This window comes from Rhinoderma darwinii, chromosome 1 (assembly GCF_050947455.1).
Source record: "Rhinoderma darwinii isolate aRhiDar2 chromosome 1, aRhiDar2.hap1, whole genome shotgun sequence".
Taxonomy (NCBI): Eukaryota; Metazoa; Chordata; class Amphibia; order Anura; family Rhinodermatidae; genus Rhinoderma; species Rhinoderma darwinii.
Window position 1 is genome coordinate 395677685 of NC_134687.1, and position 72089 is coordinate 395749773.

Here is a 72089-nt window from a genome sequence, read left to right on the forward strand (position 1 = left end):
CCCTTCCTTTCTGCAAATTGGATAAGTGTGCTTAGTGGGGAACACCTTTATGAATAGACACATTGCAAGCACTCACATACAATACAAGACCGTGAAAAACAAAAATACATACATACATTACATACATACAAATCATGGAATATATGAGAACAGAACTCTCTCTATAATCAGTAGATGTTTTCAACTAGACAAAAATAAGTGTGAAAAATATATACACCATACACGACAAAATGTAAAATCAGCTTTTAACTTGTTACCGATAAATATTGGAGTCCGTTACTTATTTTTGTTATACGTTTTAAATGTTATTGACTAAGAAATAGATTTATCCTTATTTGGTTTCCACAAAGTATAAAATATAAATTTATCATTACACTGCTAGAGGCACTATTTTTGAAATTTAGGCTGAGATCCCAAAGGATATATTTTATATCAAAATAAGTCAACAACTAGACATTAAACTGAAAAACACACATAATTAAATCACTTCATGTAATTCCTAAACCCTTATCCCTTTTGACTTAACAATCAAAGTGAGCTCTGTGAATGTGAAGTTAGAAAAACTGTAAAAGACCTCTATCGTAAGTCAAAAGCGCTAGTCATTGCTGCCTTATACAAGCTGAACATTATTAGGTTTGGCCTTCTAACTTGGCCTTAGGGAGGATGTACACATAATATAGCCCTAGGCAGAACAATTGTTTAGTCTACATTTACCAGTCCTAGTGGTGAACATAGGCAAGCTTATGTGCAATAACACTATGTTGACAGATTGCAGTGCAACAACGGATTTGCCAAGAGTGATATGATTGTAACATGCAGGTTCCGCTCTGCCAAACATTCATATTATATCTATGGAAGTAAGAGAACTGAACCCAACACATGTAATTAGATAATCATAGCCTGAAGATGAACATGTATGGGTCATTTGGTCAGGTGAAAAAAAATAGGGATATTGGGGATATGTGCACAGGTGCGCCAGAACTTCCTGTGCCTTTGCCGCCACAACTTTTGGTTCCACAACATCTTACAGTGAGCATTATCATCCTCATTGTCATCATCATAATTACCCTCCACCTTTAAAGCTGATTCCTCCTTGTCGGCAGACTCCTAGGTACTGTGCAGCATCTCATAATCTTCCACGTAACCTCACACTTCTAACTTTAAATTAGATTAATTGGAACCACCCTTTGTCCACCCCATGATCTTCAAAGATCGGCACAATACCACTATCATCACTGACTATTCTATTGGCACCTGTACTGTAGCAGTAGCAACTCTAATCTAGCAGTTACCCTCCTGTTCCTTTCAATTAGTTATTGCTGAAAACCTTTATCATTTTCCCCACGGAATCTCCTAAAGTGGTTGTCTCATGAAGATAACCCCTTCTTAAATAAAAACAGTTATGGGAATCACCATGTGACTGGCTTCTCTAAGGGTCCTTTTACACCAGCCCATTTTGGCCGTAACAACGAGCGCCGATCAACAACACAGCTTGCTGATCGGTCCTTGTTTGCTCCTTTCACAAGGTGCTACTACGATCGCTCATCCCTATACATTTCTATCATGTCGGCAGCACGTCACCCCGTTTTACACATGGAGATGTGCTGCTGATAATAATATTTTAAGCCGCAGTAACGATACAATCAATATTTGCTCGTTCATCGGCTGATCGTTGCCCTATTTACACATAGCAATTATCGTTGCCATATAATTGGTCCGTGTAAAAGGGCCCTAACCCCCAGTGATCTGCTGTTATCACTGGAGGAAGCTGCATTTGCCAAATGTAATATTACATGGTGTCCATCGAAATTAATATCAAACCACGTAAGTCATGGAAGGGCCAAGACGTCAGGGCTAGAGCCTCTCTTTGTGAATAGGTCTCCGTTCTAGATTGTAGGGGGTCCCAAATTAAGAACCATCTCTATGATGTCTATACGCTCTAATAGGGCATATGGAAAGGAGTTATCTCTATTAGACAAGTCCTTTAATTGCTTAGAAAATGTCATGCCCATGGCTGCGGGCCGTCAGGTTCACTCACCTCCTGACGGCCGCAGCCATGGGTCGGCATGCGCTCGCCCCAGTCTCCTCCTCAGATGACACCAGCGCATACTTCCACTCACCTCGGCTGGGTCCCATAGGGTGCAAAAGGGGCAGCGCGCACACCGGACTTTAGTGCTAATTAGCCCATGAGTCCCCTGGACTATAAGTGGGGTCCAGCCCCTTCCTGCAGTGCCTGAGCGTTGTTTGTCGTATCCTAGTTTGTCTAAGCAAATGGTCTCCCAGTTTTTTCCAGTTCCCAGTGTATCCTGTATCCTGTAACCTGTATCCCGTGCTATCCTGGTCAAGTGCTGTGCTGTAGTCGTGCTGTGCTGTATTCCATTCCTGTCCTGCTACTCCACGCCTGACGTCTACCCGCTGCCTAGTCCCAGCCGAGCCTGCCTTGCTACTGTCCGAGCTGCCATATGCCAAGGCGGTACGGCCCAGTGGGTCCACGAACCCTACATGACCAAAAACTCCAAAAAATCTGAAATCTTGATGCAAAAAATTTGGGTACGTTTATTATTACTGTCGCTTAAAACTAGACCAGGCAGACAGAAGATTCAGAAAATTTATCCCAGTGGTGCATTCTTTATAATAAATTTTGTGCATCTTGCTAGGCATATTAGACACGTTTCTTGGTGCAATTTTGGTGCACTTTTGCACGGTTCAAGCCACACACTTTTCTAGATACTTTTTCTAAACTGTCTAGAAAAAGAGCTGTTTTGGCCAATATTTGTTTCATATCAATGGTAACCTTTAGAACTACTACTCTCCATTAACTGTTCAATTCTGTTCCAACACTATCACTAGCGTTAGAGATGAGCGAACTTATCAAAAGTTCGGTTCGGCTAGTTCGCCTAATTTCACAAAAAAGTTCGGTTCGGACCGAACTAGTTCTGACCGAACCTGTCACTTACGTGCGCCGAGCATGCTACTGTCCAGGGTGCTGATAGAGTTAATGGGCTGCACTAACTCTTTCAGCAACCTTCACAGTACATGCTCGGCGCGCGGAAAATACAATTTAAATGTAATAAAAAAATAAAAATTATACGTTCGTACTTACTTTCCTCCTGTCCGGCCTCCAGCGATGACGTTTCATCCCTTTCGCCGCTGCAGCCAATCAAAGGCTGTAGTGGCGGTCACGCACGTCAGGATGACGCTTCATCCCACGTGACCGCCTCTGCAGCCAATCACAGGCTGCAGCGGCGACATGGATGAAACGTCATCGCTGGAGGCCGGACAGGAGGAAAGTAAGTATGAACGTATTATTATTATTTTTTGGCATGTATGTATGTTGTCATGTATGTATGTATGTTGTCATGTATGTATGTATGTTGTCATGTATGTATGTTGTCATGTATGTATGTATGTATGTATGTATGTTGTCATGTATGTATGTATATCTGTGCATGTATGTTGGCATGTATGTATATATGTGCATGTTTGTATGTATATTTGCATGTATATATTTGCATGTATGTATGTTTGCATGTATGTATTTTTGCATGTATGTTGTCATGTATGTATGTATGTTGTCATGTATGTATGTATGTATGTATATATGTGCATATGTGTATGTATATTTGTATGTATGTATGTATGTATGTTTGCATGTATGTGTGTTTGCATGTATGTATGCATGTTTGTATGTATATTTGCATGTGTGTATATATATATATATATATATATATATGTATGTATGTTGTCATGTATGTATATATGTGCATGTATGTTGGCATGTATGTATATATGTGCATGTGTGTATGTATGTATATTTGCATGTATATATTTGCATGTATGTATGTTTGCATGTGTGTATGTTTGCATGTATGTATGTTTGCATGTATGTTTGTATGTATGTTGTCATGTATGTATGTATATATGTGCATGTATGTATGTTTGCATGTTTTTATTTTTGCATTTATGTTTGCATGTATGTTTATATATATGTGCATGTATGTAATTATGTTTGCATGTATTTATGTTTGCATGTATATTTGTGCATGCTTGTATATATGTATGTATGTATCTTTGCATGTTTGTTTGTATGTATGTATGTTTTCATGTGTGTGTGTATGCATGTATGTATGATAGTTTTCATGTATATATGTGTGTATGTTTGCATGTATGTATATTTGCATGTATATATGTGCATGCTTGTATGTATGTTTGTATATATGTCTGTATGGCCATGTATGATACTGTCTGCTGGCGCCCTGTATCTAAATCAACTTCACGGCAGGCTTCTATACATGGTATAACAGTCAGTATCACACATTAAACTGAATCTAAGCCAACGACATGTTTTATTTCATTTTTTTTTTTTTTTTTTTTACAGGTTTGGTGTTTGGACTACGTCGGTTTCGAGGACTACTTCGATGACGGTTTTTTTTTTCTACAATAAAATGGTTAATGAGGGTTGTGTTGGGGGTGCTTTATTTCAATAAAATATTTTATCTATATCTTTGTCTTTTCAAATTTTATTACTACCACTTTAGTAATGGCCGCTGTCTGAGTGACAACATCCATTACTAAGGCGAGGCTTAGTGTTAGCCGGTGCAGAGGCTAACACTAACCACCATTATTACCCCGGTACCCACCACCACCAGGGGTGCCGGGAAGAGCCAGGTACGATTCAGTACCCGACCATTTGTTGTGACGGTCGGGCTCTGGGGCGGCCGCAGGCTGGTATTATGAGGCTGGGAAGGGCCAAAAACAGTGGACCTTCCCACCCTTGTAATGCTAGGCTGCTGCTGCTGTGTTGTATCTGGCTGGTTATAAAAGTGGGGGGGACCCCCACGTCATTTTTTTTTTAATTATTATTATTTTTTTTAAAAAAGACATGGGGTTCCACCCAATTTATCATAACCAGCCACATACAACACAGTGTTATTAGCCTGGGAATGTACTAAACCAGTGGCCCTTCCCACCCATGTAATGCCAGACTGCTGCGGCCTTGTATATGGCTGGTTATTAAAAATGTGGGGGACCCAACGTCTATTGTTAAATTAAAAAAAAAAAACGACATGGGGTCCCCCCCATTTTTATAACCAGCCCGATACAACACAGCAGCAGCAGCCTAGCATTACAAGGGTGGGAAGGTCCACTGTTTTTGGCCCTTCCCAGCCTCATAATACCAGCCTACGGCCGCCCCAGTACCCGACCATCACAACAGATGGTCGTGTACTGGATCGTACCAAGCTCTTCCCGGCACCCCTGGTGGTGGTGGGTACCGGGGTAATAATGGGTGGTTAGTGCTAGCCTCTGCACCGGCTAACACTAAGTACCGCCTTAATAATGGACGCTGTCAATCAGCCAACTGCCATTATCTAGGCACTAATAAAGTTTAAAAAAAAACCACAAAGACAATTCTTTTTTATTGAAATAAGAAATCCCCAACAAAACCCTCGTTAACCATTTTATTAAAATTTGAAAAAACGTAGATCTACGCAGTAGTCCAACGAATCGAAGATGTAGTCCAATCGGTACATCAAAATCTGCAACAACATAAAAAAACAGTTATCAATGTGAACAATAACAATACTTCTACTCACCTACACACATATATACACGCACACACACACAAACAACCATACACAAACACACACATATACACAAACACACATATACACACATATAAACAAACACACCCATATATACACAACACACACACATAAACACACACCCATATACACAAACACACACATATCCAAAAACACACACACAAACATATATACAAATACACCAATATATATACACAAACACACCCATATATACACAAACACACACACACACACATATACAAAAACACACACACACAAACATCTACACACAAACATATACACATACACCCATATATACACACCCATATATACACAAACACACCCATATATACACAAACACACCCATATATACACAAACACACCCATATATACACAAACACACATATAAAAACAAAAACAGACAAAGACACATACCCAAACACACACACTGTTTCTTTTAAATGCTGCTGGGGAACCCGCTCGATCCACTATATAAGGCTGCGCTATAGTGCAGCATTTAAAAGAAACAGGATCCTGACCTGTCCATAGAGTTTAAGGCAGCACAGAGTATTTCAGGAGATGAGCGTGCAGATTCAGTGCTGCTGTGAACTCTGCTCTTACCATTACGTAGCTCTCAGTCTGTTACCTCTCCTCCACTCCTGTCCTCAAGAACACCTTCACATGATTGGCAAGTCACCACGTAATGGTAAGAGCAGAGTTCACAGCAGCACAGAGTATTTCAGGAGATGAGCGTGCGGATCTTGTGCGGGGTGGTGACTTGCCAATCATGTGAAGGTGTTATTGAGGACAGGAGTGGAGGATAGGTAACAGACTGAGCTACGTAATGGTAAGAGCAAAGTTCACAACAGCACAGAATCTGCACGCTCCTCTCCTGAAATATTCTGTGCTGCTGTGAACTCTGCTCTTACCATTACGTAGCTCTCAGTCTGTTACCTCTCCTCCACTCCTGTCCTCAAGAACACCTTCACATGATTGGCAAGTCACCACTGCGCACAAGATCCGCACGCTCATCTCCTGAAATACTCTGTGCTGCTGTGAACTCTGCTCTTACCGTTACGTGGTGACTTGCCAATCATGAAGGTGTTATTGAGGACAGTAGTGGAGGAGAGGTAACAGACTGAGAGCTACGTAATGGTAAGAGCAGAGTTCACAGCAGCACTGAATCTGCACGCTCATCTCCTGAAATACTCTGTGCTGCCTTAAACTCTGTGGACAGGTCAGGATCCTGTTTCTTTTAAATGCTGCACTGTAGCGCAGCCTTATATAGTGGATCGAGCGGGTTCCCTAGCAGAATTTAAAAGAAACAGGATCCTGACCTGTCCACAGAGTTTAAGGCAGCACAGAGTATTTCAGGAGAGGAGCACGGCCGGCCACAGGCAGCCGGTCGTTTTTCCAAGCCGTGCTCCCATTATGCACACGACCGTAAAAACACCCGTTATTGCGGGTCGTAATTACGACCCGCAATAACGGGCTCATAGACTTCTGTTAACCACGGGTACCTTCCCGTTTTCTCACGGGAAGGTGCCCGTGCCGTTAAAAAAATAGAACATGTTCTATTTTTCTATTTTACGGGCCGTGCTGCTATAAAATTTAGGGTATGTTCACACGATAGCGTCCGTAACGGCTGAAATTACGGGGATGTTTCCGCCTGAAAACATCCCCGTAATTTCAGCCGTAACGGCATGTGCAGGCGCTTGAACGCCGCGTCCATTACGGACGTAATTGGCGCTGCTATTCATTGGAGTCAATGAATAACTGCTCCAATTACGGCCAAAGAAGTGACAGGTCACTTCTTTGACGCAGGTGTCTATTTACGCGCCGTCATTTGACAGCGGCACGTAAATTACGCCTCGTATGAACAGACAAACGTCTGCCCATTGCTTTCAATGGGCAGATGTTTGTCAGCGCTATCGAGGCGCTATTTTCGGGCGTAATTCGGGGCAAAAAATCCCGAATTACATCCTTAATTAGTGCGTGTGAACACAGCGTATGTTCACACACACTAATTACGGACGTAATTCGGGCGTTTTTGCCCCGAATTACGTCCAAAAATAGCGCCTCAATAGCGCTGACAAACATCTGCCCATTGAAAGCAATGGGCAGACGTTTGTCTGTTCACACGAGGCGTAATTTACGCGCCGCTGTCAAATGACGGCGCGTAAATAGACGCCCGCGTCAAAGAAGTGATCTGTCACTTCTTTGGCCGTAATTGGAGCCGTTATTCATTGACTCCAATGAATAGCAGCGCCAATTACGTCCGTAATGGACGCGGCGTTCAAGCGCCTGCATATGCCGTAACGGCTGAAATTACGGGGATGTTTTCAGGCGGAAACATCCCCGTAATTTCAGCCGTAACGGACGCTGTCGTGTGAACATACCCTTATAATGACAGCACGGCTCGTAAAAGCGGCCGGCTGCCCGTGGCCGGCCGTGCTCGTAATTACGAGTCGTAATTACGAGCACGACCCGTAAAATAAAAATATCTTTTTATATCTTTTTAACGGCACGGGCACCTTCTCGTGAGAAAACCGGAAGGTACCCGTGGCTAACAGAAGTCTATGGGCCCGCTATTTCGGGTCGTAATTACGACCCTTAATAACGGGTGTTTTTACGGTCGTGTGCATGAGGCCCCGTAATGACGGGTGGCTACATGTGTGCACCCGTCATTACGGCAGCGTTGCTAGGCGACGTCAGTAAATAGTCACTCTTCAGGGTGCTGAAAGAGTTAACTGATCGGCAGTAACTGTTTCAGCACCCTGGACAGTGACTACCGATCACAATATAGAGTAACCTGTAAAAAAAAAGACGTTCACACTTACCGGGAACTCCCTGCTTCCTCCAATCCGGTCTCCTGGCCTTTGCCTTGGTGACGCGTCCCTCGCGACATCCGGCCCGACATTCCTTGATGACGATGCAGCCCATGTGAGCGCTGCAGCCAATCACGGGCTGCAGAGGCCTCTGCAGCCAATCACGGGCTGCAGAGGCCTCTGCAGCCAATCACAGGCTGCAGAGGCCTCTGCAGCCAATCACTGGCTGCCACGTCAGAAATGAAGGTCGGACTGGAGGAAGAAGAGGGACTCGTCCGCAAGACAACGACCAGGTACGTATGAAATGCTTTTTATTTTATTTTTAATCAGCAGCCTCTTTTCTCTATCAGTGATTGATAGAGACAAGTGGCTGCCGATTTGTATAATATTTTTGACCGGGTTCGGTCAAAACGGGTTCGGCCGAACCCGGTGAAGTTCGGATTCGCTACGAACCGAACTTTTCCGGAAGTTCGGACCGAAACCGGGTTCGGTTGTCCCGGTTCGCTCATCTCTAACTAGCGTTTATCACTTTTGCGTTCTCTATCTACACTACAGATTTAAAATCTCAATATAACGTACTTAGGGCTCATTCAGACGAACGTGAACAATGTCCACGTGTTGCGCATGGAAATCACACGCAGCACACGGACCTATTGATTTCAATGAGACCATTCACACATGCAGGAGTTTTCACGCAGCGAGAGTCTGTTGCGTGAAACTCACTGCATGTCCTATATTGGTGCGTTATCATGCACCTACGCGCTAATTGAAGTCAATGGGTGCGTGAAAACCATGCACTGCACACGGATGCACATCCGTGTGCAGTTCGTGATTTGCGCATTAATTTAATTAAAAATAATTTAAAAAAAAAGATGTGCTTTGCGAGTGCGTGAATAACGCATGCCACTCGCAAAGCACACTGTTGCATAACGCAACACACACGGACCAGATTCACGCGCGTGAATCTGATACGCTCGTGTGAATTTAGCCTTAAGTGTTATATTTACCAGTGCTGTAGCAGTCAATCTTGACATGCAAACTCTTCCACTTTTGCTTATATAGGAGTTCATAAGTATAATTTTATGGCAATACAAAGATATTTATATAAATGCCATTATAAGTAGGCTGCCATCCAATAGTAAGCCATACAGCTAAATTGTTGATAAGTTTGCAATATCTGAAATACTTTCTGATGTCACGGTCTGTGGGTATGTGTACCCACTAGGCCGCACCGCCATAGCGGGGAGGCACTTGGCCAAACCACAGAGCACCCCAGCAATACAAAGTGCCGCACTAGGGTACCTGAATAGGTCAGATAGTGGGCAAGGCTTTGGCATGGATGGAGGTGGGTGCAGCAGGTTACACCAGATGTGGCAGATGACAGCAGGTGCAGCACGTTGCGCCAGACGTGGCGGATCACACTGGACGAGGAAGATGGCACTGGAGGTGACAGATGACAGCAGGTGCAGCACGTTGTGTCAGATGTGGCGGATCACACTGGACGTGGAAGATGGCACTGGACGTGGCAGATGACACAGGATGTGGCAAACGACGGCAGGTGCAATAGACACGACTCCAACGCTAGTAGGCACAGGAACAAGAACACTGCACGGGATACAGGAACAGGTAACAACTGGAACGGGAAAACACTAAGGAACCATTTGCAAGACAGGCTTGGGATACACTAACAATGCTCAGGCAAGGATCAGAAGGGCAGGGCCCTTCTTCTAGTCCAGGAAATCATGTGTAGTTGATGATGATGATTGTTCACATGTGCGCACGCTGGCCCTTTAAGACCGGGCACGAGCGTGCGCGTGCACCCTACGGGACACAACAGACTGATCCATGGCTGCGGGCGTCGGGAGGTGAGTAAACCTGACAGCCCGCGGCCATGGACGCTACAGTATTCCCCCCTCTTACGCCCCCCTCTTCTTGGGGCCAGAGCGAGAGAGGAATTTTTTAATGAGAGCAGGTGGCACTGAGGTTCACTTCCGGCTCCCAGGACCTCTCCTCAGGACCAAACCCTCTCTAGTTCACTAAATAGAAAGTCCTTCCTCCTACCCTTTTGCAGTCCAGGATCTCTCTCACCTCAAACACATCAGAAGAACCGCTGGGAGCAACTCTGGAACTGGAAGTCTTACTTTAACGGCTCAGGACCACTGGTTTCAGGAGGGACACTTGAAAGGAGTTGGGGATTCTGAGGGTAGGAGGCAGGGTTTATATGTTGCAAAATCTCAAAAGGACCGAGGAACCTGGGAGCAAACTTGTATGAAGGCACCTTTAAATGGATGTTCCGTGAGGACAGCCAGACTTTGGTACCTGGGAGATACTGAGGCGGCTCTCTCCTTTTCTTTTTGTATCTGCTTTTCGCTTCATGTGATCGACTGCCAGCAAAATAGAGGACCTGGTCTGTTGCCAGATTTGCAGAAAGTCCCCAAATGCAGAGTCCGCAGCAGGTACCTGAGATGTCGTTGACATAAAAAGAGGGACTTTAGGATGTTGACTGTACACAATGTAAAACGGTGTGGAAGTGGTGGACTCGCTTTTGTGGTTGTACGAGAACTCGGCCCATGGAAGAAGCTGTACCCAGTTATCATGCTGCAAGGAGATGAAGTGGCGGAGATAATTCTCCATGATCTTGTTTATCCTCTGGAAGTGTCCATTGGACTGGGGGTGATAGGCTGAGGAAAAGTCCAATCTCACATCCAGGAGTCTACAGAGGGCTCTCCAGAATTTTGAGGTAAATTGAACTCCCCGATCGGACACAATGTGAAGGGGCAAGCCATGCAAGCGGAAGATGTACTGAATGAAGAGACTCGCCAGTCGGGGAGCAGAAGGTAGGCCGGTCAGCGGGTTAAAATGTGCCGTCTTCGAGAACCGGTCCACCACTACCCAGACAGTGTTGCATCCTGCTGAGGGAGGAAGGTCTGAGACAAAGTCCATCACAATGTGCTGCCAGGGGGCATTGGGTACAAGCAGAGGTTGAAGCAGGCCGGCAGGCTTGGAGTGAGTAACCTTGTTAGAAGCGCACACCATGCAGGAAGAGACAATGTCCACAATATCTTTGGGTAGCGTGGGCCACCAGAAGTGACGAGCAATTATGTCTCAGGTCTTACGAACACCAGTGTGCCCAGCCAGTTTAGAGCTGTGTTCTCAGCGGAGAATTCTTCTCCTGTCTGTCAACCGAACAAAATTCCTCCCCGGAGGAATGTCTGTAACTTGCAAAGGATTGGCAGTGACAATGCAGGACGGGTCTATGATATTCTGAAGGGACTCCACCGTGTCATGCGTCTCGAATGACCTGGATAGGGCATCAACCCTCACATTCTTGTCAGCGGGACGGTAGTGGAGCACAAATTGGAAACGGGTGAAGAACAGCGACCACCTGGCTTGGCAGGGATACACTAACAATGCTCAGGCAAGGATCAGAAGGGCAGGACTCTTCTTATAGTCCATTAAATCATGTGTAGTTGATGATGATGATTGTTCACATGTTGCACTGGCCCTTTAAGACCGGGCACGAGCGTGCGTGCGCACCCTACGGGACACAGCAGACCGGAGCAGAAGTGAGTGCTGGCGTCTCCTAGAAAGGAGATGCGAGCCAGCGCTCATTGATCCATGGCCGCGGGCAACGGGAGGTGAGTAAACCCGATGGCCCTCGGCCATGGACGCTGCAGTATCCCCCCCTCTTACTGTCATAGTCTGTGGGTATGTGGACCCCCTAGGCCGCACCGCCGTAGCGGGGAGGCAGCTGGCCAAATCACAGAGCACCCTAGCAATACAAAGTCCCGCACTAGGGTACCTGAATAGTCCAGACAGCGGCCAAGGCTTTGGCAAGGATGGAGATGGGTGCAGCAGGTTACGCCAGACATGGCAGAAGACAGCAGGTGCAGTACGTTGCGCCTGACGTGGAAGATGGCACTGGACGTGGAAGATGGCACTGGACGTGGCAGATGACACAGGATGTGGCAAACGACAGCAGGTGCAGAAGACACAACTCCAACACTAGTAGGCACAGGAACAAGAACACAGCACGGGATACAGGAACAGGAACAGGTAACAGGGCACGGGTAACAACTGGAACCGGAAAACACTAAGGGACCATTTGCGAGACAGACTTGGTATACACTAACAACGCTCAGGCAAGGATCAGAAGGGCAGGGCCTGGCTTATAGTCCAGTAAATCATGTGTAGTGGATGATGATGATTGTTCACATGTGCGCGTACTGGCCCTTTAAGACCGGGCACGAGCATGCGCGTGCACCCTATGGGACACAGCGGACCGGAGCGGAAGTGTGCGCTGGCGTCTCCTAGGAAGGAGATGCTAGCCAGCGCTCACTGATCCATGGCTGCGGGCGTTGGGAGGTGAGTAAACCCGATGGCCCGCGGCCATGGATGCTACATGATGTAATATGGCTGCCTTTCTGGTTAATGATGTAAATATAGTCTTGCAAAGCTTCAAATAAAATATTATCATTCACATGTCTCCATTTACTTACAGTCCTGTGCATGTAGCACTAAAAGGACAAAAATTGAAGAATTTTCACTACTTCCTAGAAATTCTGAATAGAATAATGAGTTTCTTAACAGTATTCAATTCATCCGCTTTGTCTGCAAGGTAATATCTATGCTAAGTCCCAAGTAGAAAATATAGACAGCTCAATCATTTTACTTGACATATAAAGATACTACGGGTGTCGGCCAAGCCATCTTAACTCCTCTGACTCGGAACTAGTCCACCAATAACCTTCCTACTTCTTCCCTTTATTGGTGACATTTCATTTTCTCTAGCTCAGAACAATTTTCTCATTCTTTAATTTCTGTCTTGCTAGTTCATATTTGTCCTTATCATTTTCTAACTGCCTTGTTCTTTGTTGCAATTATTTTTTCATCACCTTTACCTTTAGTCATTCATCTGCAATTTTTTTCCCATTTCAAAATTCCTACCATTACGCTTCTAACAGCTGATTTTCATTTTCCCATCCATACTGAACTACATATTATTTTAAAGAGTTGATAGCTCTTCAATTGTCTTTCTGTCAGTCAAAATATATTACTGTAGTCATTCTGCTCTATACTTGACAAAATGTGAAAATAATCAGCATTTGTGATCTGTGTTATTTTCTATATTAAATGTTCCGCTTTAATGTATAAAGCTATTTAACACCATTTGATGAATGCAATGCCCTTCCAGAAACTGTAATTCTTACAAATTAAAGAGTAGAGATAAGGAAGTTGCACATGAGAATTAAATGATTTTATATCTCCTACAAATGTAGAATTTTATATGTATATATTTTTATTTTGTATTGTATGCATAAATGTATTGGTTCATTTAGGAATTTTTTTCCATTTGTTAGCAATAAAAGAAACATAATAATATGAAAGGACATATTAGTTTTAATGCTATATTTCTCTTGTAGACACTTAAAGCGTACCTCCAATGACATTGCTTAAAAATAATTTTTTTCACAGCTGAATAGAGCCTTTCACTACAATTCCAATGATACCTATATTATGCAGATAGCTACTTCCTAGCCCAAGATCCAGCCATAATACTTGTCAGACAGTAAATGTAAAATCTTCTCTTGCTGCATATTGAAATGGGCGGGCACTTCATGATTGTGACATCAGCTAAGGGAATTGAAGCCAGATCCCAGGATGCTTTGCTTTTAACTTGTGCACGAACAAATCAGCTCAGCCAATCAGGTCACAGAATCTCCTGCTGCAATCTCTCCCCAGCATATAGTATCTACACAGACTTCTTCTGCAAGGGAAGAGACAAACAAGTGCTGCAATCACTGGATCCCTGCATCATGCTAATATATAGCATGACACTATATATTAGCATTGTGTGTGTGTGTGTGTGTGTGTGTGTGTGTGTGTGTGTGTGTGTGTGTGTGTACACTCACACACATACATACACACACTTTCCCGCCGCAGCCATTTTTCGGATTTTGACTTTAATTTTTTCATCCCCACGTTCCAAAAGCCATAACTTTTTTTTATTTCTCCATCAATATTGCCATGTGAGGGCTTGTTTTTTACAGGACAAGTTGTAGATTTTCACGGCTTCATTTATTGTACCATATAATGTAGTGGGAAACTGGAATAAAAATATTTGTGTGGTAAAATAGGAAAAAAACAGAGATTTCTCAATATTTTGGGTGGTTTTGTTTTCTACGGCATTCACTGTGTGGTAAAAACGGTGCATTAACTTCATTGTAGTGATGGACGTGCAATGGGGTGGCCGTAAGCTGGTATTATTAAGCTGGGAAAGCCCAAAAACTGTGGGCCTTCCCTGGTAATGCTAGCCTGCTGCTGCTATGTTGTATCTGGCTAGTTCTGAAAAATAGGGGAAACCCCACGTCGTTTTCTAAAAAAAAAATAATAATTACTGAAAGAAAACGACGTGGGCCCCCCCCCCCATTTTTCATAACCAGCCAGATACAACATAGCAGCAGCAGACTAGCATTACCAGAATGGGAAGGACCAAAGTGTTTGGACCTTCCCAGCCTAAAAATACCATCACTTCAGACGGTTGGGTACTGGATTGGTGGCGATGGGTACCGGGGTAATAATGGGGGATCAGTGTTAGCATTTTCACTGGCTAACACTAAACCCCGCCTTCATAATGGACGCTGTCAATCAGAGTGTCCATTGCTAAGGCAGTGGTAATAAAGTAAAAAAAAAAAACACAGACACACAGAAAAAATCTTTTATTGAGATAAAACACCCCCCACTCAACCCTCGTTAACCACTTTATGATAATTGAATAAAAAATAAAGAAAAGCTGAGTCCTCAAATCAGAAGTAGTCCAACAACCGAACCTGTTAAAAAAACACAAATAAAAAATTAGTAATAAAAAAAGGATGGATTAGTATAGTAGACTATGCTAATCCATCCTGAGGGATCCCATCAAAAAAATGTATACCACACAGTATACATTTTTTTTTACATATGAGGCTATGGGTGACAGATGCCACTGTATGCATCCATCACAGGTATATGTTAAACGTATACCTCTGGGAGATCCCGACATCATTGTCCAAATAAGGACAGTGATGTCAGGGGCTTCCTCAGAGTCGCAATCCCCAGGCAGTGCACTAGTAGTGACTCTGCCCCAGGACTCCGGCCCTGGGAAAGTTCCTGGCGTCACTGTCCATCTATGGACAGTGATGTTAGCAGCAGAGCAAGAGTCCCAGGCAGAGCCTCTGGGCAGGGGTTGCCCCTGACATCACTGTCTATATATGGACAGTGATGTTTGAGGCTTCCACATTGCCGTAGTTCCTCCTGACATCACTGTCCATATATGGACAGTGATGTTAGGAGCAGAGCAGGAGGGGACTACGACTCTGGGGTTGCCCCTGACATCACTGTCCATATATGGACAGTAATGTCAGGAGGAGAAGAGTCCCAGGACTCCTGCTCTAGGGTTGCCCCTGACATCGCTGTCTATATATGGACAATTGTAAGGAGAAAGAGGCAGCACTCCAAGGTTCAAAAAATAGAAAGTTTATTCACCCATCAGTGAAAAAGGTGCAACGTTTCAGCTGCTCAATGCAGCCTTTGTTAGACAAAGGCTGCATTGAGCAGCTGAAACGTTGCACCTTTTTCACTGATGGGTGAATAAACTTTCTATTTTTTGAACCTTGGAGTGCTGCCTCTTTCTCCTTACATTTGTATACCATTGGGGATTTACAAGTCGGATCCCTGGAGGCTTGCACCCTTATGCCCTGGAGGTTTTTGTTCTACTGTGCTGCCCATACACCTTCTCTTGGATATATATGGACAGTGATGTTAGAGGCTTCCACAGAACTAGAGTACCGGAGCAGAGCCCCTACTAGCGCTCTGCCTGGGACTTCAGCTATGCTCCGGACATCACTATCCATATATGGACAGTGATGTCAGGAGCAGTGCTGTGAATGGGGCATAGAGTGAGGAGGCTCGGGAGCGCGCCCATCACCGTGGTGACTCCCCCTCAGCCTATGTTCTGTGTAGAATCCATAGCCAGCGTCTGAGGTTGATGGCTACGAATTCCAACTGACAATGAGCGGGGACTGCAGAATTAGAAGAGACGGAGGAGCAGCAAGACCGGGAAGAAGACAACAGCATAGCAGGCTAACGCTTGCAGCAATGTAAATATAATATATTGAAAAGTTTTTTATTATGTTAAAAGGAACACAGGTACACTTTAACCCATCTTGGATTTTATTTGTTAGAGGTGCTTTTCTTTGATCATTTATATAAAGTCTTTATTTATATAAAGCTCATGATTAAATATTTAAATTTTCTATTAGGTAAGGCAAAACATACATTTCTTCTTTGAAATCATAAACAAATGCTTCTGTCTAGATATTGCTATTACAGACTTGTTAGGGCGCCCCCTGATGTTCTGTTGATTCCCTTCTCAGAACGTCCACCTAATATGTCCAGTGCCGGTGGTCACACGCAGGGGCAGATTAACAGTACCATGGTTAGACACACTATCAGTTTTTATTACATGCACATACTTTCCTAAGCACACTCGCTACATAACACAAATATACACGCTCATTTAACTACTTATACACCTACATGTTCACATTCACCATCTATACAGTGGATACAAACATTCACTTAAAAAATACACAGTGGACTGTAATGGGAAATCTATATATGCAATCTAATAGATAGAAGAAGGCTGCTTTAAAGTGACAGCTGCGTTCTTTCTTAGTCTGGTCTAGGGTCTGTATTAGCAAGAATCTAGTTTGGGGCTGTATTAATTTAGGGGTTTTTATTAAGGGGATTCTGGTCTGGGGTCTGGTTTGTATAAAAGACTATGTAAACCTTTGGGGGGCATTTTTTTAAATGTACATATTTATTGATTTAAAAAAAAAAAACATTTATTATTTGCTTTTATTAAAAATTGTGTTTTACTTCTCAAGATGCAGCTTCTATGCATTCACTATACATAGAAGATGCTCTGGCTGGGGATTCCACTCCTAGTGGAAGCCCCAATGACGCTATCTACAGGGAGGGGTGTGTGTGGCACTATCTACAGGAGCTGTGTGGCTCTATCTACAGAGAGCACTGTGGCGCTATCTACAGAGGTCACTGTGGCACTATCTACAAAGGGCACTGTGGCACGATCTACAGAGGGCACTATCTACAGAGGGGTTGTGTGGCACAATCTACAGAGGACACGGAGGCATTATCTACAGGAAGCGGTGTGGAGCACCATCTACACGTGACACTGAGTGTGGCACAAACTATGCTGGTTTTTACGCTACCAGTAGTGGTCAGCACTTAACACCTAGCCCTGGTAATGAAGTGAGACATCGCCTGACGGCATATACTGTACAAAAAAAGTACAGGTAAAACAATACCAAATTAAAAAATTTACTTTTGCTATTTTTTTCCACCATCTTCTGATGTTTTACCACCATTGGTCAACTGCAAAGCCACTAAGGGGGTCATAAAATAAGCCGTGCAAATAATACACATTGAAGAAGAAGAAAAGTTGTGCTTTTTCCTCTGGACACCATTACATACCCTAGAAGTGGGTTATGTGCACAAGTGGGGTATCATTTTACTCAGGAGAAGTTGCCATACACATGTTAAGTTGATATTGCTAAGCAGCATATAGCACGTACAAAAAAAAAATGCAGTTGAACACCACCAAATTGAAAAGATTTATTTTTTCCACCATCAAATTATAGAAAAAAAAAAAAGCACTTTTCAAAGTATGTTTTGGACAGATTTGGAGGTCTTACTACCACTGGTCAATTGCAAAGCCACTTAGGGGTCATAAAATAAGCCATGCAAAAAATTATTTGAAAAACAGAAATGTACATGCTGAATATCTCCGTTTTTTTTAAAAACCCTATATAAATATGTGGTCCCTGTAATCAGAAGAAACAGACAAACATATTTTAATTCATGTTTGTACAATAGTATATATAAAAAAATTCTGCTTTAGACAAAAGTAGCAAGATTTCATTTTTTATTTACATTTTACACTATCTGCTTTTAACGGGAAAAATATTTAGTTTATATAACAAATAAGGCTACTTATTTCAAGCCTTATATGTCCTGAAAAAACATGGTAAAAAAGTTGTGGAATGCAAAGCCGTTAAAAAGATATTGGCGTGTAAAGCACAGCATACCAAACATGCAAAATTTGTTCTGAGCATTGAGGAATCAATGATCCTTGGTCCTGAAAGAATTAAATAGGGGAAATAACGACAAAGCATGAACATTTTTTGATGAAAATCTCATTGTTCAAATAAGTCAGAAATGTCGCTTAACTTTTTTTTTTTTTTTTAAGACAATGTTTTAGGAGAAATTAAGCAACTGTTTAATTGACTTTATTTAATATTTAATTTTTTAATATACAGCTTCGGTGCATTGTGTATACATAGAAGGTTTATCTTGCCGTCAAAGCCAATTCCATAAGGTCAGCTGAACTGACAGCTTGGCTGAAAGCTAGTACTTCCTGTCTTTAGCATGCAGGATCCAGTTAATAGTGATCGTTATTAGCTGGATCCTACGTGTCGGAGACATGCAAAACCTGTTTGAGTCAAGCGATCGCGGTGTGCCAATGGTTGTCATGCGAACCTGGGGGCCTCATGAAAGCCTCCATGTCTGCCATCTTTGTGCTTCTATTAAGCCCTGCCAGAGACTAAGCTTAAAAGAAGCCTGTAAAAATGACAATATATTGCAATAATTTGTATTTTAGTATATTATGCATGCGATCCAACGATGGCTAGTTCGAGTACCGTGGGAGACTAATGAAAAAAAATAATGAATCTATTAATATTAAAATAAAAAAACCTTTTCCCATTTTAAAAAATGATCCCTAAAAATCCTAACTATTACAATATAACATTATAGAGAAAAAGTCCTCCAGCTCACCTGACACTTGCTGTATGTGTCGCGATCATCGCACGGGCTCTCGTGTCGGCACACGATGGGTATAGACAGGCAGAGGCAAGAGGGTTGAGTCCAGCGCTGAAGAGGATAAAACGGAAACTAGTTCCAAGTTTACTAAATATTCGATTAAAAAGGTCCAATAGGTTGGAGTCCTGGTGTGCATACGGGAGTGAATAACGATCCAGTCCTGAAGCCTACGCGTTTCAGACGTTAGGCACGTCCTTAATCATGGCTGTTGAAGTTTTGGATGCTAGGGCCCCGGTTTTTATACATGAGTTCCGGTTTGTGCAGCTGATTAGACTTGATTGCGTGTCAGCTTACAATAGGTCATTGAAACGCAAGCCAGAGCGTTTTAAAGATTCTACATATGAGATTGCTACAAAATAGAACATGATTGTGAACTATACTTATAAAAAGATGAGAGGTAAAGCCTGGGAAAGCAGAGAACGTGTATTTCTAACTGCAGTTTTTTTTATTTATATATGAATGCGATCACAAAATGTTAGGACATCGCTTCTGTGAGTTACGTAACATTGACTTCTTTGTTTACATGCTAGATCCTGTGTGTATTATTGGCTGGCCGGATGAGCCAATAGGAAGCAAGGAAACCTGACGGGCCTCCTGGAATCAGCTGATGCTCCAAGTGCGGTCTTGTTCACGGTAAGTAAGTATATCGGGCTGTCTATAATGATACTTATTATATTATTTCGGTTTTACGAAAACTAAATATGACAGAAGAAGGTTTAAATTGGTTAATATACTAAGGAGCAACGTGATATATGGAGAAAAATAGAGGACAACATGTAGTTATGACAGGCGGTATCTTTGTGAAAGGTTGCAGTATATTTTCTCAGGGTTTTTTGAACATGCAGTTTGTTTGGTTTGCGTTACTAGGGACCGGCATGGACTAGTGTGAACTAAGGGTGAATAATGTAGTGGGTCTATACAGAAGGTGCTACTCTTAGGATATCCCAGGCTGAAGGACAATTGTATATTGGACGGGTTGGGTATGTATGATGTTTTAGTTTATGCAAGATACAAAAAGACATGCGGTCAACTGGTGAGGGAACTATGAATGTATTGTAGTTAATAAATGGAAGAATAAATGAATCCATGAGGGGGGGGGGGCCCTTGGTATCTATGCGCTGGATCGAAGTATAGATGTAGAGTGCAGGGAGTGTAAGGAAAAAGGAAAAATGGCAAAGTTAAGAAAAATGTGACTGGCTAAAAAAAGTCAAAATATTGTATCTAATGCATTACAAAAAGCACATGTTATGTATGCAAAAAATATTGATGACTTTAAGGACAGACGGAGAGAGATCATTGGCTTGAGACTGTTGCTCATAAGGTGTTAGTTGCTGTACAAATAATAGGATGTATCTTTTGGAATACAGACTAAAATATTAATACTGAAACATAAGTTCTTTCTTGAGGTTGAGTCCCTGTGGGAACCTCGTTTTTAGTCTGTATATCCAAAAAGCCTCTCGCAGATGAGTTTTATGTTTTAAGTCGCCTCCTCTTTTGGGGAGATGGATTTTTTCTATGGCGAAACATCGGAACGATTTTACTGATCGATTATGATGGTGGATAAAATGTTTAGAGGCACTAGAAATGTTTAGAATATTTGCATTTCTTATATAGCTGAGGTGTTCAAGGATCCTAATTTTAAATTTGCGGTTTGTGCAGCCTATATATTTTAGTTGGCAATCTATGCATTCGATGATGTAGATAACGGATTCGGAATTGCAATTAATATAATTTTGGATAGTATAGGTATCTAGTTGTGTAGAGTCACTGAACGTTTTGGTAGGGTAAGCATATTGGCATACCTTACAAGGGTGCTGTCCACATTTGTAGAACCCTTTGGTTTCCAACCACGTTGATTTGGTTTCCTGTGAAGAAAATAGGGATGGTGATAGTGTGCTGCCTATTGATGGAGCTTTTCTTGCTATAATTCTACATCCTTCATTTAGGATGGACCTCAAGTCGACGTCCTCCATGAGAACAGGTAAGTACTTATCCACTAGATTTTTTATTTCCTCAAACTGGTTACTTTGCTGTAGAACCAAGGTTAGTTGATTGGATTCTGGTTTGGTCGTTTTGTGCTGTTCTAGCAGTAGGGTTCTTGGTTTTTTGGTAATAATGTTTCGGGCTCTGTTGAGGGACCACTGTGGATAGCCTCTCTTCCTCAGTCTGGTTGTGATACATTCTTGTTCTATATTGAACTGGTCAGTTGATGTGCAATTTCTTTTAGCACGATGAAGTTCTCCTACTGGAATGGCTTTGATTGTATGTCTAGAATGATTACTTGTAGCGTGCAAAATGGAGTTGGCTGAGGTGGGTTTCCGGTGCGTTTGAGTTGTAATAATTTGACCTATTTTGCCCTCTAGTTCTAGGTCTAAAAAGATTATTGATGTTTTGTCATGGTTGTAGGTAAACTTGAGATTGTAGGGGTTCTGGTTAAGATAGTCGACGAAGTTTGAAATATGATCAATAGGTCCCTTCCATATTAGCAAGAGGTCGTCGATATAACGTCCATACCACTCAATGTTAGTGCCATGAGGGTTGTTGCTGGAGAAGATGTATAATTCCTCCCACCACGCCATTACCAGGTTTGCAATTGATGGGGAGAATTTGGCTCCCATAGAGACGCCTTTCAGTTGGAGAAAAAATTTTCCATCAAATTGGAAGAAATTGTGCTTCATTAGAAACATAAGTACATTTAGAATATAAGTTTGAAAATTTCTGTCGTAAGTACTGTGTGTCTGGAGGTGACTTTCTAAGGCAGTATATGCTACATGATGAGGAATTGATGTGTAAAGTGAGACAACATCACAGGTTAACCAGGTGTAGTTCTCGTTCCAAATTTTGTCTTTTAACGAGATGAGGACATTTTTAGTATCTTTTAAAAAACCTGGAGTTTGCTGGGCCAAAGGTTGTAACAGGGTGTCGAGCCATTCTGATAATTTTTCTAATAAGGATCCTATCCCTGAGACTATAGGTCTCATTGGTGGGGGATTGATTAATTTATGGGTTTTAGGTAAAGCGTGTATTATGGGAGTAATGGGTTGTTCAACGTATAGATAATTGAATTGTTTCTGATTAATGAAACCCCCTTGAAGACCTTCGTTCAGTAAACTTTTCATTAAGAATTTTATTTTCACTGTTGGATTTGAGTCAAGTTTTTTGTAGGTGTTGACATCTGACAACATGTCAAGTATTGATTTTTGATAGTCTAATTTATTCATGATGGCAATTCCTCCGCCTTTGTCCGCCATTTTAATCGTAAGTTCTTTGTTGTCTTGCAAGGTTTTCATTGCTTTTTTCAGGCGGTTAGGCATGTTGGGTTTTGGATGGTTAGTTTTGAGTCTATCTGCTATGCTTTGTAATTCTTGTTCAATGATAAATTGAAAACGGTCCATAGATTCAGTTCGTGCATTCACAGGATAGAATTTGGGGTTGGAGGTTATAAAGTTCGAAGCCATCATAACAGTTTGGTCCGTTCTCTCCGGTTGCAGACTTTCTAGACATGCTAGGGTTCTGAGTTCTTGGAAAGAGAATTCGGACGTGAGTTGGTGTTTGTGGTTTTTGGAATCCCTATTGGGTTGGCTTGTGAGAGTCGTAGTGGTAGTGGGGTCTTCAATAGTGATGGAATCTTTGAGGAAGTATTTTTTAACAGTTAAATTGCGAATAAATTTGTTTATATCTAGCAATGTATTGAATAGATTAAAGTTATTATTGGGGGCGAAATTAAGGCCCAGAGTAAGGACTTCTTCTTGGTCCGCCGAGAGAGGGAAGGATGATAGATTCGTTATATTGGAATTTAATAGTGCTGGAACTTTCGCGACCGGAGGTGACGGGTTTGTTCTTGATAGGGTCGATTTGTGCTTCCTCCCGCCCCTCCTGCCTCGTTTTTTGACATATGTGCGATAGCTTCTTGTCTATGGTGAGGACGGGAAGAAGTTCCAACATGTTCTTCTTCTGATAGGCCTTCTGCAGAGTCAGGTTCCGTGGAACTGAAGCTTACCCTACTCGGTATATCTCTATAACGTTTGTATTGTTGGTTGCGTTGTTTTAGAATGGGTCTAGGTCTAGAAAAATTGCGTTCCTTTCGATTCCAGTTATATACTTCGTTGTTCATATAGTCTCGTGTGTCCCGCTGAAACTTAGATTTCTTTGTTTCAGCTATGGAAAGGTCTAGTTTGTCGATGTAAGAGGACGTGCGTGTATCCAGCTGTGAGAAGGCAGGTAAGCTTGAGTAGACATCCAGTTCTTTTTTGATGTCTATTATCTTGATTTCCAATTCTTTCAATTTTTGTTCTTCTTGTCTCGTTATGAGATTCATTAGTTTGATGGAGCAATCAGAAAGAGTTTGGTTCCATTATGTGTGAAAGTCTTCAGTGTATATAAAGGATGGCATTTTCTTCAAACGTAGCCCCCTAGGAATCATATTTTTAGAAACGTAATTTTTAAGGGTAGTGAGATCCCACCATAGTTTTGCCTGTTGTGCCAGGTGTTTCTCCAAGTTGTGGAATGAGGCTTCCAAATCCGGGTTTCTTTCAGAGGTGTTGCCACTGCTGCCAAAAACTTTTGCGGCCAGTTCAGATCTTGTTAACTGAGCCTCGTTGGACATGTTGAGCGTAGTCTCAAGAATTTATATAATTATTGTATAGTATATTTCTAGTAACACTAGTACATTGGGTATCTCTCCAAATGTGCAGGAATTGATGAGAAAAAGTTATAAAAACAATGAGAGGATTATTTAGCCAGGGTATAGTTATACAAAATTATTTTGAGGATCTTAATTTGCATAGATGAATTGATTAACTCCCTGTAGACATATTATCGTGACTGACTTGCATTGAAAACTTCTCCCGTTGCACAAAAAATTCAAAGCAGGAATGTTGTACACATGTGTAGACGGATAGGTTCTATTAGTCCTGAATAGGGCATGTGTATATAACAAAGGTGAGCACGTAAGGCAAAGCCGAAAACTCGAGCAGAAGGTATATAGAGAAAAAGTCCTCCAGCTCACCTGACACTTGCTGTATGTGTCGCGATCATCGCACGGGCTCTCGTGTCGGCACACGATGGGTATAGACAGGCAGAGGCAAGAGGGTTGAGTCCAGCGCTGAAGAGGATAAAACGGAAACTAGTTCCAAGTTTACTAAATATTCGATTAAAAAGGTCCAATAGGTTGGAGTCCTGGTGTGCATACGGGAGTGAATAACGATCCAGTCCTGAAGCCTACGCGTTTCAGACGTTAGGCACGTCCTTAATCATGGCTGTTGAAGTTTTGGATGCTAGGGCCCCGGTTTTTATACATGAGTTCCGGTTTGTGCAGCTGATTAGACTTGATTGCGTGTCAGCTTACAATAGGTCATTGAAACGCAAGCCAGAGCGTTTTAAAGATTCTACATATGAGATTGCTACAAAATAGAACATGATTGTGAACTATACTTATAAAAAGATGAGAGGTAAAGCCTGGGAAAGCAGAGAACGTGTATTTCTAACTGCAGTTTTTTTTATTTATATATGAATGCGATCACAAAATGTTAGGACATCGCTTCTGTGAGTTACGTAACATTGACTTCTTTGTTTACATGCTAGATCCTGTGTGTATTATTGGCTGGCCGGATGAGCCAATAGGAAGCAAGGAAACCTGACGGGCCTCCTGGAATCAGCTGATGCTCCAAGTGCGGTCTTGTTCACGGTAAGTAAGTATATCGGGCTGTCTATAATGATACTTATTATATTATTTCGGTTTTACGAAAACTAAATATGACAGAAGAAGGTTTAAATTGGTTAATATACTAAGGAGCAACGTGATATATGGAGAAAAATAGAGGACAACATGTAGTTATGACAGGCGGTATCTTTGTGAAAGGTTGCAGTATATTTTCTCAGGGTTTTTTGAACATGCAGTTTGTTTGGTTTGCGTTACTAGGGACCGGCATGGACTAGTGTGAACTAAGGGTGAATAATGTAGTGGGTCTATACAGAAGGTGCTACTCTTAGGATATCCCAGGCTGAAGGACAATTGTATATTGGACGGGTTGGGTATGTATGATGTTTTAGTTTATGCAAGATACAAAAAGACATGCGGTCAACTGGTGAGGGAACTATGAATGTATTGTAGTTAATAAATGGAAGAATAAATGAATCCATGAGGGGGGGGGGCCCTTGGTATCTATGCGCTGGATCGAAGTATAGATGTAGAGTGCAGGGAGTGTAAGGAAAAAGGAAAAATGGCAAAGTTAAGAAAAATGTGACTGGCTAAAAAAAGTCAAAATATTGTATCTAATGCATTACAAAAAGCACATGTTATGTATGCAAAAAATATTGATGACTTTAAGGACAGACGGAGAGAGATCATTGGCTTGAGACTGTTGCTCATAAGGTGTTAGTTGCTGTACAAATAATAGGATGTATCTTTTGGAATACAGACTAAAATATTAATACTGAAACATAAGTTCTTTCTTGAGGTTGAGTCCCTGTGGGAACCTCGTTTTTAGTCTGTATATCCAAAAAGCCTCTCGCAGATGAGTTTTATGTTTTAAGTCGCCTCCTCTTTTGGGGAGATGGATTTTTTCTATGGCGAAACATCGGAACGATTTTACTGATCGATTATGATGGTGGATAAAATGTTTAGAGGCACTAGAAATGTTTAGAATATTTGCATTTCTTATATAGCTGAGGTGTTCAAGGATCCTAATTTTAAATTTGCGGTTTGTGCAGCCTATATATTTTAGTTGGCAATCTATGCATTCGATGATGTAGATAACGGATTCGGAATTGCAATTAATATAATTTTGGATAGTATAGGTATCTAGTTGTGTAGAGTCACTGAACGTTTTGGTAGGGTAAGCATATTGGCATACCTTACAAGGGTGCTGTCCACATTTGTAGAACCCTTTGGTTTCCAACCACGTTGATTTGGTTTCCTGTGAAGAAAATAGGGATGGTGATAGTGTGCTGCCTATTGATGGAGCTTTTCTTGCTATAATTCTACATCCTTCATTTAGGATGGACCTCAAGTCGACGTCCTCCATGAGAACAGGTAAGTACTTATCCACTAGATTTTTTATTTCCTCAAACTGGTTACTTTGCTGTAGAACCAAGGTTAGTTGATTGGATTCTGGTTTGGTCGTTTTGTGCTGTTCTAGCAGTAGGGTTCTTGGTTTTTTGGTAATAATGTTTCGGGCTCTGTTGAGGGACCACTGTGGATAGCCTCTCTTCCTCAGTCTGGTTGTGATACATTCTTGTTCTATATTGAACTGGTCAGTTGATGTGCAATTTCTTTTAGCACGATGAAGTTCTCCTACTGGAATGGCTTTGATTGTATGTCTAGAATGATTACTTGTAGCGTGCAAAATGGAGTTGGCTGAGGTGGGTTTCCGGTGCGTTTGAGTTGTAATAATTTGACCTATTTTGCCCTCTAGTTCTAGGTCTAAAAAGATTATTGATGTTTTGTCATGGTTGTAGGTAAACTTGAGATTGTAGGGGTTCTGGTTAAGATAGTCGACGAAGTTTGAAATATGATCAATAGGTCCCTTCCATATTAGCAAGAGGTCGTCGATATAACGTCCATACCACTCAATGTTAGTGCCATGAGGGTTGTTGCTGGAGAAGATGTATAATTCCTCCCACCACGCCATTACCAGGTTTGCAATTGATGGGGAGAATTTGGCTCCCATAGAGACGCCTTTCAGTTGGAGAAAAAATTTTCCATCAAATTGGAAGAAATTGTGCTTCATTAGAAACATAAGTACATTTAGAATATAAGTTTGAAAATTTCTGTCGTAAGTACTGTGTGTCTGGAGGTGACTTTCTAAGGCAGTATATGCTACATGATGAGGAATTGATGTGTAAAGTGAGACAACATCACAGGTTAACCAGGTGTAGTTCTCGTTCCAAATTTTGTCTTTTAACGAGATGAGGACATTTTTAGTATCTTTTAAAAAACCTGGAGTTTGCTGGGCCAAAGGTTGTAACAGGGTGTCGAGCCATTCTGATAATTTTTCTAATAAGGATCCTATCCCTGAGACTATAGGTCTCATTGGTGGGGGATTGATTAATTTATGGGTTTTAGGTAAAGCGTGTATTATGGGAGTAATGGGTTGTTCAACGTATAGATAATTGAATTGTTTCTGATTAATGAAACCCCCTTGAAGACCTTCGTTCAGTAAACTTTTCATTAAGAATTTTATTTTCACTGTTGGATTTGAGTCAAGTTTTTTGTAGGTGTTGACATCTGACAACATGTCAAGTATTGATTTTTGATAGTCTAATTTATTCATGATGGCAATTCCTCCGCCTTTGTCCGCCATTTTAATCGTAAGTTCTTTGTTGTCTTGCAAGGTTTTCATTGCTTTTTTCAGGCGGTTAGGCATGTTGGGTTTTGGATGGTTAGTTTTGAGTCTATCTGCTATGCTTTGTAATTCTTGTTCAATGATAAATTGAAAACGGTCCATAGATTCAGTTCGTGCATTCACAGGATAGAATTTGGGGTTGGAGGTTATAAAGTTCGAAGCCATCATAACAGTTTGGTCCGTTCTCTCCGGTTGCAGACTTTCTAGACATGCTAGGGTTCTGAGTTCTTGGAAAGAGAATTCGGACGTGAGTTGGTGTTTGTGGTTTTTGGAATCCCTATTGGGTTGGCTTGTGAGAGTCGTAGTGGTAGTGGGGTCTTCAATAGTGATGGAATCTTTGAGGAAGTATTTTTTAACAGTTAAATTGCGAATAAATTTGTTTATATCTAGCAATGTATTGAATAGATTAAAGTTATTATTGGGGGCGAAATTAAGGCCCAGAGTAAGGACTTCTTCTTGGTCCGCCGAGAGAGGGAAGGATGATAGATTCGTTATATTGGAATTTAATAGTGCTGGAACTTTCGCGACCGGAGGTGACGGGTTTGTTCTTGATAGGGTCGATTTGTGCTTCCTCCCGCCCCTCCTGCCTCGTTTTTTGACATATGTGCGATAGCTTCTTGTCTATGGTGAGGACGGGAAGAAGTTCCAACATGTTCTTCTTCTGATAGGCCTTCTGCAGAGTCAGGTTCCGTGGAACTGAAGCTTACCCTACTCGGTATATCTCTATAACGTTTGTATTGTTGGTTGCGTTGTTTTAGAATGGGTCTAGGTCTAGAAAAATTGCGTTCCTTTCGATTCCAGTTATATACTTCGTTGTTCATATAGTCTCGTGTGTCCCGCTGAAACTTAGATTTCTTTGTTTCAGCTATGGAAAGGTCTAGTTTGTCGATGTAAGAGGACGTGCGTGTATCCAGCTGTGAGAAGGCAGGTAAGCTTGAGTAGACATCCAGTTCTTTTTTGATGTCTATTATCTTGATTTCCAATTCTTTCAATTTTTGTTCTTCTTGTCTCGTTATGAGATTCATTAGTTTGATGGAGCAATCAGAAAGAGTTTGGTTCCATTATGTGTGAAAGTCTTCAGTGTATATAAAGGATGGCATTTTCTTCAAACGTAGCCCCCTAGGAATCATATTTTTAGAAACGTAATTTTTAAGGGTAGTGAGATCCCACCATAGTTTTGCCTGTTGTGCCAGGTGTTTCTCCAAGTTGTGGAATGAGGCTTCCAAATCCGGGTTTCTTTCAGAGGTGTTGCCACTGCTGCCAAAAACTTTTGCGGCCAGTTCAGATCTTGTTAACTGAGCCTCGTTGGACATGTTGAGCGTAGTCTCAAGAATTTATATAATTATTGTATAGTATATTTCTAGTAACACTAGTACATTGGGTATCTCTCCAAATGTGCAGGAATTGATGAGAAAAAGTTATAAAAACAATGAGAGGATTATTTAGCCAGGGTATAGTTATACAAAATTATTTTGAGGATCTTAATTTGCATAGATGAATTGATTAACTCCCTGTAGACATATTATCGTGACTGACTTGCATTGAAAACTTCTCCCGTTGCACAAAAAATTCAAAGCAGGAATGTTGTACACATGTGTAGACGGATAGGTTCTATTAGTCCTGAATAGGGCATGTGTATATAACAAAGGTGAGCACGTAAGGCAAAGCCGAAAACTCGAGCAGAAGGTATATAGAGAAAAAGTCCTCCAGCTCACCTGACACTTGCTGTATGTGTCGCGATCATCGCACGGGCTCTCGTGTCGGCACACGATGGGTATAGACAGGCAGAGGCAAGAGGGTTGAGTCCAGCGCTGAAGAGGATAAAACGGAAACTAGTTCCAAGTTTACTAAATATTCGATTAAAAAGGTCCAATAGGTTGGAGTCCTGGTGTGCATACGGGAGTGAATAACGATCCAGTCCTGAAGCCTACGCGTTTCAGACGTTAGGCACGTCCTTAATCATGGCTGTTGAAGTTTTGGATGCTAGGGCCCCGGTTTTTATACATGAGTTCCGGTTTGTGCAGCTGATTAGACTTGATTGCGTGTCAGCTTACAATAGGTCATTGAAACGCAAGCCAGAGCGTTTTAAAGATTCTACATATGAGATTGCTACAAAATAGAACATGATTGTGAACTATACTTATAAAAAGATGAGAGGTAAAGCCTGGGAAAGCAGAGAACGTGTATTTCTAACTGCAGTTTTTTTTATTTATATATGAATGCGATCACAAAATGTTAGGACATCGCTTCTGTGAGTTACGTAACATTGACTTCTTTGTTTACATGCTAGATCCTGTGTGTATTATTGGCTGGCCGGATGAGCCAATAGGAAGCAAGGAAACCTGACGGGCCTCCTGGAATCAGCTGATGCTCCAAGTGCGGTCTTGTTCACGGTAAGTAAGTATATCGGGCTGTCTATAATGATACTTATTATATTATTTCGGTTTTACGAAAACTAAATATGACAGAAGAAGGTTTAAATTGGTTAATATACTAAGGAGCAACGTGATATATGGAGAAAAATAGAGGACAACATGTAGTTATGACAGGCGGTATCTTTGTGAAAGGTTGCAGTATATTTTCTCAGGGTTTTTTGAACATGCAGTTTGTTTGGTTTGCGTTACTAGGGACCGGCCGGTCCCTAGTAACGCAAACCAAACAAACTGCATGTTCAAAAAACCCTGAGAAAATATACTGCAACCTTTCACAAAGATACCGCCTGTCATAACTACATGTTGTCCTCTATTTTTCTCCATATATCACGTTGCTCCTTAGTATATTAACCAATTTAAACCTTCTTCTGTCATATTTAGTTTTCGTAAAACCGAAATAATATAATAAGTATCATTATAGACAGCCCGATATACTTACTTACCGTGAACAAGACCGCACTTGGAGCATCAGCTGATTCCAGGAGGCCCGTCAGGTTTCCTTGCTTCCTATTGGCTCATCCGGCCAGCCAATAATACACACAGGATCTAGCATGTAAACAAAGAAGTCAATGTTACGTAACTCACAGAAGCGATGTCCTAACATTTTGTGATCGCATTCATATATAAATAAAAAAAACTGCAGTTAGAAATACACGTTCTCTGCTTTCCCAGGCTTTACCTCTCATCTTTTTATAAGTATAGTTCACAATCATGTTCTATTTTGTAGCAATCTCATATGTAGAATCTTTAAAACGCTCTGGCTTGCGTTTCAATGACCTATTGTAAGCTGACACGCAATCAAGTCTAATCAGCTGCACAAACCGGAACTCATGTATAAAAACCGGGGCCCTAGCATCCAAAACTTCAACAGCCATGATTAAGGACGTGCCTAACGTCTGAAACGCGTAGGCTTCAGGACTGGATCGTTATTCACTCCCGTATGCACACCAGGACTCCAACCTATTGGACCTTTTTAATCGAATATTTAGTAAACTTGGAACTAGTTTCCGTTTTATCCTCTTCAGCGCTGGACTCAACCCTCTTGCCTCTGCCTGTCTATACCCATCGTGTGCCGACACGAGAGCCCGTGCGATGATCGCGACACATACAGCAAGTGTCAGGTGAGCTGGAGGACTTTTTCTCTATATACCTTCTGCTCGAGTTTTCGGCTTTGCCTTACGTGCTCACCTTTGTTATATACACATGCCCTATTCAGGACTAATAGAACCTATCCGTCTACACATGTGTACAACATTCCTGCTTTGAATTTTTTGTGCAACGGGAGAAGTTTTCAATGCAAGTCAGTCACGATAATATGTCTACAGGGAGTTAATCAATTCATCTATGCAAATTAAGATCCTCAAAATAATTTTGTATAACTATACCCTGGCTAAATAATCCTCTCATTGTTTTTATAACTTTTTCTCATCAATTCCTGCACATTTGGAGAGATACCCAATGTACTAGTGTTACTAGAAATATACTATACAATAATTATATAAATTCTTGAGACTACGCTCAACATGTCCAACGAGGCTCAGTTAACAAGATCTGAACTGGCCGCAAAAGTTTTTGGCAGCAGTGGCAACACCTCTGAAAGAAACCCGGATTTGGAAGCCTCATTCCACAACTTGGAGAAACACCTGGCACAACAGGCAAAACTATGGTGGGATCTCACTACCCTTAAAAATTACGTTTCTAAAAATATGATTCCTAGGGGGCTACGTTTGAAGAAAATGCCATCCTTTATATACACTGAAGACTTTCACACAGAATGGAACCAAACTCTTTCTGATTGCTCCATCAAACTAATGAATCTCATAACGAGACAAGAAGAACTAAAATTGAAAGAATTGGAAATCAAGATAATAGACATCAAAAAAGAACTGGATGTCTACTCAAGCTTACCTGCCTTCTCACAGCTGGATACACGCACGTCCTCTTACATCGACAAACTAGACCTTTCCATAGCTGAAACAAAGAAATCTAAGTTTCAGCGGGACACACGAGACTATATGAACAACGAAGTATATAACTGGAATCGAAAGGAACGCAATTTTTCTAGACCTAGACCCATTCTAAAACAACGCAACCAACAATACAAACGTTATAGAGATATACCGAGTAGGGTAAGCTTCAGTTCCACGGAACCTGACTCTGCAGAAGGCCTATCAGAAGAAGAACATGTTGGAACTTCTTCCCGTCCTCACCATAGACAAGAAGCTATCGCACATATGTCAAAAAACGAGGCAGGAGGGGCGGGAGGAAGCACAAATCGACCCTATCAAGAACAAACCCGTCACCTCCGGTCGCGAAAGTTCCAGCACTATTAAATTCCAATATAACGAATCTATCATCCTTCCCTCTCTCGGCGGACCAAGAAGAAGTCCTTACTCTGGGCCTTAATTTCGCCCCCAATAATAACTTTAATCTATTCAATACATTGCTAGATATAAACAAATTTATTCGCAATTTAACTGTTAAAAAATACTTCCTCAAAGATTCCATCACTATTGAAGACCCCACTACCACTACGACTCTCACAAGCCAACCCAATAGGGATTCCAAAAACCACAAACACCAACTCACGTCCGAATTCTCTTTCCAAGAACTCAGAACCCTAGCATGTCTAGAAAGTCTGCAACCGGAGAGAACGGACCAAACTGTTATGATGGCTTCGAACTTTATAACCTCCAACCCCAAATTCTATCCTGTGAATGCACGAACTGAATCTATGGACCGTTTTCAATTTATCATTGAACAAGAATTACAAAGCATAGCAGATAGACTCAAAACTAACCATCCAAAACCCAACATGCCTAACCGCCTGAAAAAAGCAATGAAAACCTTGCAAGACAACAAAGAACTTACGATTAAAATGGCGGACAAAGGCGGAGGAATTGCCATCATGAATAAATTAGACTATCAAAAATCAATACTTGACATGTTGTCAGATGTCAACACCTACAAAAAACTTGACTCAAATCCAACAGTGAAAATAAAATTCTTAATGAAAAGTTTACTGAACGAAGGTCTTCAAGGGGGTTTCATTAATCAGAAACAATTCAATTATCTATACGTTGAACAACCCATTACTCCCATAATACACGCTTTACCTAAAACCCATAAATTAATCAATCCCCCACCAATGAGACCTATAGTCTCAGGGATAGGATCCTTATTAGAAAAATTATCAGAATGGCTCGACACCCTGTTACAACCTTTGGCCCAGCAAACTCCAGGTTTTTTAAAAGATACTAAAAATGTCCTCATCTCGTTAAAAGACAAAATTTGGAACGAGAACTACACCTGGTTAACCTGTGATGTTGTCTCACTTTACACATCAATTCCTCATCATGTAGCATATACTGCCTTAGAAAGTCACCTCCAGACACACAGTACTTACGACAGAAATTTTCAAACTTATATTCTAAATGTACTTATGTTTCTAATGAAGCACAATTTCTTCCAATTTGATGGAAAATTTTTTCTCCAACTGAAAGGCGTCTCTATGGGAGCCAAATTCTCCCCATCAATTGCAAACCTGGTAATGGCGTGGTGGGAGGAATTATACATCTTCTCCAGCAACAACCCTCATGGCACTAACATTGAGTGGTATGGACGTTATATCGACGACCTCTTGCTAATATGGAAGGGACCTATTGATCATATTTCAAACTTCGTCGACTATCTTAACCAGAACCCCTACAATCTCAAGTTTACCTACAACCATGACAAAACATCAATAATCTTTTTAGACCTAGAACTAGAGGGCAAAATAGGTCAAATTATTACAACTCAAACGCACCGGAAACCCACCTCAGCCAACTCCATTTTGCACGCTACAAGTAATCATTCTAGACATACAATCAAAGCCATTCCAGTAGGAGAACTTCATCGTGCTAAAAGAAATTGCACATCAACTGACCAGTTCAATATAGAACAAGAATGTATCACAACCAGACTGAGGAAGAGAGGCTATCCACAGTGGTCCCTCAACAGAGCCCGAAACATTATTACCAAAAAACCAAGAACCCTACTGCTAGAACAGCACAAAACGACCAAACCAGAATCCAATCAACTAACCTTGGTTCTACAGCAAAGTAACCAGTTTGAGGAAATAAAAAATCTAGTGGATAAGTACTTACCTGTTCTCATGGAGGACGTCGACTTGAGGTCCATCCTAAATGAAGGATGTAGAATTATAGCAAGAAAAGCTCCATCAATAGGCAGCACACTATCACCATCCCTATTTTCTTCACAGGAAACCAAATCAACGTGGTTGGAAACCAAAGGGTTCTACAAATGTGGACAGCACCCTTGTAAGGTATGCCAATATGCTTACCCTACCAAAACGTTCAGTGACTCTACACAACTAGATACCTATACTATCCAAAATTATATTAATTGCAATTCCGAATCCGTTATCTACATCATCGAATGCATAGATTGCCAACTAAAATATATAGGCTGCACAAACCGCAAATTTAAAATTAGGATCCTTGAACACCTCAGCTATATAAGAAATGCAAATATTCTAAACATTTCTAGTGCCTCTAAACATTTTATCCACCATCATAATCGATCAGTAAAATCGTTCCGATGTTTCGCCATAGAAAAAATCCATCTCCCCAAAAGAGGAGGCGACTTAAAACATAAAACTCATCTGCGAGAGGCTTTTTGGATATACAGACTAAAAACGAGGTTCCCACAGGGACTCAACCTCAAGAAAGAACTTATGTTTCAGTATTAATATTTTAGTCTGTATTCCAAAAGATACATCCTATTATTTGTACAGCAACTAACACCTTATGAGCAACAGTCTCAAGCCAATGATCTCTCTCCGTCTGTCCTTAAAGTCATCAATATTTTTTGCATACATAACATGTGCTTTTTGTAATGCATTAGATACAATATTTTGACTTTTTTTAGCCAGTCACATTTTTCTTAACTTTGCCATTTTTCCTTTTTCCTTACACTCCCTGCACTCTACATCTATACTTCGATCCAGCGCATAGATACCAAGGGCCCCCCCCCCTCATGGATTCATTTATTCTTCCATTTATTAACTACAATACATTCATAGTTCCCTCACCAGTTGACCGCATGTCTTTTTGTATCTTGCATAAACTAAAACATCATACATACCCAACCCGTCCAATATACAATTGTCCTTCAGCCTGGGATATCCTAAGAGTAGCACCTTCTGTATAGACCCACTACATTATTCACCCTTAGTTCACACTAGTCCATGCCGGTCCCTAGTAACGCAAACCAAACAAACTGCATGTTCAAAAAACCCTGAGAAAATATACTGCAACCTTTCACAAAGATACCGCCTGTCATAACTACATGTTGTCCTCTATTTTTCTCCATATATCACGTTGCTCCTTAGTATATTAACCAATTTAAACCTTCTTCTGTCATATTTAGTTTTCGTAAAACCGAAATAATATAATAAGTATCATTATAGACAGCCCGATATACTTACTTACCGTGAACAAGACCGCACTTGGAGCATCAGCTGATTCCAGGAGGCCCGTCAGGTTTCCTTGCTTCCTATTGGCTCATCCGGCCAGCCAATAATACACACAGGATCTAGCATGTAAACAAAGAAGTCAATGTTACGTAACTCACAGAAGCGATGTCCTAACATTTTGTGATCGCATTCATATATAAATAAAAAAAACTGCAGTTAGAAATACACGTTCTCTGCTTTCCCAGGCTTTACCTCTCATCTTTTTATAAGTATAGTTCACAATCATGTTCTATTTTGTAGCAATCTCATATGTAGAATCTTTAAAACGCTCTGGCTTGCGTTTCAATGACCTATTGTAAGCTGACACGCAATCAAGTCTAATCAGCTGCACAAACCGGAACTCATGTATAAAAACCGGGGCCCTAGCATCCAAAACTTCAACAGCCATGATTAAGGACGTGCCTAACGTCTGAAACGCGTAGGCTTCAGGACTGGATCGTTATTCACTCCCGTATGCACACCAGGACTCCAACCTATTGGACCTTTTTAATCGAATATTTAGTAAACTTGGAACTAGTTTCCGTTTTATCCTCTTCAGCGCTGGACTCAACCCTCTTGCCTCTGCCTGACAATATAACATTATTTAACTCGCACGGTGATTGCAGTAAAAAAAAATGAATAAAAAATGCTAGAATCACTATTTTTTTGGTCTCCTCATCTCCCCCAAAATGGAATAAAAAGTGATCAAAAAGCCTTATGAACCCCAAAATTGTGCCATTGAAAACTACAGTTCGCCATGCAAAAATAAAAAAGTTATGGCTCTCAGAAAATGGTGACATTTTCTCCATGTAATTAGTAGTAAAACATAAAAAAAATATATATAAATTTGGTACCGCCGTAATCATATTGACCCGCAGATTAAAGTTCACATATCATTTTGACCACATGGTAATCACCGTAAAAACGAAACCCAAAAAACAATGGGGGATTTACTTTTTTTTCCCATTCCACCCCACAAATAATTTTTTCCCAGTACATTATATGGTACATTAAATGGTGCTGTAAAAACTACAACTCGTCCTGCAAAACAACAAGCTCTAATATGGCTATATCAATGGAAAAATGTATTAAAAAAAAGTAATGTTAAATAATATATTTTTAAATATACTGTATGTGGTGTCCAAAGACAGAAGAAAATATACTCATCTTTATTATTCCCACAGCCATATAACTATACAATAATCAATTTATTATATCAATTGGTTTTCTGTTTTTTTCTCAAAATAAAAATTAATACATGGTAGTTTGTATGTACCAAAAATGGCATTTTAATAAAGTACCACTTCTCACACAAACAAAGACCTCATACAGCAACGTTGACCTAAATATAAAAAAGTTATTACCGACTTATTGCAAAATAAAAAACAATATCTACTTGTCCTAGTCCTCCAGAGGCTAAGGTATTTTAGAAATATTAGTGTAATGTTATGGTAATGGGCCTGGATTTCTGCTTACTTTTTGTATTTACCCACTGTTTTATTGTCTTTTATGTACGTAATGTGCGCCTTTCTGTTTCAGATTTTTCTTCAACTCTCAACTCTTTTTCAGAATGACTTTCTGGTGCACTTTTGAATGTTCATCTCTTTGTTTCATCGTACTGCGCAAAACTTGGCACAACATCAGAACAGATTCTCTTCCCTACTACAATCTTTCATTGCAAAAATTTGATTAGTTGGCAAGTTGACCAGCCAGTTGTCTATAATAAGATGCTGTCTAAGTGGATTTTTAAGAGCAAGGTGGAAAACTACTGTATATACAATGAGGTTAAGTATTTAAAAGAGAAACATTTTATGTAGGGAAATGCACTAGTCAGAGGTCTTGACTCTTCCCCAGTTTACATTTGGTGTATAGTGTGAATAGAAACTGTTGACCGCTTCACCGATAAGCATATACTGTATATATTATATATGTAAGAGCTGATCAGGCCGAAAGCTGATCATGTTGTTTCACGGTTGGTGTGCAAAGTTAAAATTACAAATCGACAGTCTATAGATGCCTTGATCTGTGGCCTGGTCTGAGATTCTATTGATGGGATGCAGATTTGTCGTTTGCCATGAATGACTTTTCAAGGACTGCACCTGACGACAACTACAGAAAAAAAATCCAACGTGGCAGATTAATTTTTCTACCAATCTGCCACACTTAGTGTCATGAAAAGGCGTCGCCAGAAAATGAACTAAAACGGTCTATTCAAAATCTCTACTGTATGGCCAGCTTAAGACCTGTAGTTATTAACCCACAATTATTTTATAATGGTCCACGTTGAAAAAATGTTTAACATCAGTATATAATTAGAGTAAAACCAAATTTATGCAATAAGGGTATGTTCACAAGCACTGTTTCCAGACGTAATTCGGGCGTTTTACGCCTCGAATTATGCCTGAAAAAACGGCCCCATTATGCCTATAAACATCTGCCCATTGCTTTCAATGGGTTTTATGATGTTCTATTCCCACGAGGTGTTATTTTACGCGTCACTTTCAAAATACGGCGAGTATAAAGACGCCCGCGAAAAAGAAGTGCATATCACTTCTTGGGACATTTTTTGGAGCCGTTTTTCATTGACTCCATTGAAAAACAGCTCCAATAACGTCCGTAAAATACGCAGCGAGAAACGCGAGTTGCTACAAAAACATCTGAAAATCAGGAGCTGTTTTCGCCTGAAAACAGCTCCGTATTTTCAGATGTTTTTGGTCACTGCACGTGAACATGCCCACAAGCTTTCACCACTATGGTTTGTAATCTGGATTATCTACATTGATACATTGGAACAATTTGCCGCTGTGTAGCTGGAGGAATTTCTATTTCTTTAAAAGGCCATAGTAGGAACAGCCTTACAATTTAAAACCTATAACTCAACGAGTATAATAGGTTTAATTTGAGGACTGTTATGGACATGTACATTTAAGGACTACATACAGGAGTATCTGGTCTTATTGCCACTTAATGCCACTTTTAGGAGTATAGAAGAGGCTGGACGCAGCAGGGTGAAGGGAGGCCGACATGACCGTCCTGGTAGGGAAAGGGTTAATTAGGTGAGGGAGAGTTGGTAGGAGCTGAAGGAGGGACGGGGAGGAGTTAAGGGGGACGGGGGGCCGTTACTGCGCTTCCCGCTGTTTCTCGGCATTGAGCCGGAAGCAGCGGGAGGAGTAACATAAGAAGCAAGTAAGCTCCCCGTTGCCCGGCTTTTAGTAATGGCAGAAGCCCTTATGTTAGAGCGGCTGCGTGCCGCTGCTGTGCACCACGGTCCCGGATGGCTAGAGGAGACCGTGGCTGCAATAACTAGGATCCCGGACGCCGTTTCGCCGCGCCGGGCACGGCGTTCGGGGTCTGTGGAAAGGGACAGGCTCCCCTCCCCCGGCCCCCTTACGAGCATGGCTATGGCGGCGGGGGGAGAGTCGGCAACAACCGCTCCTGCGCTGGGCAGGCAGAGAGCGGTGCCAGGGGTGACGGCGACGCAGGCTGGGTCGACCCGTCCCTCTCGGCGGTCCCGACCTCCAGAGCGCCTCAGTCCGGAGGTAGTCCCGCGGACACGGCGTCGCAGAGGGAGCCCGATCCCGGACGCTGCAGGCCAGGCAGCTGGGAGGACCGCCCCTTCCCAGGCCCTGCGTCCTGGCAGGAATCCCAGGCCGCGACGGGGTCCGGCGGTAAGCAGGGAGTCGCAGGCTGGGCTCCCTGTCACCCCTCCCCCATCAGATGGAAGATTTGGAGAACAAGGTACGGCCGCCCCGCATGGTGATGTTCCGGCCAGGGGGCAGGCTTCGTCAGGATCATCTAGACGGACGACTAGATCTGCAGCGACGTCAAGGCAACAGGTCTGGTCGGAAGTCTGGGTCCCGGCGGTCGGGCGGCAGGTTGCCGGCCCATCGGTCAGCGCGTCCTCATCCCCGTTCCGTAGATGTCGTTGGGAAGGACAGTCGTCGGCGAGAGAAGAACTGGAGGAAGGTGAACTGGACGTGTATCGTCGAGGTCAGGATGGTCCGGCTGACGGGAACACAGCGCCTGTGCAGCCCGGTGAGTGTATAACTCCATCTTTGTCTTATCCAGCGATTTTTATGTCAGGTGTCGACGGGGGGGCGGCTAGCATTGCATCGGGGGCCGGTAGTGGCGCGGGCGGACGCGACGGAGCGGGTTTGGCAGACTTAGTGGGTTGCTTAAGGGAGCTGGTGGGGCGCCTGGATAGGGCCGCGGCGCCGGTAGTAACGGAAGTGTCTCCTGCGGTAGTTTGGGAAGGCCCCAGGGACGTGGGATCGTTACAGGCGCGTCCTGTGGTGGCGGTTAGAGAGGCGGTCGCGGTGTCGGTACAGACCGAGGCACAGAAGGACGGCGATCGAGTGCGTATGGACGATCGTGCTCGGGGGGAGGTGTATGTTTGTTTTGAGGGTCCGTTGGGGGCGCATTTAAAGCAGGAGGTGCGTGATCGGATCTGGAAAGACGAATATGTTGAAATTTTTTCTCTCTTGCCGCTGGCTAAATTTAATTTGGATAAGAGCAAGCGGGATGAGAGTAAAAAGGACGAGGAGGAACGGCGGCGGTATAGGCTTATCCCGCAGACGTTCGTTAATTGGTCGCAGGCGTTCGCCATATTGGCTAGTGTGATAGGGGAAAAGGCGCCGGAAAATTGTTCGGCGTTATTTTGTTATTTTGATGCCATTGGGGAGGCTCATAGGGCGTATGGGGGTCAGGCGTGGCTGCGATATGACGAGCAATTCCGTCAGCGGAAGGCGGTTCGGCCGGCGATTCGGTGGGACCAGAAGGATATTGCTCTCTGGTTACGGGTTACGGCTCCGGTTAGGCAGCCCTTTCCCGGGAGCGGTGGCCAGGGAGGCCAGCTTAGTCAGAGTGGACAAAGCGGCGGGGGAAAGGCGGGGTTTTGCTGGCAATTCAATGAAGGTCAGTGCAAGTTCGGGGCCACGTGCAAGTTCAAGCACGTGTGCTCCGAGTGTAATGGTGCATCACACGGGGCGGCAAAATGTATGCGAAAAAAGAGGTCAGGGAACCAGCACGGGGCTGGTCAAGGGGGTGTCGCCGGTGAGGGTGGAAAGGATGGCCCCTTATCTAAGTGAGTATCCGGATAGGGCGGCAGCTAAGTTGCTTTATGAAGGGTTTTGTGTTGGTTTTGTTATTCCTCCGCCTCCTTATGAGGTGCCGGTTACGCGGAGGAATTTAAAATCGGCTTACTTGCATGCGGAAGTCGTGTCGGAAAAGTTGTTAAGTGTGAAGTTTCGTTGGGGCGCATGTCGGGGCCATTTGTTGAGTCGCCGGTAAAAGATTTAGTTGTGTCCCCTTTGGGTATTGTCCCTAAACGCGAGCCCGGAAAGTTTCGTTTGATTCAACATTTATCGTATCCCAAAGGTTCGTCGGTAAATGACGGGATTGATCACGAGTTGTGTTCCGTAGTTTATACCTCATTCGATAAGGCGGTGGGGTTAGTGCGGGCTGCGGGTCCGGGGGCGCTGCTAGCAAAAACCGACATCGAGGCGGCGTTCAGGTTGTTGCCGGTTCATCCAGAAAGCCAACGGCTGTTGGGTTGTTTTTGGAATGGGGCCTTTTACGTGGATCGGTGCCTTCCGATGGGGTGTTCTCTTTCTTGTGCATACTTCGAGGCGTTTAGTAGCTTCGTGGAGTGGGTAACGAGGGGAGTATCCGGGGTCGACTCGTTGATCCATTACTTAGATGATTTTTTGTGCGTTGGCCCGGGGGGTTCGCCGGTTTGCGGTAATTTGCTTCATGCACTACAGAAGGTGGCGAGGGATTTTGGGATCCCTTTGGCGCCGGAAAAAACGGAGGGCCCGGTAGCGACGATTTGTTTCTTGGGAATCGAAATTGACTCGGTGGCAATGGAGTGTCGGCTCCCGGCGGATAAGTTGGGGGCTTTGAGGCTGGAGGTTCGACGGGCTTGTAGAATGAAGAAAATGGCGCTGAGGGAGCTTCAGTCGCTGCTGGGGAAGTTGAATTTCGCCTGCCGGATTATGCCGATGGGGAGGGTGTTTGGTAGGAGGTTGGCGGCGGCAACGGCAGGAGTGCGCGCGCCGCATCATTTTGTGCGGCTCAAGGAGGAGCACCGAGCTGATCTTCAGGTTTGGGATGACTTCTTGGGCCAGTACAATGGTCGCTCGCTATGGATGGCGCCTGCGCAGGATACGAGTGATTTGAATATTTTTACGGATGCGGCTGGGGTGGGTGGTTTTGGAGCTTATGGGGGAGGTCCGTGGTGCGCGGGTCAATGGCCGGCTAGCTGGGTGTCCAGTGGACTCACGCGGAATCTGGCCCTGCTCGAGCTGTTTCCCATCGTGGTGGCGGCTACCATTTGGGGGGACAGGCTCAGGGATAAGAAGGTCCGTTTTTACTGCGACAACATGGGGGTGGTGCTGGCCATTAATAACATCACGGCGTCCTCTCCTCCGGTAGTTCAATTGTTGCGACATTTAGTGTTGGTGTGTTTGTCATTGAACGCGTGGGTGGTGGCGGTGCATGTCCCGGGTGTTCAGAATTGTATCGCTGATGCTCTTTCTCGCTCGCAGTGGGACCGGTTTCGGCAATTGGCACCGGGAGCGGAACGTCTCGGGTTGGCGTGTCCGGAGCATCTGTGGGATCTGGTATCGGTCCCGTAGAGCAGCTGTTAAAAAGGTCTTTGGCGCGCGCGACGTGGAGTGCGTATGCTGCTTGTTGGAGGCAGTGGGAGGAGTGGTTAAGAGAGTTGGGTGACGTCAATACGGATAGAGACAGGTTGGTGGCACTTTTGTACTGGTTAGGGGACGCCTGGGAGTCGGGGTTTTCAGTAGCGAAGGTGAACCGGTTCATATCTGCGGTGGCGTTTGGGTTCAAGCTGCGGGGTTTTCGGGATGTATCGAAGGAATTTCTGGTATCGCAGGCTTTGAAGGGGTTGCGTCGAGGTAGGGTGGAGGCGGATAGTAGAAGGCCGGTGTCGTTTGCTTTGCTTAACTCTTTGGGCGGTTCATTAGCATCGGTATGTCGTTCTGCAGATGAAATGGTTTTGTTTCGATTGGCTTTTTCGTTAGCGTTTTTTGGAGCATTTAGAATAGGGGAGTTGGTGTCGCCAAGTACAAAACGGGCAGGGGGGCTGAGATCTGGGGAGGTGAGCCTATTTGCAGATCGGCTAGAGGTATGGTTGCGTCGATCAAAAACTGACCAAGTAGGGAAGGGAAAGCTGATAGTTTTGTTCGCCCTCCCGGGGTCGGTCATGTGCCCTGTAGAGTGCATGCGGGGTTTTGCGCAAAACGGGGGGTCTCCAGATTTGCCTCTGTTACGTCATGTGGACGGGTCGTTTTTGTCCAGGTTTCAGTTTGGTGCTGTATTTAAAAAATGTTTGGCGGCAGTTGGTGTTGCGGCAGGGTCATATTCATCTCATTCCTTCAGGATTGGCGCAGCAACGGAAGCGGGGCGCTGGGGGTTGGATGATGAAGGGGTGAGGCGTATTGGTCGTTGGGAGTCTAAAAGGTTTAAGTCCTATGTCCGCCCCCATATGTTATGATTGGGGTTGTTTACGCTTTACAAATGTTATATTGGTGGTGCCTAATTGTTTTTTCCGTTTCAGATTCGCCTCCTTGTCTGGTGTGGTTGATGGGTCATTCGTACGTGCACTGGGGGGCTTTGAGGGCGGACGTCCGCCCGGATGGTCGCCAGTTGCGCATTCCGCGACAGGATGCGGTTGTGCATTGGCTGGGTTTTAGAGGTATGTCGTGGAACAGGGTGTTGGCGGAATTCCAGACATATGCGCGGCTTGATAGGGTTCCGGAGGTTTTAGTGTTGCACGTGGGTGGGAATGACTTAGGAGTCCGCCCTTTTCGTGAGTTGGTGCGGGATATCAAACATGATATGTTGTGTTTGTGGGTATCTTATCCCAAGTTGGTGGTAGTGTGGTCGGACATAGTCCCAAGAAAGCATTGGCGGTTAGCTAGATCGGTGGAGAGAGTCAATAAGGCTCGCATAAAGGTTAACCGGGCGGTGTCCCGTTTTGTGGCAAAGAACGGGGGCATTTGCGTAAGGCATAGGGATTTGGAGTCAGGAGTGGGGAATTTCTGGAGAAGTGACGGGGTTCATCTGACCGAGGTTGGCATTGATCTGTGGAGCTTGGCGATAGCAGAAGGCATAGAAAGGGCGGTGGTGGTGTGGAGGAACTCACAGGCTTAAGGGGGTCAAGGCCTGTTTCGCTGTGGCGGGGGGAGTCCTTGAGGCCAGTCAGTACAAAATGGTGGGGGGGTCGCATCGGGGGTATGCGTCCCCCAAAAAAGGTACATGGTTGAAGACTTCATCGGGTGTTATCCCTTTGAAGTGGTCTTCTGGTAGAGGGTATATCACTTGAAGGCTTCATCGGGTGTTATCCCTTTGAAGTGGACTTCTAGTGGTCGGTATATCACTTGAGGGCTTCATCGGGTGTTATCCCCTTGAAGTGGACTTCTAGTGGTTGGAGCCATCTGCAGAGGTGAACGGTGCTTCCGAGCTGGTTTACGGCTGGAGGTAATTGGTGGTTTGCAGATGGCTAATTCGGTGTGTTCTTAATAAGGAACATCTGAAGGGGCTTCAAGGACTTCCTCTGCTCGGGTTAATGTTAACGTTTAATTGTTATTTATGATTCTGACCCATGTTGGGTCATGTGAATTATTAGGAGGAATTCTCTGGTGGATTCCTAACTAGTTATCCGAATGTTTCGGATTTAAATTGTTTTCATAAAACTGTGAAATTAATAAACGGCTGCTGTGGCCATTTCACATCCAACCTCGGTGTCATGTGTCTTTACTAAGTGGGGGTGGGGGGGGATAGTATGGTTTAAGGTTAACACACGACTCTACCTAGGCAGGTCAAGAAGAGGCTGGACGCAGCAGGGTGAAGGGAGGCCGACATGACCGTCCTGGTAGGGAAAGGGTTAATTAGGTGAGGGAGAGTTGGTAGGAGCTGAAGGAGGGACGGGGAGGAGTTAAGGGGGACGGGGGGCCGTTACTGCGCTTCCCGCTGTTTCTCGGCATTGAGCCGGAAGCAGCGGGAGGAGTAACATAAGAAGCAAGTAAGCTCCCACCCTCCCACCCTTGGTTTGTTACTCCTTAGGTCTTATGTACGTCCGTCTATGAGCGTTGTGTTTTATTTGTGTGCTTATTTAACATGTTTTTCTTTTTTCCGGAGTAGGTTCTGTTGTCATGGCAGCTGGCGGGGGGAGTCCTTGAGGCCAGTCAGTACAAAATGGTGGGGGGGTCGCATCGGGGGTATGCGTCCCCCAAAAAAGGTACATGGTTGAAGACTTCATCGGGTGTTATCCCTTTGAAGTGGTCTTCTGGTAGAGGGTATATCACTTGAAGGCTTCATCGGGTGTTATCCCTTTGAAGTGGACTTCTAGTGGTCGGTATATCACTTGAGGGCTTCATCGGGTGTTATCCCCTTGAAGTGGACTTCTAGTGGTTGGAGCCATCTGCAGAGGTGAACGGTGCTTCCGAGCTGGTTTACGGCTGGAGGTAATTGGTGGTTTGCAGATGGCTAATTCGGTGTGTTCTTAATAAGGAACATCTGAAGGGGCTTCAAGGACTTCCTCTGCTCGGGTTAATGTTAACGTTTAATTGTTATTTATGATTCTGACCCATGTTGGGTCATGTGAATTATTAGGAGGAATTCTCTGGTGGATTCCTAACTAGTTATCCGAATGTTTCGGATTTAAATTGTTTTCATAAAACTGTGAAATTAATAAACGGCTGCTGTGGCCATTTCACATCCAACCTCGGTGTCATGTGTCTTTACTAAGTGGGGGTGGGGGGGGATAGTATGGTTTAAGGTTAACACACGACTCTACCTAGGCAGGTCATGGATTTTAACCACTGTTTGAAGTTGAAACATGTATTTTTTTCAACTATGTAACTATATACAACTCATTTGATAATGTTTCAAATCTCTTTGAGACTTGTTCTTTGTTTAGTACTTTTTTTTAAAACTTTTAAGTATTTCGTTTTTTGCATATGTGATATTTACACTCATCGTCTTTTTACAATTTTGACACATTTTCTGCTCCTGAAGCTAGAAAGAAAGGTAGGTGAGGGTTATGTCTGGGAGCTGTTTCTACTCAAATACTCATTCATCAATTCATCAATCAGTTAGATCAATTATATTCATTCATCAATCAGTTAGATCAATTATATGCAAGCCCTAATGACTCTGGTTCTTCAGCTCTTTGCTGTGAGTAGTCCTGTTTACCCCTCTTTACAGTCTACCTTATTGCTATTGTGTGGACCCGGATTGACTTGACATTTATTTGTCTGCTGATTTGGTGCCACTGTGAAAAATTCACTGTGTATGACCTGGGCCTGCTCAATATTTACTGCGTTATTGCTCTGTTGCTGACCTTGGCTAGTCTAACTACTCTAGTGTCTGCTCCACCTACCGGCAGCTGCCTGGTGAAAGCAAGAATATATTTTCCATCAACAGGCTTCACTCAGTGTCTGCTAGCTAGGCTCCTGAGTGAGTTTCCCCTTTCAGGGAGGTTTATCTGCTTTAGGAAGCGTCCTCGCTCCTTCAAGGGCATTGCAGAGCTAGATCGCCACCTCTTGCCGAATCAGGCAGCTAGCGCCACATCTGGTAGTGGGTGCACTTTTGCTGGAGTGGTTACTTTTTGTTAGTACCATTACAAATTTTACGACTTATTCAACTGATTATTCGTACAAGGCTGGGTGAAATAATAAACAATGCAATTTCTTTACCTACCTGGAGCTTGATGACTCTTTTCCAGGGAGGCAGATATCATGGCTGGCATATCTGCAGTTAAGGTCCTTCATAGGATCTCTGGGAGAGCCTCAAATGCTAAAAAAAGAATGCACACCTTTGGAAAATATGATGTTAGAAGATAGTAGTCACTGTAAACCAGTGTCATTTATATATGATCTCTTACAAGATTGTGCGAACAAGACACTAGCTCCATTTATGGATTTATGGGAAAAAGACCTGCCAATAATACTCTCCACAAACCCTTTACATTTACACGTAAGTTACCTTTGGCATGTCAAGCACAGGAATAATGTTTTATAAGATCGTTACTAGGTGGGATCGCTGTCCTACTCTACTATATAAGTTCTCCCCTTCCGTGTGAAATGAGTTGGCGATGTGGCAATATGGTTGGATCCATGATACATATCTGGTTGGAATGTCCCATTATACATAGGCTCTGGGAGAGGATATTCCCGTTGTTTAACAAGCTGATAAATAATCATATTAATACCTCACCCCAAACAGGCCTAGTATCAGTAATACCGGGATCTCTCTCATCAGCTAAGAAAGGGATATTGCACCATTTTCTAATATCAGTAAGAATATCCCTTGTCACTGGAATTCGACAGTGGCTCCATCCATAAAAGAATGGGTCATAGAAAAAAATAATCTTATGTATATGGCAAACCTGCTGGTGAGATATGACAGAAATGTGAAGTTTATTCGGAGTTGGGGTGTTTGAATGCAATTCAGAGAGCACGGGGTTGGCCGAATGGATACAAACATTGTAAATCCCTTTTCTTTCTTTCTTCCTCCCCCTTTTTTTTTTTATTGGTTGTTGAGAGTTTTATGAATATTTGGGTAACTAAGCATTCCTTTGGATTGAGGGGGACAGAGTCCCTCTGATCAGTGAATGTGATTGTTCTGTAATGATCTAACTTGGGTTTCATGTTAAACTATGTTAAATTATGTGTGTGTGTTTTATTTTTGTTATTGTACATTGTTTCCTTTTTTTGTCCTGTTATAAAACAATAAAAATATTCAAGACAAAAAAAAATTCGGGTGCATCTTGGGTGAACCTGGGACCACGTGATGTAAACTAACCAACAACAGGTTAGAGCTGTCACTGCTTAGTTAACTGTCACGGATCCAGGAAGGTAAGTATAAGAATTGTTTTGCTATTTTTTTTACTTAGTGTCAATGTTTTCTTTTTGTGTTTTTTTTTACAGGTTCTGTTGCTGGACTACTTTGAATTAGAGGACTACAATGAGGTGCTTTTATTTTCAATAAAGTGGTTAATGAGGGTTGTATGGGGGGGTTTATTTTAATAAAATATTTTTTCTGTGTTGGTGTTTTTTGTTTTTTTTTAAACATTATTACTATTTATTATTACTACTGCCTTAGTAATGACAGCTGTCTGATAGACAGCGTCCATTACTAAAGTGGGGCTTAGTGTTAGCAGTTGAAAAGGCTAGCAGTAACCCCACATTATTACCCCAGTAACCACCGCCACAACATGTACCGGGAAGAGCCGGGTATGATCCAGTACCCGACCATCTGAAATGAGGGCCGGGCACTGGAGTGGCCGCAGGCTGATATTATTAGGCTAGGAAAGCTCAAAAACCATGGGCCTTCCCACACTGGTAATGCTAGGCTGCTGCTCTGTTGTATCGGTCTGGTTTTGAAAAATTGGGGGAACTCACACAGTTTTTTTTATTTTTTTAATTAAATGATTGAAAAAATAATGGTTTTTGTGCCTAATGATAACAGCCTGTGGCCACCCCAGTACCCGACCATCACTTTAGATATGATCGGGTACTGGATTGTACTTGGCTCTTCCCGATACCCCTGGTGGCGGTGGGGCGTTTAAATTAGCGCTGTGCCCTGGGAATCCTCTTGGCCAGTTTTTAATGGCCTTCAAAGGTTGATTCCTGAAAAACGGTGGTTAAAACCTGATCCATTTAGTTTAATGGTGGCCGTCTGGTCGTGAAAACGACCGTGTGAATCCAGCCATAGAACTACATTGTTCTGAAAACGGCCGTTACACCGCCGTTTCACTGTCGTGTGAATGTAGCCTTATTCAGTGCCCATTGTCACCGGCGTAAAAAATTAAGCATCTAACCATGAAGTCTGCCTTTACAAACATTTGTGAAAGAATTGGTCATTCTAAAGAGTTTACCGAATTAGAAGATAGTACTGTAATAGGATGCCACTGTTGCAACAAGTCAATTCATGAACTTTCTTCCCTCCTAGATATTTCATGATTAACTGGGGGTGGTATTATTTCAAAGTTTAAAAACCACAGAAACTCAGCCATGAGGTGGCAGACCACGTAAAGTTACAGAGCTGGGGCTCTGAGTGCTGAGGCGCATAGTGCATAAAAGTCACCAACGCTCTGCTGACTCAATAATTGCAGAGTTACAAATCTCCTCTAGCATTACCATCCACATACAAACTTTGCACCAGGAGCTTCATGCCATGGGTTTCCATGGCCGACCAGCTTACATCACCAAGCACAATGCCATACATTGGATAGAGTCAGGGCTGTCCGTAGGTTGGATGGTGTCCTGTGCGGAACTCTCTAGTGCTGCCCTCCACAAACCAAAAATGAACCACATATATACTGTAAAACCAAAAAGGCACATATTTAGACCTTTGAATGGATTTTTTTTCAATAAATCAATACATTTGCATCATTAAAAGGTTTATCTTGAAGCATCGCCTACTCTACATTTACCATATTATCAGCGCTTAAGCAAAACATTACATTGTGGCCAAAATGTTGTAAACTATATCAAAGCACCGTAGGAGCAAATCGTATAAGTGCTGAGTATTAGATGCAGGATGAAAGCCAACAATGAAGAACATTAATAAAACAAAATGTGACATATTAAAAAAAAAATAATAATTGTGATTTCTTTTGAGTTACAGCGTACTAAAGGTAAAACTGTTCGGAATACATCTTTTTTTTTTTTTCCTTAAAATATTCATGATGGCTGACCTAGCAGAAATGCAATAGAATTTTGTATTCATTGCTCAGTTGCTCAGAAAAATACATTGCTGCTGTGGAACTATTACCAATGTATAATCCATCAATGAATACATAGCACATAATGGGGGACAGTGATAAATACAAATTTACTTTATCACCAATCTGCTAAATTTCCAGATATACAAGTATATTTATCCATAGGTACAATGTAGTGATTTTAAGAAAAGTATATCCCCTTTTATGGCAGATTTGTCATAATGAATAAAGTATACACATAACACTGTTAAAGAGATTGTCCTGTTTGGAAAATTCCTACTTGTTGAAAGGGTCCTTTGAAAGTAAGCTGACCACAAAAAATGGTCCCCCAGCAATTAGTTGTAAATTGTGGGGAAACCTGACTGTAACTGTTTAATTTTTCTGCAGCGCCACTACAGGAGAAATTAAGCATTACACAGTGTCCATTTAAATCAATGGGTTGTCTTTGTAATGCACGACTGGACAGGCCCTCCAAAGCTACAGACCTCTTTGTAACCGCTCTCCACTTCAATCAAAAGATGAAAATCTGGAACAGAGAACTCTCTCTATTAACTCAGAATTCCCGAATAGGGTATGTGAAGACTATTGCATTTATTTTGGTTCAAAACTGTGCGCTTCATTCATTTCATAATATATCTTTATATGGTTTGAAGCTCCATTTTCCTGACACAGAACTCCTTAAAGGCCGTATAGCCCTAGATTAAAAATAAATACAATTCTTGCTTCCTGTAGCCACTACTAGTTGGAGATTACTACATATGAATTTATACAGCTCACATATAAGAAAAAAGTAATCCAACACACATATCGCCCATGTAAAAAGTAAGTTAAGCCCTTAACGACGAAGGACAGATATATCCTATGCAGGAGCTAGTTCCCGCATAAGGACGGATATATCCGTTCTCTGATCGCGCAGGTAATGCCAGTGTACTCACGCGATCAGCGGCAGGAGAACGGCTGTTATACACAGGCTCCTGCCCCAACTGCCGGAATCGAAGCGTGCTCTGATTCTGGCAGTTTAACCCATTAGGTGCTGCTGTCAATAGCGACAGCGGCATCTAATGTGTTTGACAGAGGGAGGGAGCTCCCTCTGTCCCCCCATCGGCCCCCCCTGCAAAGAAATCGTGGAGCGCCGTTGGGTTTCCAAGGCCTAACAAAGGCCACCAGGTCTGTCTTTGGCATCTGCCTATTAGGTCATCAAATAGTTAAATAAAGTTTATGGAAAAAAAAATAAAATAAAACCACTTTTTTTCCCCCAAAGAGTGGTTTTATTTAGTAAAAGTGTCAAAACAAATAACACATACACATATAAGGTATCGCCGCGATCGTAACCACTTGAACAATAAAATTAACACATTAGTTAAACCGCCGGATGAACGGCATCCAAAAAAACACAAAAAACAATGTAAAAAAAATTTTTTTTCTCCCATTCCGCCCATAAAAAAATAAAATAAAAGTTAATCAATGAGTCCCATGTACTCCAAAATAGTACTAAATAAAACTACACCTTGCCCCTGCAAAAATCAAGCCACATACGGCCACATTGACAGAAAAATAAAAAGTTACGGCGCTTGGAATGCGGCGATGCAAAAACACATTTTCTCTAAAAAGCTTTTTATTGTGCCAACGTAGGAAAACATATAAAACCTTTACATATTTGGTTTCCCTGTAATCGTGCCGAACCATAGAATTAGGGTAACATGTTATTTATGCTGCATAATAAACAGTGTAAATTTATAACGTGAAAATCAATGCTCGAATAGCTGCTTATACGGCTATGTCGACAGAATAAAAAAAAAGTTACGACTGTTGGAAGTCGACAGTGAGAAAAAAAAAATAATCCTTGGTCATTGACGCTCTCAAAATGGCCTGGTCATTAAGGGCTTAAAGGGGTTCCCACATTTTTTCCTTATTCTGCAAATGACATAAATTAAAGCGGCCATTTCTCACCTATTCTTTTCCTCCTACAGTGTTATATTTCTGGAATTATGCCAGAAATACTATTCTTCACCGTTGAGCCCTCTGATTGGTTGCAGCAGTCACATGTTGCCTGCATCTAAACAATCACTAAGAGAGCCACCAGAGAGTCAACACTGGATCACCAGGTGAAAGAATAGGTGAGTACTGCTTGTTTTGCTAATTCATGTCATTCGTAGCCATTAGGAAAAAAAATGAAGGATAACCCCTTTAAACTTAAACTTTTCTTTGGAACTTATCTAAAGTTATAGAAATCTTTTGGTGCAATAATTACTACTAAAGTGTTGCAATCAGGCCAAACTTCTGTAATGATCAATTCCATGATAACATAATTTTATATGGACTGGAGGTCCAAATTTAGGAGGAATTAGGAAACTTAAGGCCCTTTTACACGGGCCAATGATCAGGTGAACAAGCATTCATAGGAATGCTTGTTCCTGATCATTGATCTGCGTAAACAGGGCAACGATCAGCTAACAAACAAGAAAAAATCCCATCAGCCACCAAAGCTCATTTGATGACTAATCTGATCTTTTATGCGACCAAAAAATGGACGCTTGGCGGCAGCACATCTTCCTATTTAAACGATCGTTTATCCCGATACACCCCGATCATTGCTCCATTAAATGGAGCAAATGAGTGCCGATCCACATGCTGTTACATTTACTGAAGGGGGATTTATTATTAAGTTCAATGGGAGATGTATCAAACCATCCTAAGTTAGCTCCTCATCCTGGTGGCTGCATGCAACCAAAATGTAATTATTTAACTCTATGGGTATGAGAAGGGAGTCATGAAATTCAGAGCTCTGTATAAGAAAACTGCTGCTCTGGCCCCATAAGGGCACATTCAGACGTGGCGGAATTGCTGTGGAATTCCACTGCGGACAGTCTGCAGTGGAAATCCTTAGCAGATAGTTTGTCCATTGGTTTCCACACCTTTTTAGTTATCTTCGTGCAGACGTTGCGGAAAACTCCACTGCGGACCATAGGCTGCGGTGTGGAATTTTCAGTCTGCAGCATGCACTGTCTGTTGCGGAGAAGAAGCGGAATTTCACTGCATATTTCAGCCTTTGCAATGCAAAAACTGAAATCTGTGGCAAGTCCGCTGTGTTTTCTGCAACGTCTGAATTACCTATCAAATATGCAAATGTTGGTGCAGATTCATTGCATAATTGCCCCAAATCTGCACCAACAATTGCAGTGGAAAAATTCTGTTACGTCTGAACGTGCCCTAAAAATATTAGGAAAAGGAATTCTAGAAGAGATTAGAAATACAGCAGGTTATTTTTTTCACTATTTTCGATAAACTTTGATAGCAAAAGTGTATTATATACTTAGTGTATTACAAGCAGGAGAAAGGTCATGGCTACGAGCTAAGTAAGTCTGAAACGCATAAGTATCTCTCTCACTTTATTGTACAGATGTCAATTGTTTCTTACGTGCCTTAATAAAACTGTTCCTTTAAACGTGCTGGATTTTTTTCCTGCTTACAAGTCTGTTGTTCATGCCTGACACATCTATGCACAACACAAGTGGATAGTGCCTAATGTGTTTTCATGCTAAATACGCTGAATATTTAAGAATTCTGTGCATTCAATAGCAGGGCCCTAATTTACATGTATTATTGAAATCACCTTGAAATTACCTTATCAATTTAATTACCAACAGTTTCCTGTTGGCTCCTTGGTAGAAGCAGATTGTTTTATAATAGTCTGTATCTTCTGCTTTATAGACTGCCTTAAGTGGCAAGCTTCATTCTATCAACATGTAAGGTGGAGGGTTAAGAAGATGATGATCACAGTAGACAATCCAGATGCAGTTGAACAGTAACCTTTTATTTTCTTCATAAAAGTGCAATACTAGGGTAGTATAACAAATAATAAATGTAAAGGTAAGAAGATGATACTTACCTGGACTGTCGACTGTTAGGGTATGTTCACACACACTAATTGCGGAAGTAAATCGGGCGTTTTTGTCCCGAATTACGTCCGAAAAATGCGCCTCGATAGCGTTGTCAAACATCTGCCCATTGAAAGCAATGGGCTGACGTTTGTCTGTTCACACGAGGCGTATATTTACGCGCCGCTGTCAAATGACGGCGCGTAAATAGACGCGCGCGTCAAAGAAGTGACCTGTCACTTCTTGGGGCATAATTGGAGCCATTATTCATTGACTCCAATGAAAAGCAGCGCCAATTACGTCCGTAATGGATGTGGCGTTCAAGCACCTGCACATGCCGTTACGGCTGAAATTACGGGGATGTTTCCTCCTGAAAACATCCCCGTAATTTCAGCCATTACGGACGCTGTCGTGTGAACATACCCTGAGATACGCCAACTGGTTCACCTAAGTTTGGTTACGCCCAAAGTGTCTGTCGGCATACGCCTGTCCTAGAGTGCTGCTATGGATCTCGGGAAGAATCCTCGTTATCACAGCCTGCCCCAACTTGCAGGGTTGCCCAATCACATAGTCTACATATGCCATGCACCTTCACAGGTACTCATGGTTGCTATGCCTCCACCTTTCACAGATTAGCCCAACCATTCATGGGTGTGAGCGAGCAGTATACACATCACACAATCCTCAGCGCAACAAGAGTGTAACAGAGTACGATCCCAGACTGTGGTATACACAGTCTATTCCAAGTACTTGTTAGAGAAGGAGTACCATCTCTTTAAGGATAACAACAATAAACAGGACATTGTGCAATTAACTTGCTGTAGAACACAGTGTAACACTTGTATGATACCTTCCAAACATCCTGTTTTTCGTGGGATTGTCCCGCGAAGAGGTCAAAAAGTGAACAGATCTTATGAAAATTTGCATACAGGTTAGCGATCTCTGGATATTTTGTGGCTGTTTTTGGGTGGATCAGGGGAGGGGTTTAAAAGTGTCCCATGAATGGGGATTCAAATGTTGGGAGGTACGTGTATGGTTCTGGTTGCAGGGTAAAGATTTCTCACTGCCACTTTTTTTTTTTTTTTTTTACTTCTCAAGAACTCTTGTGGCTCGACTCACATTCTCCCAGGGCTGACACTTTCACAACCCACAAAGACCAAGGTAAAGCTCCCAAACTACAAAGCAGGTTATCTCTCATCGCTCATGACTTTTCTCCCAGCAACAAACACAAGCCTTCATGTCAGGTGCAGCACCTCTCAGGGACTTTGCCCTTATGGTCTCACCGACACAGCGGTAACTCTGCACCTCTCCTCTATAGTGTCCCGCGGCTAGAATTGCACATCCCACGTCACCCTCACGGGGGTTGAACTCTGGGCCTAACTGCAGACACAGGGTCCCAAAGCAACTTACTCGGTCTATACGAACTCTCTTCTAAAGGCGCCAAGCTCTCCCTTACACTAGCTTCTGTTAAATAGTATTCTGGCGCACAGCCCTCCAACAACAAAGGCTAACTAGGTGCACAGTGAACATGGCATTACAAATAAGACACAGCACAATACATAGACCACATGTAAATCTCAAACATTTAAAGCGATATACATACAATTAAAGTAATATAAACACAATTTGTGAGTTACTCTCCTTTACAAACAAACTTTGAAAGCAATGGCAGAAATTGAATTGGTAACACACGTTGAAATTTTTTAGTTGGAGAGAATGAACACATGAGGGCACATTGCAGATTTGATTATTTTATGGTGATACGTTCATGGTAAACTTGATGAATAAGCATTTTACTCTGAGTAAGTGTGTTACATATTAAAGTTTTAATTAACTGAGCATTAAAATATACATTTGTATCTATTAGAAGATAATTATGTATATAAATTGTAGGATAAGCTAATTAAACTGTTCCTGTAATTATTAAGATAACAGCAGAAAATACGTCCAGCTCTGTATATTTTTAGTAACTGTCGCTATGATGATATATACTCCGTTTCTACTTTAATTCTGATTTGCATTAATGAGCAGATATGATGATTTATCTAATTAATATTCAAGTTGCTATATTGTTATATCAAAGGCTGTAGTCCATCATTTTAAGTAAAGAATACATTAAACCTTTATAATACAGATTGAACAATGCCTAAATGCATACATGCCACACAACCAGTCTTAATGCTGGCTACTGGCAGACAGAGCTTGTTTCCACTAGATCAGAATAAGAAACAGTAGAAGGCTTATCCTGCTAGATTAAAAACCAGCCTAGGTAGGCTGACAGCATAGGTTAGTTTGCATTAGCTTAAGCGGACATTGACCTTTGGGCCCCTCCACTGTAGTGAAAACCAGCTTTCTCCCATTATACATTGTATAAAATCAATGGACCTCCTTTATGAGTCTTCATTTTGTGTTGCTGTCCCCTGAAGATTCTACTATTGCGATAAAACATATCAAGAGGACAGCTATGTGCTGGTATTGTAATTGACTGATGCTTAACAACATAAAAAGGGAAAATGTTCGGACTCTGTTTATACTAATATACAGCTGTTTTCTCCATTTGAGTTTGGTTTTATTTGGAATACTGTGGGAAATATTGTACAATAAAGATACCCAATCATGATTAGAGATGAGCAAATTTCCCAAAATTTATCTCTGGGCCAAATAAATTTACCGCAAATCGCAATTTTCCAGATTGCCTTGTTTGACTCTCTGGTGTATTCTAGGACTGTATCTAAGTTGGATACAGTCCTAGAAGACATCAGAGAGTCAAACAGGGCAATTGGGGCACTTGCGATTCAACCCTGAAAAAGTAATAATTTCATACTCATCTCCCCTGGTCTCCCATAGCAACGCTTCCCTGCCAAGCTCTTAAGATGATGTAGTTTTGTCCCATGTGATGACTGAAGTCTGTGATCGGCTGTATCGGTCACATGGGACAAAACAACCTCATCTCAGATGGCCGCCAGGAACACGTCGCAGCAGCAGTCAAATGGTTCAAAACTATGTTATCTTAGGAGGCCGCCAGGGGTGCATCGCTACAGGAGACCAAGTAAGTATGGTATTTTTTTCTCCTCTTCTCCCCTTTTCCTTATCTGTAAAATGGTGGTCAAATGGCGACAAATCCAAATCTTTTGGAAAATTTGTACCAAATTTGATTAGTTTAGAATCGATTTGCGCATCCCTATTAATGAGATGTCATTATTTGTAAGGACACCAAAAATAATGTAATATTTTAGTCCTAAATCATATACAAGGGATAAAAAGCACAGAATACTGCAGGTTTGTCTTAGCTGCACATAACTGACATATATCGTTACTGCGAAACGCTTTTAAGTAAATTTTAGGCTGGATTCACACGAGCGTGTGCGTTTTGCACGTGCAAAAAACGCGGCGTTTTGCGCGCGCAAAAGGCACTTGACAGCTCCGTGTGTTAGCCCCATATGATGCGCGGCTGCGTTCTTTTCGCGCAGCCGCCATCATTATGACACTCCGTTTGGATGTTTGTAAATATAAAAGCATGCAGTGCTTTTCTGTTTTCATTCATCCTTTTCACAGCTGTTGCGCAAATCACGCTTGTCCCACGGAAGTGCTTCCGTGTGGCATGCGTGATTTTCATGCACCCATTGATTTCAATGGGTGCGTGATGCACGAAAAACGCCCAAAGAACGGACATGTCATGAGTTTTTCGCTGCGGACTCACGCTGCATAAAAATCATGCACCTGTCTGCACGGTCCCATAGACTAATATAGGTCCGTGCGACACGCGTGAAAATCACGCGTGTTTCACGGACGTGTATCCCGTTCGTCTGAATCAGCCTTTAGAGATAGAAATAAAGTTGTTTTTGCATTTATTAGTGGAGGGTCTCAAATCTCAATAGGTTAAGGACTTCTAGGTACATTTTGTGTGAACATTTATGGTATCAAAATAGGTAATGTGATTTTGTGGTAATGTTATTTTATATCAGTAAAATTATTTATATTATAATGTTAATTTTATATCTCTTCATATACAAGACTGAGCCGACAAAATGCGTTCTACCTTCTTGGTTAGCCACATTTCCGGTGGTATTTTTCCTTAATTCATGATGTTCAATGGTTTATAGCCTCAGTTCCTGTCCTGATATCTAGGGATCTAGTGGTTTAGAGACAACTCCTAATGTCTAGTGGCTTTTGCCTCAGCAGCTCCAGATGCCCAGTGGTTAGTTAGAGGCTTATCTCCTGATATGTAGTGATGTATAGCCTCCAGTTGTTTAGTGGCTCAACTTCTGATATCCGGTGGTTTAGTACCTCAGCTCCTTATGACAGAAGCGTAACTAGATGCTCCTAGGCCCCAATTCAAAATCTTTAGCAGGGCCCCTTCTTAACATGTGCTATTTTTAATACCAGTGTCTGCTTATGTGGCAAAGGGGTCTTATGGCACTAGGGTCCTTGTGTGACTGCTATCTTGATATAGTTATATCCCTGCCTAATTGAACTCTCAGATGTAATATGATTATAATATACCGTACATATATTTAATACCAGAATTGCTTTTGATTTGTACTGCATTTGCGAAAATGCAGGATAGATTCCACAAACCTGGATAAAACTCAGGCAGTAACATCCACCATGTTTTGAAATTCATCACTTTGCTAAATTAAATCATGATCCCAGTCCATAAATAATTCACCCCGTAGGCAGTATTTATAGAGAAATGTCTTGTATTCCTTTCTAAAACATTTTAGTTGGTATAGCTCTTTAAATAAATGCAGCATTGCATTGTATTCATCCAATATGTACGTCTAAGATGTGATACATTGCGTTCATTTATCGTATGCTTGTGCCACATGAATCTCTTGAGTTTTTAACTCTAACAAACAACTTGCTGTGTAATGTTATTAGATTGATAAATTCAAAGTGAACGCTAGATGACAGTGCAATTCTTTTTTTCAGATGAATGACAATGCCAGTAAATTGAGCAGCGAGAAGGTGTGGCAGCACTAAAAGCCTTTGTGCAGCTGTGCCGTTGGAAATAAAGGTTTGTTGTTTGTAAAAGATGAAGATGATTTTCTCTTTTGTTGTTGAGGAAAAAACAAATTTCCTTCAGAAAGTGCATGGATTGTACTGAAATACTTAGGAGAATATTCATGAAATGCTAATTTCTTTTTATATAAAATATCTGATGGTTGGCGCGAAAAAGATGCCAAAATGCTCTAATTTAGCGACTATTACTATTGCTGTAGGACCAGTGTCTGTTTACTTTCTCCTTTTTTGAAGCCTGAAATGCTATATTAAACTGGATACAAAATAGTGGAGGGGTAGAGGAAATGTAATTTTTTTTTTTCATTAAAAGAAGAAGCCATCTTGCAAAGACATGTTTGGAAAGAGCTTATTTTTTATTCATGAAATAAGATTAGATCAAGCACATGCGGTAATCCAGTATACCATCTGTATGCTTGCTAAAGGATAATATTACCCCCTTTGTTTGTAATATGTCAACTAACCATATGCTCAGCCTGCTGTTAGACGACAGTCTAATAGAATACAGTATTTAGCCTATCAATTATTATAGTGATCAAGTATCACATTATTGTCTTTATTTGTTTCCCATCAGAACACATCATTCATCTTTGTCCGGCCTCTCACATGCAAGATTTACTTTTCCCCACCTTATTTTCTAGAGCTGGCATACTTTCTGCTGTCTACAGTGACTTTTTGAGTTTCTAATTTATCAGAACTCGGTTTACAGTTTTGCTTTAGAGCAAATAAAATTTTGGCCAGTGCAGTGGGCACGATCAACGAGACAGCTCGTTGATCGGCACACGTCCCCATACATTATTATCATGTCGGCAGCGAGTTGCCCTGTTTACACAGGAAGATGTGCTGCCGACAACGATAATCTTTTACTCTTTTAAAACGATCCATTCAGCAAATGAACGAGCGTTTGCTCGTTTACCTGCTGATCGCAATTATCAGCAACGAGCGTTCTATGAACGATTATCTGCCCGATAATCTCCCAGTGTAAAACCCTTTAGGCTCTGTTTACATCTGCATTGGAGGCTCCATAACATCTGCTGTAGTATTTGTTCTGGCAAAGCAACGGACGCCATGACAGAATCAGACGGACTCCATTGTATGTCACTGGGGTGCTCGGGCACCGATGATGTTCATCCTGTGGTGGACATGGCACTGCGTCGTGGTTTCTGTTATAAACAGCAACCATGATGCAGATGTGAACAGAGCCTAAGAAAATATGAAGGATATGTTTTCTTTGTATAGAGAACAGCATAGGTTTTATTATTTGTTTAAATTGTAAGAATCATTTCATAGTGTATTTATTCTTCATTTTAGGTTTTCCTTCCCTGTATTCTAATTTAACAGACTTGGCATTATTCATCATGTCTATACTACTACATGACAATGCAAAATACTGAGCAATTTATTATTATTATACAAATTCTAGTAATTCTTGCATGCACTGTTACTCAAAAGTAGAACAATTCAATTATTTTCCTTTGCCGTCTAGGAATTTATCCCACCACTCTAACTGATGATGTTGGCTGGATTGTCAAAACAACCAAATTATTGACTTTTTTTTCGATATTAATGTTATCTGGTGGCATAAAAGGTCATTTCCTGGCAATCCTAAAAGTGGCATTTTGGTCACATTAGTGGAAGCACTTGTTTCCTTATGTGGGGAGCATTTGAAATGTGCCCACAATACTGTTGAACTGACTACATACATATAATATGTTATTATATAGTACTGTACAAAAGGCAAAGACAACCCTTTCATATATTTTATTTCAAGTCAAAATGGCCATTACATACAAGTCATTCATTCTCTATCTTCAGGGACCGAGCCCCAATGTCTAATTCCGGTTATACATGGCCATCATACAGATGGATTCTAGCTTCAGTATTATGCTTGCAACACCCAGACCTTGTGCGCTTCTTCTGAACCAAATTTAGATCCCTATAGGGTTTAAAGATGATGTAAGTTCAGATGATCCAGGTTTTGCGCCTTTAATATGGACACTAAAATGCAGCTGTTTTATGGCTGTGTGAAGCTAGCCTAATTGTAATAGAACTTTTGCAAAAAACTTAGTGTGAACATACCCTAAAGGGGTATTTCAGTTTCAGCAAATAGAGTTTAATCATTGTATAATGAGAAGTTATGCAGTTTACTCGTGTTTTTGAAGATCTGTGCTTCCAGTCATTCTATAGGAACCTTCATTGTTTACGTGCATGGGATAAAAATCTGTCCATGGCCATGTGATGAACTGGAAGTAAACATTGATGGTTCACATTAAATGACAGCAAGCAGATATCTTGTAAGCCAAATAAATACAGAAAGTATATCGTAAAATTGAATAACTTTTTATTATACAAAAAATAAAATTTTATACAAATAACAATGTATGACTATAAATGTAATATTCTTTTTTTGCACATTACATTTCTCCTTTTATTGATCGTCCAATCCGAACACAAATCTGAAAGGTTTTTAATGTGTAAAGCTCAATGTGAATGCTACTGTCCTTATTTTATAAAGCCTACATACTTCTAATCAATATTCTCATTAGAAATACTTTCACATATTTGTTTGCAAGAGCAAATGATTATCTAAACTACAGATGGCAAAGCTCTGACATTCTGTGCTCCACTGGCTCATTTACAGTAGATGAATGACTGATATTAGTGCGTAAATGACTTCTTAACACTGTACATTATACATAAATGTATATTTATGTGAAGAACAAAATGGAAATTGTTGAATAATAAGGGACACTTTAGAAGAGAGTGTGCTATCTGAGAATTGGCATGCAGTAATGAGTTGGGACCATTTCAGTCTTCATCTCTGAGATAAACACAAAAGGAAGATCTCTCTTTACCTAAGTAGTGTAAAGGGTTAACCTCAAAAGGACAGAGCCAATTTTGGCCTTGAGGCCCAAAACAATTTTGTTATTTTTTCTCTTTACATCCCAGAAGTCATAACTTTTTCATTTTTTTGTTCAACGTAGCTGTATGAGGCTTTGTTTTTGCGAGGCGAGTTGTGCTTTTTGTAGGTGTTGTCTAATTGGCACATATACTGTACATTAGCATTTCATTTGCATTAAATTATATTTTTGCAGAAAAAAGCAGTTCAGCTGCAGTTTTTTTTTACAGCATACACCAATTATCAGAAATGTTAATAATTTGCTGTGCAGTTGTTACTGTAGTGAATATACCAAATATGTGTATATTATGTTTTGGGACTTTTATTTAATAAACTTTATTTATTATAGAAAATACGCATTTGTGTGTATTTTTTCTTTTACTGATTTTTATTTATTTTACTTTTTTATAACTTTTTTTTTTTTTTAATCCCATAGGGTGATTTTTAATTTTGATCTTTATTTTTAACTATAATGTACTAGCATATGCCAGTACATTAGCCTGTAAATTGATAGTACACAGGCATACCTAAGTATGTCTGAACAACAGGAAATATGGTCGGACAGCCCTGGGTCCTTCATGAACCCTGGGCTATCTATCCATATAAGGTATAAACCTCGATCGCATCACAGGGATTCCCTGTGACACGATCAAAGGAAGTCCCCCATCGCTCTTTTCCTTTGAATGCCATAATTAACATTAATTGCGGCATTCAAAGGGTTAATAGTGGAGATCAGAGGTTCCTCTGATCTCCACCATTAGAGCAAGGACATAGCTGTGTATTACAGCCCTTGCCTCGCTCCTGATTGCACACTTGCTGTGCCCACTCGATCAGCAGGATGAATATGCTTGTCCTGATGCGGCAACATCCTGCTGCTCATGCCAAGCATGCTCATTATTAATCGTCAACCAGTTAATGGAGCAGAAAACAGAAAACTGTCTAACAGAAAAACTGGCCTTGTTGCCCATAGCAACCAGTCAGTGCTTCTTTCATTTCTTAAATTGGTCTGGTAAAAGGAAAGCTGCACTGTGATTGGTTGCTACGGGCAAGGCCAGTTTTTCTTCTAGACAGTTTTAATAAATGAGGCCCATAGTTTATATTTATGGAGATGTGTAAGACACAAAAGAAACAAATCTAATATTCATATATTTATTCACATATCTTCTATAGAAATAAATAAATCATGATCTGTAGGTTGTCCATTGTCCTGCATAAAATATACCTTCTGCTATTTTAGCTGATTTCTATTACTTTAAAGTGAATGTTCGTCCTTGAACTCCATTTTGTTTTTTGTGCAAGGTAATTTTATATATATACATCTTTATAGTCAACGGAGCTTCATTTTGCGGTTACAGAGCGCCAAATCTCCTGCACAGACAAACAGTTAAACTATATGTAGGGTGTGCCCCTAACTCACTTTTATATATATATATGTTAAGCACCTAATGTTATATTATGTAATTCAACTGTATTTGTATTAGAACAGGTTATTTTCCATAGAGCACTATATATTTTGTATATTTTGTATGGACAGGATGAAGGCAGATTAGCATCAGAGGGCAGTTGTGGCGTTCGGCTTCTTTAAAAAAAATGGAAGGAGCCAAGTCTTTAAAAAAATAAAATAATACAGATTTTTTTTTATAGTGACAGTTGGTGAGGAGAGACACAGAAAGACTGATGTGTGTGGGATAAGCAAGAGAGGGAGAAAGAAGTCAGTACAAAGTGGGTGGATTTGCCGAGCGGGGCGTGAGCTGCTGTTGGATTGCCGGGCAGGGCGAGAGCTGCCAGTTGAAATTGCCAGGTAGGGCGCAAGCTACCAAGTGACTTATTCACTGTGATTGGCCCTGGGGAAAATCCTGAAGTCACTGTCCATAAATGGACAGTGTTGTGAGGAGCTTTCCCAGGGCTAGAGCCCGCAGGCAGATCTTCTACTAGCGCTCTGCCCAGGGACTCTGGCGCTGTTCCTAATGTCCATGTACATAAAGTGACGTCCGAAGCTTTGCAAAGCCTGAGTCCACGGTCAGAGAGTCGGCAACGCTCTGGCCAGGGATTCCGGCCCTGGAGAATCCTCTGACGTCACTTTACATATATAGACAGTGATGTCAGGAGCTTTCCCAGGGACAAAGTCCACGGGTAGAGCACTTGTGATGCTCTGCCTGGGGACTCCGGCATTGGGAAGCTCCTGACATTACTGTCCATATAGTGTTGTCAGGAGCGGTACATGTTTTTTTTGAGGGATCTCTCAGGATGGAATAGCAAAGTCTATTACGCTATTCCATCCTTCAAAAAAAAGGTATACCGACATAAACCAGCCCGACGGAGACCAAAAGGACATAATGGAGCCCCATGAATTTTTGTTTACAATGTTTATAGTGTACGTTCGGAAATTTTCTCTACAATAAATGTAGGACAACAACACGATGTGAAGGGGGCATTAAGAGAGGGGGAAGCACTACGAGGATATAAGAATCACTAACTTTCTTACATTGCCATTAAAGTCCAATGCAGCAAAAATCAGAGGCTTACCCTTGGATATCTGCCGTAGATGTGCCACAACAGATCCGCAGCAGAACTAGTCCCATGGTCATTCAAAGGGGCTTATCCTCTGCTTTTCCGTGCAAAATAAGTAGCATGCTACTTACTTATTACTGTGGTGGATTTCTTTTCATGGTGCGGACAAAAATACTCGTGGAAAATTATTTGTAGCATGTGAACTGGGTTGCGGAAACCTCATATGCATGGGATGCAGCTTGTCATTGAAATCCGTATCAAGTACAACACATGTGAACGGGGCAAAAAAACTCTGCTAGGCCAAATGCACATGATGCGTATTAAGTGCGGCTTTGGCGCATGTATTTTCGTGTGTCAAATCCGCAGCGTAATACAGTACCAGCAAAGTAAAAGAGATCCCAAGGAATCTCATCTACACATCGCAGATTTTTTTGCGTATAAATTGACCTGCGGTGCGTATTTTAAAATCTGCAGCATGTCAATTTATGTTGCGTTTCCGCTTGCAAATTGTATCTGACCAGTTTAAAAAAAAATCAAAAATAACAAATCCGCAGCATAAAACCTGCACCTACTGTATTTCCACATCAAAATGTAAATACCGTACCTAAGAATGTACTATTATGGCTTGTCCACATGTTGCGGAATAGCTGCGTTTTTTGTGTCTGGAATTGCGGACGGAAAAAACGCAGCAGAATACAGTAACAGCAAAGTGGGTGAGATTTAACAAATCTCATCCATCTGCTGCATAAAAATTCCGAGCACAAATTGACTTGCGGTGCATATTTTTCGGACCGCAGCATGTCAATTCCTGCTCCGGAAAGTGGACTTAATTGTTGCGTATTTCAGAGGAGTTGTCACCATCTCCTAGCATTGTGAAAAACGCTGCAAAATCCGCACCATTTTCTGCATTAAAAAATGCAAGAAATGGTGCGTCTTTTCTGCAGCGGAAGGTCGGCTATTTTCAACGGAATTGCTGCACAAATTTTTTGCAGCAGTTCCATTCTGTGTGGACAAGTCCTTAGGTGAGGATTTTACCTGCAGCTTTACCTGCAGTTTTGATGCAGCTTTTCTGCACCAAATTCCTCAACGTGTGCATGTAGTCTTACAGATTTGCTGGGGATTTGGAGCAAATTAACCCTTTGCCATGTAAAGGGTAAAATACGTTCCAATTCTGCAACATAATAGGCATGCTGCTGATTTAATAATCAGCGCCACGTCCTAAATTCCATGCCAATTTCTTTCTGCTGCATGTGCATGGGGTTTTGAAAACCCTATTCACATAAGTTAGGGCTTATTCAGACGAACGTGTTAAATGTCCGTGTGACGGCCGTTGTTTTAACGGCCGTCACATGGTTGCATGTATTTCTAGGGGGCTATTTACACGGCCGTTGTTTTAACGGACCGTGTGAAGGGCCCTGAAAAAATAGGACATATCCTATTTATGTCCGTTTTTACAGATCCCTCAATAAACTCAAGTCTATGAGGGATCCGTGAGAACGGGCCCCACACGGGTGCAAATCGGCAGTGAAAAACAGCCATTATTAAGGGCCGATTTCGCACACGTTCGTGAACATTTGTAGTGAATTTTCAGTTGCGCAATCTGCACAAGAAACAGGAGACAAATCCGCCACTTCTGAAGCGGCCTTATTGAAACGTCCGTGTTTGGTCTGTGATATACGGACCGTATGTTGGCAGTATTTCCCGGACCGACCACAGTTCAGGGAGCCGGGCTCCTAGCATCATAGTTATCTATGACGCTAGGAGTCCCTGTCTCTCTGCGGGAATACTGTCTTCGGTCCCGTACTGAAAACATGATTACAGTACGGGACAGTTTTCCTGCGGAGAGACAGGGACACCTAGCGTCATAGATAGAGATGAGCGAACTTATCAAAAGTTCGGTTCGGCTAGTTCGCCAAATTTCCCGAAAAAGTTCGATTCGGACCGAACTAGTTCGGACCGAACCTTTAATTTCCGTGCGCCGAGCATGCTACTGTCCAGGGTGCTGATAGAGTTAATGGGCTGCACTAACTCTTTCAGCAAACTTGACAGTACATGCTCGGCGCGTGGAAAATAAAATTTTAATGTAATAAAAAAATAATAATAATACGTTCATACTTACTTTCCTCCTGTCCGGCCTCCAGCGATGACGTTTCATCCATGTCGCCACTGCAGCCAATCACAGGCAGTAGTGGCGGACACGCACGTCAGGATGACGTCAGAAGGCCGGCCTCCAGGGATGACGCTTCATCCCACGTGACCGCCTCTGCAGCCAATCACAGGCTGCAGCGCACTCTACACTACACTACACTACATGAGCAGTAAGAAGAAAAGTGACGGGACCGTTCAAATCTTCGTGGGAACGTCTTAGGTGAGTTTATTTATGTATGTATGTTTGCATGTATGTATGTATGCATGTATGTATGAATGTCATGTATGTATGTTGTCATGTATGTATGTGTATATGTGCATGTATTTTTGCATGTATGTATGTTTGCACGTATGTATGTTGGCATGTATGTATGTTGGCATGTATGTATGTGTATATGTGCATGTATGTTTGCATGTATGTATGTATGTTGGCATGTATGTATGTTGTCATGTATGTATGTATATATGTGCATGTATGTTGGCATGTATGTTGGCATGTATGTATATATGTGCATGTTTGTATGTATATTTGCATGTATATATTTGCATGTATGTATGTATGTTTGCATGTATGTATGTTTGTATGTATGTTTGCATGTATGTATGTATGTATGCATGTATGTATGTATGTATGTTGGCATGTATGTATGTATGTTGGCATGTATGTATATGTGTGCATGTATGTATGTTTGCATGTTTTTATTTTTGCATGTATGTTTATATATATGTGTATGTATGTAATTATGTTTGCATGTATTTATGTTTGCATGTATATTTGTGCATGCTTGTATATATGTATGTATGTATCTTTGCATGTTTGTTTGTATGTATGTATGTTTTCATGTGTGTGTATGCATGCATGTATGTATGTATGATAGTTTGCATGTATGTTTATATATATATGTGCATGTATGTAATTATGTTTGCATGTATTTATGTTTGCATGTATATTTGTGCATGCTTGTTTATATGTATGTATGTATCTTTGCATGTTTGTTTGTATGTATGTATGTTTTCATGTGTGTGTGTATGCATGTATGTATGTATGATAGTTTGCATGTATGTATGTATATATGTGTGTATGTTTGCATGTATGTATATTTGCATGTATATATGTGCATGCTTGTATATATGTATGTATGTATGTTTGCATATATGTATGTATGTATGTTTGCATGTATGTTTGTTTGTATATATGTCTGTATGGCCATGTATGATACTGTCTGCTGGCGCCCTGTATCTAAGTCAACTTCGCGGCAGGCTTCTATACATGGTATAACAGTCAGTATCACACATTAAACTGAATCTAAGCCTATGACATGTTTTATTTCATTATTTTTTATTTATTTTTTTACAGGTTTGGTGTTTGGACTACGTCGGTTTCAAGGACTACTTAGATGACGTTTTTTTTTTCTACAATAAAATGATTAATGAGGGTTGTGTTGGGGGTGCTTTATTTCAATAAAATATTTTATCTATATCTTTGTCTTTTCTTTTCAAATTTTATTACTACCACTTTAGTAATGGCCGCTGTCTGAGTGACAACATCCATTACTAAGGCGAGGCTTAGTGTTAGCCAATGCAGAGGCTAACACTAACCACCATTATTACCCCGGTACCCACCACCACCTGGGGTGCCGGGAAGAGCCAGGTACGATCCAGTACCCGACCATCTGTTGTGATAGTCGGGCTCCGGGGCAGCCGCAGGCTGGTATTATGAGGCTGGGGAGGGCCAAAAACAGTGGACCTTCCCACCCTTGTAATGCTAGGCTGCTGCTGCAGCCAATCACAGGCTGCCGCATCAGAAAAGAAGGTCGGACTGGAGGAAGAAGAGGGACTCGTCACCAAGACAACGACCGGGTATGTATGAAATGCTTTTTATTTTATTTTTAATCAGCAGCCTCTTTTCTCTATCAGTGATTGATAGAGATAAGTGGCTGCCGATTTGTGTAATATTTTTGACCGGGTTCGGTCAAAACGGGTTCGGCCGAACACAGTGAAGTTCGGATTCGCTGCGAACTGAACTTTTCCGGATGTTCGGACCGAAACCGGGTTCGGTTGTCCCGGTTCGCTCATCTCTAGTCATAGATAACTATGATGCTAGGAGCCCACCTCCATGAACTGTGGTCGGTCCGGGAAATATGGCTGATACACGGTCCATATAAAACGGACCGAACACGGCCATCTGAATAAGGCCTTAGTCTATTTACACAGTGCGGTCAAATCAAATTTTTTGCAAAATCGCAACAAAAACATGATTTTACCGCACTTGAACTATAGCTTAACAGCACTGTTTTATCATGTTTTGTACCCTTTTTTTATGCAATTTTCATAATCGCAGCACAAATCACACGGTTTTGATGCGATTTTTTAAATATTATGAAAATCGTGGCAAAATAGTGCTAGGGAAACATTTTTTTTTAACATACTGTACTTTATATATTCAAGTGGGGTCAGGAGCAATAGGAAGCAGGATGGAGAGGGGGTACACTCACCAGCCTGCAGGTCCAGTCGGCTATGTAGAGACGGACATGTCTAGGGGTGGCTCTCTCCACACGGAGCTTCTACTTCTCATTCTGCATCTTCCTCTTCTGTATGTCCTCTCAGGGCCCCAGCGTTAGTTACTTCAGAGTAAGGAATGGGCCCTATTACATTATTTAACATTGCAGGGTCCGTTTCTTTCTCCAAGTGACTAATGCTGGGGCCCCCAATGAAATGTGTAAAGTTGCTGAGAAGCGACGGGTCCCTATTTTTCATCATTGTGGCCGGGTCCCTGACGGCAGTACCAGTTGTACCGCCAAGATGGCGGCCCTGAGCTTATGTACCAAATATTGCAACCATGAAGATTGTGCCTCTGTTGGAGTAAAGTTCTATTCAGCATCTTATACCTGTGTCGTATGAAGTTTTTGCTGTTCAATTTTCTCTGCGGGCCAGTAACCATCCTAAAACCCCTCCCACCTGTTACATATACAATTCTGGCAACTAAAGGGAGCTTTGAAGTTTACTGCATACCATTTATACATTGTACTCAATAATAAAACAGTATGTAAAAAACAATCATAAACTGCCCTCATGGTGGTCAATGGAGAAAAAAAACAATCTGTTAGATATATTATGCAGCTCTCTCTGAGGAAATAAGTAAAGAATTGTGGACGCAACTCCGAAAGAGAAGAATCTGTCTTCTTTGTACCAACTTTGTAATGAGTACTGGGCTATTTGTCCCAATTAACTTAATGGTCACAAAAGATACTAAAATCTGAAACAGTAGAAATGCTAGTCAAGAACATTCATAGGGTTACAGAACTGGAGGGATTCAAAGACAGGTCCTCACATTGGCTCTGACACTTAAAGCATTTTCCTGGAAGATAGAGCAGCCATTCTGAAGAATTAGGATGGATTCACATGCCACAGATTTCGTTTTAGAGATTTTTGGGACTGAAAGTCCGTTCCATCCATCTGAATTGGGATGTTTCTGCAGCAGATGTATGGATTCCTGCAAGTTCCCTTCAGATGAATGGAACTCATTTTTCAGTAGCAGAAATTTCTGCAACAAAATCTGCCGAGTATGACTGCGCCCTAATACATGACGCTGGAGGAGCTGCAACAGGTTAATACAGATTTTAGCAGATATACAGAAGTATGGTCTTACTGCTTATACATTTTATCTGAAATGGGAAATACGCTTTAGGCCACATAGTCATTTCGATTATTTCATTTTAATTTCATATTTGTAGCTGTATTGTATTACAATTAACCTGGATGACTTCTATTATAATAAAAGGGCTGTTACTCCATTATCACCATTCTGCTTTAATTTGCAACCTTTTCTTATAATAATTACATTGTTTACCTATCACTTCTCTCTATGGAATCATGGGAGAACATTGTTTTCATACACCATTTCTATGTCATTTTTGTTTTAGATGATTAGTTTTTCACTCTAGTGAAATATATCCTCTATATACCAACATGAAGCATTCACACCAGGGGATGAATTCCGTGTATTAATAATGAACAATATTAAAACTTGGTTGGAGCATTTCCCTTTTTATTATTTGACACCATCTCATTATTCAGTTTTCTAAGGCAACATATAACTTAAATTGAGAGTAGAAATTAACATACCTCCAGCAGCTTTATTACTTAAATTTTGTCACATGGTATTTTTTTGTCTTAGAATGAGAAAATAAAATAATTATCCTGTTGAGAGATTACAAATTAATTCTGTACATGCTCATACTAAAGCCAAACCATTCTACAATGATTGTGTATCATTCCAAATTCAAGAGGGCTGTAAGATAAACTAGGTCATGTTCTTTGCTGCTTGCAATACAAACTTTTACCTGGCTGCTGCAATTTGTTACAGAACTGAAGGAGATGTATTACATTACCCTAATGCGCTGGTTAGATTTGTATCTCATTCTATAAAAGAGTAAGTGTTTTTTTTTTATTATTAGAAAATACTTGCTTCTTCTTATGCAATGCATATGTTAAGAAAGTGAGTAGAACGCTTAGAAGACACAATCAGAAAAAATATCTGCTTCTGCAGTTGACTTGCTTGTTAATCTTGTTTGAACAAAGGTCGGCAAGCAAAGACAAGCAGACTAAAGGTACTTTTACACGGTCCGACGTGGGCCGTGTAAGCAAGCACTGATCAACGAGACAGCTCGTTGATCGGTGCTTGTTTGCTCCTTTCACAAGGATCTATAGATGGGCTCATTACTGCGATTGCTCGTCCCCATACATTTTTATCAAGTCGGCAGCACGTCTCCCTGTTTACATAGGGAGATGTACTGCCGACAACGATAATAGTTTTGGCACTTAAAACGATACAACTTAAGGTACTTAAGGAACAGACGATTAAGGCGTCTGTTCCTTAATCGTTTCCCTGTTTACACAAGGCAATTATCAGAAATGAACGTTCTGTGAACGCTCATTTGCCCGATAATTGGCCAGTGTAAAAGGGCCTAAAGGCACTGTTCATATCAAGTTTTTTGGCCTGCGTTTAGTGTATATTACCAAGGAAAATTTCCTGGCATTTATGTAAAATGTAGGCTATGATCAATGCCTAACAGTCCAACAATGTGCAAGTTGGGAACAGAAACCACTCCTTTCTAAATCATAAACTAAATAACAGCATGCAGTGTCAATCAGCTGCTTCAAAGGCCAGCAAAATATTGTCGTGTATCAAAAGAGGCATGGACTCGCGGGACAGGGATGTAATATTACCACTTTACAAAGCGTTAGTGAGGCCTCATCTAGAATATGCAGTCCAGTGAGAAAAGACGACTAAGGGGGGACATGATTAACTTATATAAATATATGAATGGCACATACAAAAAATATGGTGAAGTCCTGTTCCATGTAAAACCCCCTCAAAAAACAAGGGGGCACTCCATCCGTCTGGAAAAAGAAAGGTTCAACCTGCAGACGCGACAAGCCTTCTTTACTGTGAGAACTGTGAATCTATGGAATAGTCACTGCAGGAGCTGGTCACAGCAGTGACAGTAGATGGCTTTAAAAAAGGCTTAGATAATTTCCTAGAACAAAAAAATATTAGCTCCTATGTGTAGAAATTTTTTATTTCCCCTTTCCCATCCCACTTCCCCTTTCCCATCCCTTGGTTGAACTTGATGGACATGTGTCTTTTTTCAACCGTACAAAGTATGTAACTATGTAACCGCGATGCATAGTCATCCCATGGGATGGAAAACTCCCAGTCTTACAGTCAGTTTATACAAATGAATGACAGCATCTTCTTAAAGGGGTTTTCCCAAGATTAAATGTTACAGCCTAACCACAGGATAGGTAGGGGTCTGACCGCTGGGACCCCCATCGATCACAGGAGTAGGGGTCCCGTTCCTTCGAATGAATGGAGTGGCCGGTCGCACATGCGCCCTGCTGCTCTATTCATTCTCTATGGCACTGCCGGAGATAGCAGAGCACTGTACTCAGCTATCTCTGGTAGTCCCATAGACAGTGAATGGAGAGGCAGTGCACATGCGCGACCTTCCGCTCCATTCATTCGGAGGAACGGGACCTCCATTCTCGTGAATGGTGGGGGTCCCAGCAGTTAGACCAGCATGTTATCACCTATCTTGTGGTTAGAGGATAACATTTAATCTTGGGACATACAGAAATTGGGGACGTTTGGCCCCCATATAACTGGGCCTTCCTCAAGCCTGAGGAAGACCCAGTTGTATTAGGCCAAAACATTGCCTATTTTTCTATGCAC